The sequence below is a fragment of the Centroberyx affinis genome, unplaced genomic scaffold, assembly GCF_046629955.1.
Source record: "Centroberyx affinis isolate AG114_WGS23_722 - 3 ecotype Tasmania unplaced genomic scaffold, CSIRO-AGI_Caff_v1 ptg004149l_1, whole genome shotgun sequence".
Taxonomy (NCBI): domain Eukaryota; kingdom Metazoa; phylum Chordata; class Actinopteri; order Beryciformes; family Berycidae; genus Centroberyx; species Centroberyx affinis.
This window is the reverse complement of record NW_027281915.1, coordinates 1-62500: the sequence shown is the minus strand read 5'-3', so window position 1 is coordinate 62500 and position 62500 is coordinate 1. Positions and strand designations below refer to the sequence as shown.

The 62500-nt window shown below is 41.9% G+C and overlaps 5 protein-coding genes across 7 annotated transcripts; 2 read left to right on the top strand and 3 right to left on the bottom strand.

The window, feature by feature from the left end:
• Positions 1-14429: 14429 nt before the first annotated feature.
• Positions 14430-27666, bottom strand: lurap1 (leucine rich adaptor protein 1). Its single transcript, XM_071542663.1, has 3 exons — positions 27454-27666; positions 15012-15374; positions 14430-14786 (listed from the first exon to the last, which is right to left on the bottom strand). Exons 1-3 carry the CDS (start codon positions 27664-27666, stop codon positions 14430-14432), a joined length of 933 nt encoding a protein of 310 aa, XP_071398764.1.
• Positions 27667-34216: 6550 nt separating this feature from the next.
• On the top strand, positions 34217-41991 carry ttc22 (tetratricopeptide repeat domain 22). 2 transcript variants are annotated; one of them, XM_071542666.1, is made up of 9 exons: positions 34217-34236; positions 34338-34620; positions 35559-35859; positions 36517-36572; positions 36687-36802; positions 37016-37134; positions 38039-38200; positions 38715-38867; positions 40034-41991. In XM_071542666.1, the coding sequence occupies exons 2-9, from the start codon at positions 34358-34360 to the stop codon at positions 40568-40570; spliced, it is 1707 nt and encodes a 568-aa protein (XP_071398767.1). In that variant the 5' UTR covers positions 34217-34236; positions 34338-34357; the 3' UTR covers positions 40571-41991. The 2 variants fall into 2 exon arrangements, with proteins under 2 accessions (XP_071398767.1, XP_071398766.1); XM_071542665.1 differs by having other exon boundaries at positions 34223-34620.
• A 2362-nt stretch (positions 41992-44353) lies between these two features.
• Positions 44354-48891, top strand: LOC139663888 (uncharacterized). Its single transcript, XM_071542662.1, has 4 exons — positions 44354-44396; positions 45260-45374; positions 45505-45692; positions 46095-48891. Exons 2-4 carry the CDS (start codon positions 45308-45310, stop codon positions 46431-46433), a joined length of 594 nt encoding a protein of 197 aa, XP_071398763.1. The 5' UTR covers positions 44354-44396; positions 45260-45307; the 3' UTR covers positions 46434-48891.
• Positions 48892-51643: 2752 nt separating this feature from the next.
• ttc4 (tetratricopeptide repeat domain 4) lies at positions 51644-57135 on the bottom strand. Of its 2 annotated transcripts, XM_071542660.1 has the most exons (10): positions 56866-57135; positions 56519-56636; positions 56208-56369; positions 55891-55968; positions 55588-55712; positions 55326-55412; positions 54926-55167; positions 54588-54672; positions 53712-53791; positions 51644-53538 (listed from the first exon to the last, which is right to left on the bottom strand). In XM_071542660.1, exons 1-10 carry the CDS (start codon positions 56974-56976, stop codon positions 53439-53441), a joined length of 1188 nt encoding a protein of 395 aa, XP_071398761.1. In that variant the 5' UTR covers positions 56977-57135; the 3' UTR covers positions 51644-53438. The 2 variants fall into 2 exon arrangements, with proteins under 2 accessions (XP_071398761.1, XP_071398762.1); XM_071542661.1 differs by lacking the exons at positions 54588-54672; positions 54926-55167.
• Positions 57136-57270: 135 nt separating this feature from the next.
• pars2 (prolyl-tRNA synthetase 2, mitochondrial) lies at positions 57271-60399 on the bottom strand. The gene is made up of 4 exons (XM_071542669.1): positions 60260-60399; positions 59543-59901; positions 58776-59021; positions 57271-58681 (listed from the first exon to the last, which is right to left on the bottom strand). The coding sequence occupies exons 2-4, from the start codon at positions 59864-59866 to the stop codon at positions 57800-57802; spliced, it is 1452 nt and encodes a 483-aa protein (XP_071398770.1). The 5' UTR covers positions 59867-59901; positions 60260-60399; the 3' UTR covers positions 57271-57799.
• Between the last annotated feature and the right edge of the window lie 2101 nt (positions 60400-62500).

Below are 62500 nucleotides of genomic sequence, written 5' to 3'. Positions count from 1 at the left end.
TCTCCCTCTCTCTCTCTCTCTCCCTCTGTCCTCTTCGCTGACCTCATCTCTGTCTCTGCCTGGATCCATCCATCTGGAAATTCGCCCCCACGGACCCGGAGCGGCGCAGCCTTGGCCTGCACAAACATTTCCACAGAAGGCATCCTCACCTCCCAGGAAATATCTCTCTAGGTATTGCAACAATCTCAAAAAACAAACCTAGGTATCCTATCTGATAAATCCTTTGGGCTGGATGTTATTGTCATCTGGAAGTGATTGAATGACCTCTAACTTGAAGGGAAAAATAGGAAGAGGAAGAGGAGGAGACAACGGGAGGTGGAAAAAGAGGAGGCGGTTGTAGAGGAGGAAAGGAAAATAGACACATCTTTGCTCTGGTGACTGAGAGTGAGCCAGAGGTTAAAGGTAAAACGTGGGACCAGTTCCCCAAGCCATTTTAACATTAAGATTTTCTTTTTTTCATCGGTTTTAAGTAGAATCAGGATGGTATCCACAGTAAGTTGAAAGTGGTACTCCCTTGAAAAATACATGTGCTATTATGTCAACAGTGGTTAGCCACCACAGCTGGAGAGAATGCAAAATTAAATTAACAGTATAATTTAGCTAAATCCTCTCCAAAACACAAACAAGTTTGGACCCAGTGTTTAGAATTAGTGAATTTGCATGAATGCGTCCAAATCAGAGTTTTAGTGCTGAAACGTACTGGAACCAAGACTGTGGCGTAAAAATGGATGTGGGACCGAAACCAAAATGATTCCCAACCACCGCTGCTCCAAACAACATGACAGAGGAAAAGCTGACGCACATGTTTAGCTTCTTCATATCAAAATATACCTACTGTTACTCAGTTACAATCATATCATTAAATTCACTGGTGAAGTTTGCGTGATGAAATCTCAGCACACAGGTCAAACCTGAAAGTCAGGGCTCTGTGTATCTGTGCGTTGACGTCACGTGTGTGTGTGTGTATGTGTGTGTGTGTGTGTGTTCATGCATCGGCTGTTGCCATCAAGCCCGTTAATGGGAATCAGGAGAAAGATTTAGCAGCTTGACATTGTAAATCCTGCATTGATCACGATTAATTCGTGCAGCAATCGTGAGGGGCTTTAGCTACTGCCGTTTACCCGTGATGGCTTTGAGGGCCTTACATCTGGGCCAAAGGTCCGATTGTGGCAAGTCGACTACAAAACCCTCTGTCCACAAAGGAAATGAAATGAAAATCTTTGCTGCCTTTGCTGCATGGTTTGGCTCTATGTGCCAGCTGCTTTGGCTGCACTCTCCCTTTCATTCCATGTAAACAGGGGTTAAAAAACTGTCCGGTTCGGTTGCCAGGCACCACAGCACTGCAAGTTGGATAGATTTTGGTTCACTGGGGAATGTAAAGCCTCTCTCTCTCTCCCTCTAATCTGTAATCTTAGTTTGACTGCAGCCCCGAGCTCTGTTCTAGAGAGACTGACGTCAACAACACTCACAGGGGAGAGACAGAGAGAGAGAGAAAGAGAAAGAGAGAGGTGGGAAATCATGGAGTTCGAGAAGCCGGTCGGAACGAAGCAGAGCAGATCGGAGTGAGGGAGTGTGTGAGGTGGAGGGTGGGATGTCTGGGAGAAACAGGGTGTAGACAGAAGCTGTGCTGACCCCTGGGACCCTCTGTTGGGGCCCTTTCTGAGCCGGAGGCCCCTGACAGGATTTGAGAGGACACGCATGCTGCACTCTCACCCCCATCACTCGCAGACAGGGTTGTAAATATATGAGCTATGTGATGCTTGTATGACACTTGGCAATATTTCATTGTAGTGCAATAATGCAATTTTCCAGTGACATTACTTCATTGTAACTCCATAAATAGTCAGCTTCAGGTGTTCCTGGACTGTGAATTGACATTACTAAGAGCAAACCTACACTGAATGTACAAAATATTGTGAATCCAGGTAAAAGCCATTATCCCTTATTGATTTCCATTATTAAATCTATACCAATCACAAAGGAGATGTGAAGAGAGGCAGACGAGTTAGAGACGGATTTTTAAGCTTTGAGACAATCGAGATATGGATTGTGCAAAAGGAGCTGCAGCTCAATATCAGGAAGATGTCCCTAATATTTTGTACATTCAGTGTATATTGTTCTATATTCTTCTGAATGCGTGTGTTCTGCTTAAAATGTACTTTGAATGGAAAAATCTGATTTTCATTTGATTTGATCAACTGACAACAGCCAATATTGGTGGCTGACTATTTGTGAATTTAGACAATCTCAGAAGTGGGCACACTGAGGCCACACCTCTCTCTAACCTTTTCCCTCTCTCTCACACACACACATACATACACACACACACACACACGTATACATTCATGCAAACACACAGGCACGCACTCTCACACACACAGACCCAAACAAACCCCACAAGAATAATCTCAATGCAATTAAATAACCGAGACTCTGCAGTTATGTTCAACCCAGTAATGAAAGCCCATCACCTCACCTCCCTCAACCCCTCTCCATTGTTGTTTCATGTAGATTGCAGGATGGTACAACTAGGTCACCCGGGAACGATGATGCCAAACAACCTCCATGCTGCCAGTATTGAAACAGGCCATCAAAGAGCTCATCCTCATCAATTCTGATCCATTACTTTGCCTGATTGTGGGGGGAAAAAAAACATTACCCCACATATTTATAGGGCACAAGCTATTATTCAACCAGAACCATTAGCCCAATCATTTGCATGGCGAAAACCATTAGTCCACTTGTTTGTTGGGGAAAGCGTGAGATGCACATGCCATGCTGAGGCTTTGAAAATGACCCGGGGCGGGCCTTTTTGCCCGGCCACGTCTGTTGTAAGTGGGTCGCATGAACGAAATGCCGACAGATCAGTCAGAGCGTGTGTCACAAAGCATGCTTGTCTCTGGCTAACAGGGTGAAAGAGGTGCAGCTGAATGGCCCCCATTCACTCTGACACTCAATTAAGGCCTAATTGGTTCGAGGTCCGCTTCAGGCATGTGGCTAGGCAACATTCAAGGCTTCTTTGCGCATGTTTCCCCCCGGATTTTCTGAATCCCCCTCCGCAAAAATGTATTCCTTCGATCCTAACCGGTAAACAACCGAAATCGTTTTTGAGCCAAGGGGTTGATGGCTTCTTGTCTCTTCTTCTTTGGTTATCTTTTGAGCATGTGCAGTAGATTCAAGGACCAGAGAGCCTGCCTGAAAGACATTATTTGAGAATTTGTTTTTGAGCGCAGATACAGCAGGAATGCCACAGTGCAGAATGGCGTATGGTTTAGTTTATCCACATGTGTGTGGAGTGTGGAATGTATGTGTATGTACAAAAGAGAGAAAGAGAGAGGAGTGTGTGTGTGTGTGTGTGTGTGTGTGTGTGTGTGTGTGTGTAACTCCACAAGCTGTGTCAGCAGTGCAGAGGGCCATCTCTTTATGGAGTGTTGCACTCCTTTAATGCATTACTGGAAAGCTCCATCACTCCACTGCTCTCTGGAGGCCCATACAGCCATATAACAACCATATCACCACTGTCATAATGTAGGAGGGTTTTTTTTTCTCTCTTTTACCCCCCAAACTCAATTGCATGCTATATACTGTAGGTCTGGTCATGTGAGGGACATTTTCCACAAGCGTGTCGAAGTCACTTCCTCATGTCACAGAACAAGAGAAAGCTGAAAGCTGGGATTCAGCTTTCAGTACAGAGGTTCAACATCTGCTTCATTTAAGTTAAACAATAGTGAGTTTATAATCACAAAGTCAATTCAGTTTTGGTGAACTTTAGCTAATTAATAAATTAATTCCAAATGAACATAATCAATCATAAATAATCTTAAATGCACTTAAATAGGAGAAGAATACAAAGAAGCTCTAGCATTATGAAAGTTCTTATGCCATAATACCAAGTTTTGAGAAAAATCCCAATTTTTTTTCAGAACCTCATAATGGAAGTTAATGGTAGCTCTGTGGTAAAGACATAAAATGTCAGAAGTTGATTCCACACTCCACCAGTTTCTCATCTTATCTGGTTAATAAAGCTATAAATATTAATAGATGAATCAATAAGAACTTGTTATTCATAATGTAGTGGAGATTTGGCTTGACCTTCCTCACTTAAAATGACTGTGAAGTTTCTCATTGCTTAGAAACTATGAACCCTTTACACGTTAGCTTCAATTATATATATGACATCATATGATGATAATAAAAAGCTTTGTTTGACATTTTTCACCTATGAGTGATTTGGTTTTATAAGCCTTGGAATATGGTTTTATTTCATAAGTGTGTCTCGGTATCAAATAGACTGAGAATGACTGATCTGAGTGCCAAGCCTCCCTTTAATACTAACCCCTAACCCACTAGCATTGAAATAAAGATGATTACTGTACTGTTTGGAGAAAGTGCAGCTTGGGAAAGTCTAAACATGGCAGGGGCTTCAAAGAGGAACGAGCTGTTTCTGCCTGCTGAACCGTTCCTCCGGCTCCTTCCACACTGTATTCTCTAACAGATGTGTTTGATCTGATGATCCAAGGACCTCAGAGTGATATCGACCTTCCAAGAGACCTTGAAATGAAATAGAATGAGGGACGAATCTGGGAGCCTCAGTCGGCAGCTGGGGCTCATGTGATCAATACTCCATTCAGTCTTCAAACAAAATGGATGTGATATAACCTTGGGGCGTCTTGTTAGTCTCATATCCGATCCTTACTTCAATATGTTCTCCCCTCCGTCGGTCTGTTTGCTGCTTAAACACTGACAGCAGTGGTGTGTGCCTCTGATTTGTTTACATTTTGCATGCACTTTCATTGGGAACACAGAACAACCTGTACTGTATGCTGGGCTTGCCTACTGACACACACACACACACACACACACACACACATACACGCTTGCACACACACACACACACACATAAACATGCAGATATACACCCAGTCGTACTAATGCAAAACAGATGGCTTTATTGCGAACCATGTCATTGGTAGCTTTACCACAGAGTCGATGGGTAGCCATTGGAGATTCCACAACAACTCCCCAAAAGCCTGGCCTCCGCCGACCTTGACCCACGTTAGGTGACGTCACTCGGTGGGAACTCCGTGGCCTAGTTCTGCCCCTTTGTCCGTTTCCCTCTCTGCGTCCCATAGAGCCAGGGGGACCCCCAGCAGTAAAAACACTCAACAGTGGCAACCGGCTCTTGGGACGACTACACACATTCCATTCCATCTGGGAACGTCCTCACAAACTGCCAGTGGGTCGGAGTAGTGGTAAATGTTGTGATAATGACACTGTGAGAGAGAGAGGGAGAGAGAGAGAGAGAGAGAGATTGTATGTGTGTGCAGTGTGTGTGTTGTGTGTGTGTTTGCTCGGAAGTACACAATTGTGACTAAGCATTTTTGACCTTGGTTGAATGATGTACAGTGCTTCAGTCTCTACAGCACTTGCTGAACAATTTACAACAATGCTGAACAATTTTTGGGTGAGAGAAAAATGTGAAATGACTTCTCTTATCTTGCTAGAGAGCTGTTGCAGAAGAGATGCCTCTTTCAGAATGCCTATGTTTTTGTAGTAAATAATCTGTCCAGTCCGCTGCCTCTGAAAATCGTGGGCCAAAGCTTGATTCAAAGTTGGATTTTGCCTCTTCACACGACTATATTTCTCTTTAGTGCAAGCTTTCTTTGCAGACACATAACAGAAAACCTTGTACCTCCAAAATGTCAACTTGTTGTTTTCAGCTTGACTACTGTGCATTTTTGAGTGTAGGGTTTGAGGGTTTCAAAAGACAAAGGGTGGTAGGATGTTCCTTCAACTGGAGTTAAAACAGAAAAAATCACCAAAATTGGAGTTAAGAGGTCTTCACAGGATAACAGCGATATGAGAAAACCATTATTAGCCTGGTTTCCACTACAGGGTTAGACAAGTAAACCCAGTTTACCCAGTTTACTTGTGGCCCAATATAATGTGTGGTCTTTGCTTTGCATGTACACAGAGATGCATTGTGATTATTGTGTCTATGTTTGCGTCTATTAGTGTGTGTGTGTGTGTGTGTGTGTGTGTGTATGTGTGTATGTGTGTGTGTGTGTGTGTGTGTGTGTGTGTGTGTGTGTGTTACATGTGTCCATCCACTGAGATCTCTCAACCTTTCAAGACAGAAAACGAAACTGCTGAGTGACTTTGAACTAAAGTTATTGGCTGTATATGCGAGATGTTATACTCCTCTGTCTGACATATTTTGCATTTTGTTGCAAACCACAATGATCTGTCAACAGAACTATATTTTAAGATGAAATCACCAGTGCTTTTGATCTTCTCCTATGAATATTTTTTAGCTGGCTTTGTCCCTGAAAAGTACTTTTTGTCCCTGTGTAATCTTAGGTCAAAAGATGATCTTAAAAGTGCCAAGACACTTTAGGGAAAAGAAGCCCTGATGTGTGGTTTCCTCTCTCCCGCCATACCAAAGCCTGTGGTGTTTTTCTCTCCAGATCTGGACGACTCAAACTATTTGGAATGGTTGTTGTCATGACATTGAGGGGTGCTTGAGGAGATTAGCGGTACTGTGTGGCTGGTCTCCGTGGATCATTATAGGCATTATCCTTAACCTGAATGGACGGCTGACAGAGTGAGGAAAGCAGTAAGCAGATCTGGCCTGTGATGAAAGCATAGTAGTATGTGCATACATGTAGATGTGTGTGTGCTGTACGGTGTGTGCACAGCAAGAGTTCACATGGATCTTCAGAGGGTTATTTTTTACTATATTTGACAGCTGACATTGTCTCCCGCATGAACAAAATGTTTCATAATCCATGGGCCATTGATATTTAATTTATACCAACAGGAAAGTCAACCACTTATATTTTTAAATGACTTTTTGGAGATACAAGGTTACTGCATGAGACTAGTATTATGCAGTGCAGTTCTCTCTGTGCAAACTCTCACACTTTTTCTCATCTGTTGTTGATTTGTGCTAATTTGCAGACATTTTGATGTGTTTTAATGTGTTTTCTCCATCAGCGCCCTGCTGTTCTGTGTCTCTCCCAGCTCCTCCACCCTGTCTTGTTGTTGTCTCCCCCAGCAGTTAACTCTCGTCCTTCCCACTGTTTCACTGTGCTTTTACAGCCTCCCCACATGCCTCATGTACAAACACTTGCCACCCACAGTGGAATATACTCTATATTATGCTCAAGTGAAAGTCAAAATACCCTCATAGGGCCGTGAATAGAACACTGGTAGAAGCAGTGACATAAAAGTAATCAGTCAACTAAACTACCATTACCTCAAAACTGTTCATTTCACTATTTGAGTAATTACTGTTTTGTTACTTTCCACCCAGCTTACCATCAGTGGGTCTGATGGCTTCTTGTGGTTGCACTGTAAAAGGAGAGTCTTTGCTGACACAGGCGTCAACACAATCCGCAAACACTTAGCCTGCTCAATTAGTGAAGCTATGCATTACCAGACAAAACCACTGTCTCCTGCACACTGAAAATCAATGGCTGACACTGAAAATCAATGGCTGACACTGAAAATCAATGGCTGACACTGAAAATCAATGGCTGACACTGAAAATCAATGGCTGACGCTGACACTAGCCAGCATCAAACACGTCAGTCCATCATCTCAACACCGCTGCACTTTGGCAGCAACGGTTTGGTTTCCACTACAAGTACAAAGGGCTTGCTTGGACTTTATTACTCATTATTAAAGTGTTAATCTGCAAGATCATTTTGTTTTTGTTTTTTGGCAACATCTTTCATTATCAGTAGTCATTGCTGTGGTGTTTCTTCCCTGCACTTCCCAGAGATCACCTGTCAATCAAACAGTGTGTCCAGTGCTGTGACGTATTTTTCCTTGGATTATCTGTTGATGAAGTTTCTGTAGGTGGCGCTCTTTTCTTTGTCTGTTCAGCCATGGTGGCTATCGCTGCTCATGCTAACTACCCAGTTCTTCTATTTATTCCAATCAAACAGCTGTTACTGATGGAAACATAAAACGCATCACTTCCTGTGAGCCAGAGGATTTTTCCCAGGAAAAACCTACCTGGCACCGGGTGTTTAGAACAGCAAATGTAAGAGCTTTTATGAACTGGGCAAAGGTTGAATTACTATTGTCTTGTATCAATCGGCGATATAGAATTGCAAAACAGTCATTTACTGATATGAAAGTGTTCCATACAGTTACCTTAATGTCATTCAATTTGCATAACACATTACATCACATACATAACAGTTTTGCCAGCTGGGATGTCAAATCTTTGATTCTTAATATCTCAGAACTGCACTCTACCCAAATACAACCTTATAATTCCAAGCTCACAATTTGTCACCTGGGTTATGAAAATGAATTGTATTCCTAATCCTATATTGTAGACATTAGTCAGCTCAGACAAGCCACACTTAACTGTCCTCAGTAATCCACAGCTGCGGCTTGACAGCTGGATGTCCTGGTTCTCACCCCAGTTTGTTGTGTCTGCCCAGAGGGCGTCCTCACACCCACCTTATTCCCCCCAACCCCACCTTCTCACCACACACACACACACACACACCACCATCGCCCAGTCCGTCACCCCGGCCAGCTTATAATCAAATCCACAGAAAACATGACTGCACCACATCCCCACCATCTCCCCCTCCTTTGTAGCCTAATCCCCCACACCAGTGCAAATATCATTTATCAGCAGACAGACAAAGGGGCTGATACTGTCTGTCCACATTAAAGCAGATAAAACAGTGGTACTGCTGAGCTGTAACCAACAGTGGTGGGGGGCATGGCTATTGCTGTATTTATACACTTGCTCAACACATTCAACACACACATAGGGTGATGGAAGCTGGATTAAAGGAATTTCAACCATATGCGACCCAGATGAGTCAGATGGATATTAGAATCAAATACCACAACATAAACCTTCATGACTTTGTGACCCCAAAAAACAATGGTTTTGCCCATCCTGCATCGCAAGTGTGAAAGCGCAGAATGGTGAACTATGAAAAAAAAATATATATATATTATTTATATTAAATATATAATAAGTATTTGTTCTATAATTTATTATTTATATCCTTTTTTCATGTGATTTCACTTGATTAACAAGTAGAAGAACATAGAGGCTGCAAATATTCATTATCTCATTTGTTCTCACAGAAAAAAAAAACATTCATTTTAAAAACAATATTGTATAAATGGGACAATATACTTATTTGTAATTCCAATATTTACTTTTTATCATTCCATATATAATTTTGTACCCCATACCCCTCCCCCCACCCTCCAAACTTCTTCAAGACCTTCTTCATAACAAATGGAGCAGGCTGGTATTTGTGTTTTCTCCTTACCTAAGACACCTGGGCAGTGATGCTCACTGTATTTACATCAGACAGCAGACTGTCTTTGACAATATTTGGTAAATGGCCATGATGATATACTATTGAGTGCTAATGGAACTGCACTGGTAAGGTGTGTGGGAAGAATGGGGCCAAGTATTGATCAGAGCGTCTACATGAGGTTCAGTGAAAGCACTCTAAGTAGTCTTCATTAGGAAGTCAGGAGAGAAAAACAGCTGCTGAGCAAGGCAAGGGAGGGGGATATCGGTTTTGAATTTCTTATTTGCTTTCTCTGGTGGGAAGTATTTGATACAGTGCCAGAGTATCCCCAAACTAATCCCAAGGGGCGGAGAGGTCGAATCACTGAAGACTCTGAATGGGATGTTTTCATGAATAACATTGCTGTGATCTCCCATTTTCCTGCTTGATCAGGGAACAAAGACACAAGCACAACATTTAAAATATCTTTAATCATTGGATAAGCTTGTATATTTTGCATACTGCATAATATAATTCTCCACATCACATATCAATTATTTGAAGAACATCTCCACTTTACAAAGAAAAATAACATTTCTCTCCGGACACATTGCATAACAAAATCATAAAAATGGGTTGAAGTAACAACATCCTTTCCACTCACACAAGCAAGATATTGATAGATAGGTCAGCTGATCCAGTGCATTGCAGTCGGTCTCAATGGCTTATCTCCAATTCCTCTCCCCTTTGTGTAGCCTAAGTTAAGTTTTGGACCCGATTCAGCGCACAGTGTGCACACAGTGGGTCTGTTTCAATTCACTTCCATTTCTTTGAGCAACATGAGTTTGGGATCTGAACAAAACACACACACAGGGGGAATGGCATAAATAAGAGTCAATGAAAGGAAAAGCTGGTCTTAATGGCGGTCTTTGAGGAGCTGTCAGGTGCCTAGAGACCCGCGTCAGTCGTCAGTGCTGGGATAAAGTGTGTGTGTGTGTGTGTGTCTGGGAGGAAGGGGAGAAAACAGCAGGACACCGGGAGCGGAAGCTTCCTTTCAACTCTGTGCTGCGTGCCACACCGCTCAGCTCTCTGTTTATCCCCCTGCTCTGCCTCTCAAATCCAGGGAGATGCAATTAGGCGCTCTCCTCGAGCCACTCAAACACGGCCAGAGCTTTCTCCACCAGCAGGCAAAAGCCTCTCTACAGCGTCTACAGAGGGTGACTGAGCTCTCTACTAATGCTGAACGGAGCAGTAGAGAGTGTGAGAAAAAGGTAGCCGGATCAGCAGAATACTCCCTGACATCATGTACAGTGAGTTACTGTGGAGAAATAAAAGCGAAAAAAAGTCACCCCAAAGCCCTAAATTAATAGGATCTTGGGCAACTTAAGTCAATATGAACACCTTGTCACATATAATCTGAGCTAATTACAAATTACCAAAAAAACTGTTACTGATTATTCTAGCAGTGATTTTTCTGATTCTGACAGTAATCAGATTACACACTTGTTAAAATGTATCAAAGACCGATTATAGCTATTTTATATCAGCTGTCATCTCTTTGTCATCATCCAAACACTTCAGCTACAGCTACTATACCCACCACTGCAGTCTACATTGTTTAATGCAGGCCACCAGTGCTGAAGCCCGGTTGGTCTCATTGTCATGGCAACTGAGTGGATATCCGCTCTTCTGTGTAATCATGCTGTGTTTGTCCAGTGCCCAGAATAGCTGGGCGCCTGGCACCTGCAGCCGAGGCAAACATGTCACACACCGGGCATCTGATAAATCCTGGACATACAGGGACGGAATATTAAGGATTTGAGGAGCTAACCTACCAGGTTTGGTCGACTGGCACCTCCATACCTCCTGCAAGCCCCAACACAAAGTCTGGAAAGTGACAAGCCTGGATTGAAAAGCATTTCCCACAGGCTTGCCAGCTAGTAACACTTCCCATCCTTGATCATACACACAGCAATTACTATCTCTCTTTCAAACACAATCAGGCCGCGAGCAATGCTGGCACATAAATTGGCAACTGAGGCACTGATTCTCTGCTAAGGAGTGGTTAAAAACAATGTTCATATTCCCATTGCAGGCTCACTCTATGAAGACATGGATTCGCCCAGTGAAAATGCATGACAACATCTTGGCCGATATCTGCAGATGATATAGCTTGATCTAATGTGTTTCACAGCTTCGTTCCCTGCACTAAAATGTCGGTTTTGTCCCCATATGGCTAAGCTAGTTTGGAAAGAAAACCACAAACTAGTGGAGCAGACAGTCTCTTTGGCATGCAATCTGGTTTTACAGCCAACACATATGTTAAAAAGGGGAAGGAGGTTTCAAATGACTTCATGTCTATACTCATGGCCTGGAACACTCATCCAGCGATGGATGGATGCTCTCCTGGTTGTATTCCCACAGAGAGAGAGAGAGAGAGAGAGAGAGAGAGAGAGAGAGAGAGAGAGAGAGAGAGAGAGAGAAAGGGGGTGGATTTGTAAAATGCCCTTGAGTTCAAAGTCCACTTTTAGAACAGTTTTCCTCGCCCGTCTCCAGGACTAACCTACAGTCACTGTTTCTGCGGTGCAGGCTTTATGGTGCTGTCTCCAGCGAGCGGGCATTGTGTTTGCATGATGTGTGTGTTGGCACGGACTGTACGTTTCCATCAAGCCAGCGTGGTGGCGGAGAAGCAGGATGAAAAGAAGGGCAGGAGGAGGAGAGAATCGACATCGCAGCGGCTCACAGTGCAGATTAGATGTGGAGGAACAAAGGGAGGCACTGGGATTCCCGATGCACCTTAATGTAGTTGCTTAGAAAGATAGAACGCCTTTACAGTGAGATCTAGCAGCAAGCGATTTGATCTACCATTGGTCCAGGAGTGAAATAGCCAAATCAGATCGACAAACATGATTGGGCCATTCAGAACAGTCATTCTCCCTATTACTGACTGATATCTTTCTGCTAAAATGCTTGAAATGCTTGAATGGAAAAAACAGGCCAATGGCTTTTAGTACATAAAGAGCACTGTGATGATTTCAGCGCTGAGTGGCACAGAAGCTGAACTATACTGCGATATCACACAGAGAGCACTTAGGAAGAAAATAACTTTAAATGTCAGCTTTTTCAAAAGGTCGTAAAACGTAGGAGGGAATGTAAGCCAAAAAATTTAACAAGGAGCTCCGACTCAAGGGTGGGGGGGGGAAAGATCTCTGTTGAAATGAAATATGTCCCTTCTTTTTTTTTTATTCTGACACGGCATATTGTAGCGTATACACTATGTGCTGATTATGTAACAAGCTCTCCTCTGTTTATCAGATGCATCGCACTGTTCGCACTGCATAAACATGACCAACGGCAAGTTGGTAGGAGGTGTAGCAACACCGTGATGAATGAGCTGGAAACACTTGAAAACCTTTGGGACCCGTCTATCCTCATCCGAATCTGACAGACCAGCTGTGCACAGGCAGGCAGTCTGTCTCTCTCTCTGTCTCACGCACACACACACATACACACACACACACACACACACACACACACACACACACACACACACTCTCTCTCTCTCTCATTCACACACACACACGCACATCCACATGCACCCTCTCCCCGTCAGTAGTCTTGGCAACTCCTGAAGAGCAGATGATATTATTAGCTTTCATTTGCTGTTCCGTGTGAGAAGAGGCTGTTTATATAAGCCAGAACAAAGGCTTCCAGGAATATTGCTTTTCTTCTCTGATTGTATTAGGCCTTCCACACATCTCTCACGATTCAACCGATAAAGCTCTCAGCACAGGGCATGCAATATCCACCCGGCCAAAATAACACATTTACCACTCAACACTCACATGGCGACTGTGGGTCTATCCATTTATACGCACAAGCAGAGGCCAGGAGGAGGCAAAAAAAAAAAGATCAAATAATTCAGTCAGAAAACCGAGATTATCATAACAACAGTGCAGTCATCTTGGGAGGGAAAATACAGGCATATGCAGTTTAGGTTTACACCAATCAGGCACAACATCTGCGTTCAAACTGAAACTAACACAGGTTACCATAATCATCAGAAAACAACAATAATACTCAGCCATATTCAGGTTTTGCCTACAACCATTCACAACTAGTACCTGATGCACAGAGCAGCTGTATTGCGATTCACTGAATATACAATATTGCAATTGGTGGGTTAAGCACTGTAGGTATTAGCTCCACAAAGACACAAATGCGTACAGTGGGTAAATTCTCAGTGAGGGAAACTTGCTTTGACTAACCTCAGTGCTTTGTCTACAACATCATTATCATCTACTGTTGTTTAGGCGACTCTAAAAACTTGGGGGAGAAACACTGAGGACACGATAGCTCACAGATTCTTATCATAATACTCAGGTGTTTAATATTTGTATTTTTTTTTTTCCTAACACTTTATCGAGTAATACTCTCTATACCCACAGTAATTGTTCGGTTATATTGTCAATGAATAGGGATTTATACAATCGGTTTCATTTGTGACTCATCAGTGAGGCTAATAGAGAAAAACTTTGGTCATAAACTACATACAATAGATTCTATTGATTGATTCTGGATGGATAGGAAAAGGTCAAATCATAATTCAAATTTTCCAATTTATATTGTCAAAAAATCCGAAAACATTGTTTCAGCTCTCTGGCATCTTGTAGAAACAGATCTTCGCACTGTGCTTTATCTCTGATTGATTCCTTCAACCAATTTAGCACAAAGATTCTGTTCCAGAAAAAAACAAACAAAAAAAACAAAAAAAACAAAAACAATCAGGGAATGCCAAGAAAGACCCTGAGAAAAACTATGACACAGGATTTTAAAATTGATTTTCCTAAGTTTGTGTGAGGCAGCCCAGTTTGTCTAAATCTGGTCCAAATCCTGTAATGTGCATCCACCTTAATACTGACATCAATGTTTTGTAGAAAGTTAGTGCAGTCACAGGAGGGAACAATGAAACAAAAATGTTATATTCTCTCTTGCTCATCCGAACCCAGTGTCTTTCACAATGGCAAACCTTACTATGTGCATTTCACACCAGCAGTCCGGTTCTGTCTTAGACCTCTCAGCTATCTGGTCTTTGACACGAGAGAGGGAGTGGTCAATAGCGGCTTCAGTCGGTGATTATCCTTCCTACAAAAACGTCACATCCTCTTGCGACTGCACCCACCGCCAGTGCGCGTCGTACTCCAGGTGCATTTTGCCGTTCATTTTGCAAGTCTCCAGGTCGATCTTTCCGTTCTTGTAGGGTTTGAGTTTGGGGCTCTGGCTCATCCCCAGCTTCTCATTGAGGCAGCGCTGGGGCGAGTCGGGGGCGCCTGTTTGCTTGGTTGGTTTCTCCACGACGCCATTAGTCTTAATGGCTTGTGTCTGGGTGCTGCCCTTAGAAACCGGGCTTCTCTTACCCATCTCTTGGGCCTTAGTCCAGATGGGAGCGTCTTGCTTAGGGCCCTCAGACTTGGCTTGGGGAGAGCTGCCAGGCGCCGCTGACTTCCCAGGCGCTGCTGTTCCAGTCCCAGCAATCCCAGTCCCAGTGACCCCGGCACTGGTCACCCCAGTCCCAAGTCCGGCTCTCACCTCCGCGCCACTTCCAGCCCCGGTCCCATTAGCCGCGGCCCGAATCCCTATTCCGACTCCAGGCCCGGCACCAAATGTTCCAGATCTTACCCCAGCTCCAGCTCCAGCTCCAGCTCCAGCTCCAGCTCCGGCTGGGACCGCGGCCCCAGTGCCTCCCCCTGTCCGGCCTCCGCCCACCGCCTCGGAGGCCAGCGGCGTGGAGGAGCAGATGACGGACTCGGAGCTGGAGGGGCAGTACTCGTCCATGTCGTCCGCCAGGGTGTCCAGGTAGCTGCCGATGGAGATGTTGTCCAGCTTGTCGTTGGGGTCCTGCAGGCTGCTCCAGGAGCCCCTCCAGGACGTGTCGGGGCCCTCGCCCAGGCTGTACTGGCTGCTGGTCAGGCTGCTGCAGCGGCTGGTCAGCGTGCTGCGCTCCTCCAGCAGCCACTTCACCGCCTCGATGCCCTGGTGGACGGCCAGCAGCTGCTGCAGGATCTTCACGTCCACAGAGCGCAAGTGGGCCTGTGGAGAAATTTTAAAAAAAAGAGCGATGGGGAAATTAGATAGAGGAGAGAGTGGATATGCATTTGGAATTTTTAAGATGACTTTTATTGCATTTCTGATTTGACATTTTGCAGTTGAGAGTAACAGGATAGATTAAATGCGAGAACCAGACTCAAACTGCGTCTCAGCCTTGGGAGCCACCAGGACACCACAGACATTTATATTTTATTTCAGGCATTTAGCTGAGGCAGTCATCCAGAGTGACTTACAATCAGTGCAAACATCATCATGCTGTAATTAAACATGTATCACTGGAAGTAGTATCACATAGCATCACATAAAAGCAGTTGAAGGGGTGAGTATACAGTGCAAGAAATAAGGAAAAGATTAAGGTACAAGTAGAAGTAAGGGAATGAGAGAGAGAAGAGAAAGAGTGAAAAAAGTAATAGGAAAGGGAAAAGATATGGAGGTGTGAAGTAGCAGAAGTAGTGGGCGTGAAAGATGAGGGGAAAATATGAAGTGGCATTTTGGAAGGGTGAAGTAGAAAAATGGCAGATTACGCCATTTAGATGTGTTAACAAGAATGGAATATAACCAAAACTAACAGTGTAGGAGAAGCGGTTGAGAGATGGAAGACTGGCTTTGTGGAAAGTATACCACACATTTGGAAAAAAATTGAGAAAAAAAAGCACACTTTCACACTTTAAACTGACTCCTAATCGCTCTGTGGATGGTGCAAACTACTTAAAGTTGTGTTTATTTATGAGTCATCTGGCAGAAATAAATAAAAGCAATGATTAATCAAAAAATAACAGCCGCTGCTGCTTTCGTGATGCGTGATGCGTGTGGGGGAGGTTGAAAAAGCTAAACGGCAAATAAGAGGGGAAAAAAAACGACTGCGGTCATGGAAAATCCCTCCCCAGAATACATTAGCAGAGGTCTGCGGCGAAGAGCAGGGCCAGGAGGTGATATATGGGTCTGACATTCAAAGCTTGGCCTGATGGTATCCATCCCTCTCTGCAGATAACCAGTCTCTCTCTCTCTCTCTCTCTTACTCTAGCCTCTGCTCTCTCAGCCTCACATAATCTCTCCTTTTCTTTCTTATATTCTCTGTCTCTCTCTCACTGCGCCCCCCCATGTATTATCTGCAACCCCTAATCAATCAAATCAAATCAATCTCTCTATCTTTCTCTGTCAAACAAAGTGGCCTGGCTGTGTTTTCTGGCCTGGGCCCAGGGGACGGCACCAGCTGCCAACTGGATAAGCCACACGAAAATTCAATGATCTTCATGATCTGTTTTGTAAAGTGCCAATCTGGGTCCTGCCGCAACGTGTACAGTGGAAGGTAAATAATGATCAAATGAGGTGTGGCAAGGGCCAATGGCAATACACTTCGTCACATAGGCAGCAATCTCCTTTCTATTGGCGTATCTATATTTTTTTAATGCTTGATTCCCCAAATTTGCAGGGAATCCAGCCAGAGAACTCCCAAACTGGACCACTTGAACAGAAAAAGCGAATCATATGGACTCATTTTATAGCGATACATTAGTGTAAAAATGGTCACAAACTGCACACATAGCATTTTAAGGATAGCGGGTAGCAGCACATGGACCTCAGGCCACAAAGATGTTTGCTCTCTGACCTTTTGGAGTCTTCGTGCACCTCTCTTATTTCCTAGATGGGGTCCTTACGACCCTCCAGGTCATGTCAATAAAACAGTGGAGAGGAACTTATTGATTCTCCCATCCCACCGAGCTACTTATCTCCTGGTCGCTGCATACGTTAGCATTAGTAGTTGCCTGTCCACACATAGACTGTGCCTCCAGAGGAGCGATGCATCATTGTGGATTTAGTTGCTATACATCTCTGTTATAGATCAGTCTGACTCAAAACAGCCTCTCCATGTAAAAACGTTAGAGAGCCTCATATTCTTATTACCTACAAGGAAAAACACTGTGGATGTACCAGAGAAGACAAATCTTCTGGAGAGCATTATACTAGGCATATTCTTGCGGTTGTAAAAAAAACAAATACTTCTCATACATCATCTCTATGTGTGGGTGGCGGCTGGCCTTTGTGTGAACCAGTCAGCATCCAGAGAAGCTAAAAGCATCTGCCAGCAGCAGGGTGACACTGCTTTAGCACGTCAGCTCTGGTCCTCTCCTCTCCCATCCAGTGTGTCCCCTTTATCTTTCTCACTCTCAGGCTCACTCTGCTTGAAAAAGCCAGAATCTATGAGGATGAATTAGAGTGTATTGCATCCTCAGTCTGAATACTGTGCCCTCTTGTTTATTATTCTTGCATTCTTCCCTATTAGTTTCTATTCTAAAGGGCATAATACACAGACAACATTTTGAGCTGAGGCAGTTTTGACTTTTATCCAAAATGACTTTGTCCCATTTGCTAATTCTCATCAGTGCTGATGGCAGTTTCAGCCATCTCCATTAACTCACAGACCACTATTGAGTCTGAAGGCAATGGACCATTTAAATGAACTTCCTTTGCATTTTCTGCTGAGAAGGTTATAATGGCACACACACACACACACACACACACACACACACCAAGTACACTGTCCAGTTCTAAAACAAGACCCTGGGAAGCAGAAACGCCACCCGGAACAGGAGATGAGGCAGAAAGTTGGGGCTTTCTCAGCAGAGCTTGTTTAGAGGAGGTGAAAGGCATGAGGCGCCTGGTCAATGAGGTGCAGGAGATCTGCTGATGCCAAAGTCACACTGTACTCTACGTCTACGGTACAGTGAGTTACACTGGCAGACACAGCTCTAACGTCATGAGATGAAAGACAGAGCAAACGAGGCATACTTGTTATTTTAGAGTATAAATAGATGGATATACCCATCTGCCTATCCATCCTCTACTGTACTTGAAAAACACACAAAAACCAAAAAATGTGATTAAGGCAAGCAGGGAGTGACAGACAGAAGAACAAAAGGCACAGCTTAGTTTGTGTTAGTGTGTGTGTGTGTGTGTGTGTGTGTGTGTGTGTGTGTGTGTGTGTCTCTAAATTGCCAGGCGTCCTGGGGCGTAGGCATTAGGGGTGGGGTTCAGGATTGAGGTTTGAGGTTTAGGCTGGCAGACACTGAGTGCTTAATGAGGATGGTAGTAAAAGTAGCTCCATGCCTCAGTCAGCGCTGAGGTGGCACAATGCTGACGAAGCTGCGCGCTCCACTAGTCTGTGTGTACTGCTGCTGATCTGGGCCTGTCAGAGGTTATAGATCCACCAGATCCATTGTAGTTTTCTACTTTACTCAGTCTTCTTAGTGGAGAGGATGCATTTTACTTCATGAAACACATGGATCTTCATGGATTCATCCTAAAAGTCTGTGCAATATGTGCAAGCAATATTTAGTTTGGCTTGTAATATTTCACATGCTGTTCACCAGTGCCTTCCCTATACTCATTTCCACCACTGAGAGTCAACATATATTTGAAAGAAATATATAATTTAGGCTTATTTCCTACCCAAAATACAACCAAGTATAGGGTGAATGTTTGGAATTAATCACAATACAGTATCCAAGTAAGAATAATTTTAGTGCTGCAACCTACAATAGAATAAAAACTGGATAAAAAAAAAGGAGCAGAACGGGAACCAAAACCAAAATTAGCCGCACCAATAATTTCAAAAAAAATATTACTGGGGAAAACACATGGTGTAGATTTATCTCACCAGTACACATCCTGACCCTGGGCTCGCTAACATGCCTGTGGCCTTATTATCAGCGATAACCCATGGTGTACATCCATCTAGAAATCAACAGTTAAGTTCAGAGACGATATTCCATTGTGTTCCTTGATAGAAATATGCAAATGTATAATTATGCAAATGTATTTCATATCTACTTGTGTGCAAGTACAAATGCCTCCATGCCCATCTTTGTGCCAACAGTGTAATCCATCCAGTTTGCATGCATGCCAACCACGTCCTGCACTGTGCATTATACTGCTGTTACTGCAGGGAATTCTTTTATCTCCATAATGTCAGCCCTTCTAAATTAAAAACAAGATTATTTCCAGATTGACAACATCCTTTAATTATACAATGGGTAAAACATACTTATTATAGAGAGGACCATGTCAAGTCAAAAAGGCCAAACTGGGGCCACAAGGTTTCCATGCAACAGCAGTGAAGGGTTGAAGTGGGGGATGGGAGTCCAGGCCTATAAGGCCTTGAGGACTGAAACACCATTAATCATCTTTTCCCAGTTTTGTGCCAACAATACACAGCCAAACAGATTTCAGTTTTCCTACTCAGGCATAAGGCCAAGCACCTCCTGGCTAATCCATAGGATTCTGGAAAGCTCATTTTCCTGCTTTTTACATCCGGTGCATAATAGCACACTCACACTACAACACTAGTCTATAGCTGCACATGTGTGTACATACTGTATGTATGTGCGTGCATGTGTGTGTGTGACAGAGTGTGTGTGTGCGTGTGTGTGTGTACACTGCAAAACAATATCCATCTTAACAAGTCATTTAATATACAGCAGTACTGAGTCTTAGAATCTCATTTTTCTGAAGACATGAAAAAATCTTCCGATGGACTGAGATAATTTCACTTGTTTCTGATACGAATCACCTTGGTTCAAGAATTTTTTGAATCAAATGACATTTTCTTGATAATAGTGGAGTGATCTGCCTTATTTCAAGATAATGACACTTGCTTTTAGAAAATCCCTGAAACAAGTGAAACATTGGAAACAAGTGGAATTATCTCACACCATCAGCAGATTTTTTACTTGTTTAAAGAAAAACATTTAAAGACTGAATATGAAAATAACTGCCTTGTTAAGATAGATATTTGTGTGTGTGTGTGTGTGTATGTGTGTGTGTGTGTGTGTGCGTGTGTGTGTATTGTGGTACTCCAGCAACCCAATACTATACGACTGAGCTGAGGAGAAACCTTCAGCATTGTGAATAGCACCAAGTCTTCCAGCACAGGCAACAGGGGAAGAAAACTGATGGCAGCACCTGAATGGTCTACTCAGCATGTGGGAATGCAACCATAGGTGTGTTACATTCCCTAATTTCCACTGACCTACTTCTCCCTCTTTTTTTAGGCAGAAGGACCCAGAGGAGACCCAGAGTGGGCCAGGACTCCCAACAGGTCAGAACTGCCTTCAGCAGCTTCACGCCGTAAGGCAGGAGCGATGATTACTGATTGTTGGAAAGTCGTATACGGTTTGTGGATTTTCTGTTGGACTTAAGTTTACCTTGGACAACTGTCGGATTGTAGTTTACCTTGGACACTAGATTTTGTCTGTGGAATTGTGGATTTCCTGACAGAGGAACTTGTGGCTTGACTGGCACTGACTGTGCTGGATCACAGCTTGGAACATGAGTTACCCAGTTTCACCTCTTCTCCTCAGGTTCTCCTCCCCAGACAGAGACGCTGTTTACCTGAACCCCCATAAAGATATCCTGATGACGAAGAATCTTACTGTCACTTATCCCCCTTACCCTTTCCCCACACATTTAATTAAAGCAACATTTTATTTTTAACTTGACGTCTGGCTTGGCTCTCTCATTTCATTTATTTTGCTGAATTTACTTCTTGCAAGGACAGGAGAGAAGTATGTGTGTGTGTTTGTGCTTTTGCGTTTGTGTGTGTGTGCGCAACAACACACACACAGACTCATTCTGATGCTGTGCTTCCATGCCTGATTAAAAGACAAAATCATGAAAAATAATATATTCCGGGTTAGGAATATTCATCAGGCTTTATCTGAAGTGCCAGGGAAGAACGCAGGGTTAAAGGAGAGATGATCACCTCTTAGGACAAAATATGACTTTCACGCTTGATGTCACATTGCACTATGCTGAATTCAACACTTTGGGTATTGTGCACGGGCCCCTAGTCACACGCATTGCACTGCCAAAATTTCCTCTTGTCACACATGATTAAGATAAACATGAGCACATAATACGCAGCCAGGCACTAGGTATACACACACAAACACAGATAGAACAAGAAGCCCTAATTATGCATTAATTAATGCATATTTCTATATCAATATACTTGTCTTCACATAATACATGTGTGGTATTAATATGAAATCTGTATCTTACAGCCTTAAGGAGTTATAGCAGTTTCATGAAAATCAGTTTTACCTCATTAATATGCAAATTTATGCAGCAAGGTGCTCCAAAATCTGATCAGAACTATCACATACTGTTCTTGAGTTACTGTGTCCACAAGAATGGAGTCTACACACGGACACACAGACGTCACCATGACAACAGCATGTCCCGCACCATGTACCATGGTGGCGGGCCATAAAAAGGCAGGCAGCAGGCGCAGAGAGAAAGATAAATACACACAAACCATGGTAAACCCAGAGCGTGTTGTGATACGTCGTGATAGCATGTGTTTATAGCTGAAGCCTGATCCGTGATGCAGAGACAGACTCTCGCGTGGAGGGAAAACAGTTTCACAATGTCACACAGCTAACAGGCTCTGTGACCAGACTGCTGCATCACTGCCAGCAGGGATAGTACACAACACACAGCGCTGCTACTCACATACACCAGCACATATAGACCCGTCTCTCTCTCTCTCTCTCTCTCTCTCTCTCTCTCTCTCTCTCATGTCCCCCGGTGTCACTGTCTATCATGTCACCTTCCCCATCCATCTCATGCCCTCTGCAGACATGCGGTGTCCTTGCAGAGTCCCTCCAGTCTCTGTTAGACAGCAGAAGGTTGCCCCATCTCCCCATACACCTCCGACCGCTCCGTCTGTCTGCATTCGGCTAAGAATGCCAGGTACAGTAAGACACTCACTCATCCTTCTTGTTCTCCAACTTTGTCACATTTTCTGTTTTCTATTTCTGTGCTGGATTGGCCATTGTTCTGTCTCCATTTATCTCTCTACATCATCTTTATATCTCTCTCAAAATCGTCTCTCCTCATCTGCAAAGCTAGTACCCGGTAAGCATTTGATGGATGACAACATGCAGGAGGTGACCAGGTAAAATGTCAAGCACAAGATTTTCACAATATGATATTATGGCACGGTAAAAACAATTCATATTAAAACGGCTCCCCACCGCTCTTCTTCTGGTCCCATCTGTCAATCTTGGCCTTCTCTCTCTCCGTTTGTCCATCTTTTTCCATGAAAATGTAGGTGTGACTACAAATTCTAGTGTTTGAAGAGAAGGGACTGTTAAATTGTTACTGTTGTAAACTGTGGCTACAATAATTTGCTTTGTGCTTTTTTTAAGTGCAGTTAGGGAATTGTAACACTCCATTCCCCATGAAATCTGAGAAATCCCCCCAGGTTGACTGGTAGGTTATGCATCAAAAACCAGATGGGGGGAAATTAAATACTGTGACAAAACATGACAGAAGAACACAGGTGCTATTAGAATGTTGCATTAATGATCTTTGCCTCAGTGAACTTGACAATGGTTTAATTAGAGAATATCCTACAGTAGCTCCCACTAAAGCGATAGCCAATCAGAGAGAGAGAGGAGCGTGACAGAAAAGAGAACGACATTTCATTCCCTACAGCTCTCCTTTGCAGTTCCAACTGCCTGAACACTGACTTCCATCTGTGCAGAGGTGAACGAGAGAGACAGGGAGAGATAGAGAGTGACAGGGGAAGGATGCAGACAGAGAGAGGGAGACATGGAGAGAAAGAGAGAGGAATGACTCATACAGTGGGCAATCACACAGCATTCAGCCTGTATGTCTCCCTCTGAAAAGGTAAGATACAGGTGGTGATCATGTACAAAATACATGAAACAGCTAGTATACAACAGGCTCTCGATGTGTGTGTGTCTGTGTGTGTGTTTGTGTCTGGCAGACTGCCAGTTTTCTGTGGTTTTAAAGGAGTGTTGCTTTCTGTATCCAGTAAATCTGTTTAGACCAGTGGAGAACATGCCTTCCATTAGATTGCTGGAGACTTCTGCACTAAACCTGCTCCCACAGAGATGAACAGTAACACTAAGACTATTAATAAAAAAGGTTATCTGTCTTCAGCTTGTAATGTTATATAATGTTCTGTACCAGCCAAGCCACAAGCCATACACTTGAGAAAGAGAAATGGGGGATGAGAAAGAGAACGTGTGTGTGTGTGTGTGTGTGTGTGTGTGTGTGTGTGTATATGTATACAGCCTGTACATTAGTGGACAGACTAGACTAGCCAGATGTCAGACAGCTAAGAAGATCACACCAAAAGCCGTTCCATTACTGAAATACTCTCTCTATTTGTGTCATTCATCTCTCTCGATCTCTTCCTTTCTATCTCTTGGACACAGAAGAGCAAAGATGATGAAGAAATGATGATGGCTCAAAATAACTCACTGATGCCGGGATTCAAGCAGTCCGTGGGAAAAAATAAGTTTCTTGCCTTTGCCGTCGTTTTAAATAGACATTTATTCTTAATTGGCCTACCTGACTACAGCTGCACTGGGCAATTTTGCATGCCGGCAGCTCCAAATGGCAGCGACAAGTAACTGAAAAATTTCAACTTCAATACCCAGGAATTATGTGACTCATGTTTACCGGCCTGCGATGCATTATAGCAAAGGGATGAGAGAGAGGGAAAAGATCTTATGTTGGTGAGTCAAGCTTTCTCTGGAAGAAGCGCTGCTCACTGCTGTGTAGGAGACAGTTTGGATTTTTCTCTCAAGTTTCAGTATGTCACTGTGGGTGGAGAAGTGTCCACACCTGACACCAGAATTTCATTTGGGCGAATCTACAGGCTTTCAATAGCCCCATTTTGTGATTTACACTGGTAAGATTCTCTAGTGCAGCTTTCAATGAAAGTTAATATACTTTGACAGGTAAAGGCCTTAAAAGAGAACTCAATACAGTGAGTACCATGATATAATGTCATTCAATCTTTGCAGTATGCACAGATTGAAAGAGGACAAATAGTAATAGGTGGTGCGTTTGCTCCAGTCTAACATGGGGAGCACTGCCCAGGTGAAATGGTATACAGTTTATATAGCAACATTTATAGCAACCTTTCATGACTGGTGGTAATGAGGAGACAACATGGCCCACACACACACCTTTTGGATCTCACAGTAGACAGATGCTGCAGTCGGAGGTGTGAGGTCACACACACATATACACATACAAAGACTGGGACACACACACACACACTAGTAAGAACCCAAGGACATATGCGTAGACCCACAGACTCACACACACACAAACACACACAGACATACACACATACAACACAACCAGAGGGCAGTGAATCAGTGAGGAAGGGAAGCCAAAAATACACCTTACTATAATTGTGATTGTGTGTGTGTGTGTGTGTGTGTGTGTGTGTGTGTGTGTGTGCGTTTATCAGATTATCGGCGTGAGAGAAAGTGCTCAGTGTGAGAAAGAAAAAGTGAAAAAACTGCCACAAAGGACACCGCCGACACAGATTAAGTGTGTGTGTGTATGTAGGCTGTGTGTGTGTGTATGTAGACTATGTGTGTGTACATGTGTGTGTGTGTGTGTGTGCTTGTCCATTTATTTTCGCTCTGCAGGCATTCTGCACATGTGTTCCTGCACATCTTACTAAGCAGAATTCTGATGAGAGTGCAATGTTCAGAAGTCCTCTTCTGCACTCCCATTACCACCACTTGCATAGATGAAACACACACACACACACACACACACACACACACACACACACAGGAGCAGTCCAGCTCTCTGCTGGCAATTTCACTCCCTTCCAGCTAAGAAGTGCCTCTTTATCACTATCGCTTCTCTCTAGATCCTCCCTCTATCGCAGCAGGCCTGATGAATGGGAAAGACTGTGAACAAATCAGCCTGCTCCTTTCCTCCTGACAGATTTATCGAAACTCTCTGGATACTTTGTGGATCCAAACTGGGTGGCTTGGTCGACTGTCCACCTGGGAAGAGGATGGCAATACCAACAGTGTCCTGCAGAAACCTCATACCTGCTAAAGGTCAGCTAACAGGAAATGAGAACAACTGATGAATTTCTCTTTGACATTGCCATTTTTGACATTCTGGTAATTGTTACCAGAATGCCTGGTTTGTGTCTGCTCTGATTTTGATGATACTTAGAGGGATGATGAATCTTTGTACTGTAAAAGATTACACTGGTTGTCCTGATGGAGGCTCTATGATTAAAGGTCAAAACTTCAAACTCTGAAAGGCCCTAACTCCTACACAATAAATTAGATTGATGTGAAATTTGCTACACTAATCCAGTTCTCCTTACAAAATATGCTGATTGGCTTAATGGGGCCACTATAATTAAAGGTCAAAATCTTTAACGCCACCGGTCTGATTTTGACGTAACTTCAAGGGATGATGCATTTTGGCACGGTGTTCTGGCATTTACAAATTACACTGATCGACCTGATGGGGGCACCATAATTAAAAGTAAAAATTTCAACGCTGAATGGCTGTAACTACTACACTACCGGTCCGATTTTGATGAAACATGGCGGAATGTGTTACTGATTGGCCCAAGGGGGCAGTGTTGTGAATGACATGATCTTAAGCCATACAATAAGTTTCAATACGCAGACTGATCTGGCATTGACAGCATTTTAAAATGTAATTTAAAGGACCTCCAGGATCATGCAGTTGGATTGCCAGCACCCCCAGCTTGTGGTGCTACAATCCTGGGGGGAAATCTGTCTCCAGTTTCTAACATGCGACAGAACTGATAATGTGTTTTGGATGCTTGAATGTGACCAAAGTGAAAATGTGTTTTAGAGCGTCTCTCTCCGAAGACAGAGAGCTTTGTTTGAGAGGCGGCTTGTGGCACCGCATGTGCTCTCTGTCACAACCACAGGCTGGGTGCACGCCTGCATGTACCACAGGAATGCATGACATATGTGAACACAGAAGGGAAAAACAACTCTGGAGCAGTGCATTATTGCTAGAGAGCTCCACTGTTGCAAGAGGGGGGTCCATGTAAACAACGGAGACAGAGAGACATGTCTATGGCACAAATCAAGCGCTGGCCAATGGGCATAAACAGCATTGACTGGACAAAATAATAAATCTATTCTGTTACATTTTATTCTACATGTGATAATTATTTAATACCCTTACAAAACAAACTATGGCAAACCTAAATTTAATTTCAGAAGGCTGTTATACCCATGGTATAGTGATACCATGGGTGATGAAAAAAAACATTAAGTAGGCCTATGATAAGGACAATACTTACTTGTTACTGAGTAGCCTACCACAGACACACTATAAGCCCTTAGAGGAATAATATAGGAATATTACAGTGATTTCGTCAGGGTAGAGTATTATTAGAGTGGTAGCACTGTAGTTTAACCAATATGCAATGAATAGAGAATGAGTGCATATACATAGGCTACCTATTGACCCTGTGGTGGTCAACTCATTTCCTAGCAACCAAAGCCACCTGCCGCTGTTGGCATGGTGAGGCGCAGCTTGAATCATTGACTGGGTGAGTATGGCAAGCCGTTTAAATATTTTAATCACTCGAGCCCATACAAATCTATGATTAATATTAACTCGCCATAATCCCAACTATTAGGCCTAGTAATTCTAATCAAAGATATCTATAATAATAATGACCAAATGATGATTCTTCATATCACCATCATTCATTAGCCCTATAATTAGTCAAAATGTGACTAGTCAGCCTGTTTTGAAGATACCTTAACTTATCAGTCTTTATTTATTTTGAGTCGTGAAAATTTAATTTTCACAAGTCAAACTGTATAACTGTGACCAGTGAAGTGTGACTGAATATTAAAATGGGTTGCCATATCGTTACAAGAACTACCCAATACGACGATTTTGAGGGATTCAACTATCAGCCCCTAAAGGAATATAAAGGGATATTATAGATAGCAGTATGTATAATGAACTCACAATTGAGCAGCCTGCACGGACACTGTAAGTTCCTGCACAGGAATAATACTGTAGCCTATGTAGATATTGCAGTGATTTTTTAGGGTTAGTGGATGCCTCATCGGTGCCAGTCGGTGCCATCATTCACATGCGCTTGCCACACACACACACACACACACACATATATACACACACACACACACACACACACACACACACACACACACACACAGCAGTGAACCACTCTTACCATCTCGTGTTTTAATTTCCTAATCTTCTCATCCAAACTCTTCTTCCCGGTCTCCTTGCTGGCGTCGTGCGCGGTGGCCAGCTTGGCGTCTCCCCGGAGAGAGGACGCCTCTTCCCGCATCCACCTGAGCAACCCCTCGGGGGTCTTCCGGCCGATTTTCACCTCTATGTCTTTCAGATCTGGGATCGTCTCGCTGGCGGTGCCTTCATCCATCGTGCTCATCCGCTGTGTGTCAGCTCCAGGGATCTGCGGGGTAAACACTGCGTCCTTCTCGTGTCTTGGAAATCCTTGTCTGTCAAGCTGCGAGTGTCACTTCCTATAGAAATGTATGGCATCCTATGCGACTCCAGCTGAGTTGGACTGCGCCAGGGAAGAAAAACAACTTGACAGCATCAACACACCTCACAACATATACCTACAACGTTTGTTTATTCCACAAATCTACCTGCAGTGTCCAGAGAAACGCTCGGTTATTGTTTTAGCTGGATTCGTATTTTACAAGTGTCACGCTGATGAAGCCCATATTACAAACTGATGCGCTCATCAAGTGAAAACAGAAAAAAAAAATAGTTTATTCCCCGTGACGTGTCGTTTGATCTGCGTCTGAAAGTGCTGTCCTCCAGAGCGGAAAATACAGTCTGAGCTCCAGGGTCCAGTGTGTTGCATCTGATCTGTAGGCCAGCAGGGTGATGTGATGTCTTGTTGCTTATCCCCACGCTCTGCTACATTGCGCAGATTCCACCTGCATGATGACAGCGACCAGCAACCGCAGAACGGGAGCTGAGTTACTACTGTCAAGCCAGCCAGAATAACAACAGGGGCTTCCGGTCATAACTTTCAAAATAAAACCCCTGTGAACAAACTGCAACCTTCGTTGAGTAAGCACCTTCCTCGTAACCTTGTTAAGAAAGGTGCTATACAAATAAAGATTATTCTTATTATTATTAATTCAAAGCACCTACATGAAAATAACGCACATGTTTACAGGGTAGCAAATACAAATACCTAAAATACTTTCCAAAATGTTCTTTTCATAGCAAAGCTATGCAAATAAGATGGCATCTGCCAAAAATACTTGAAGAACCCCACAAATACTCACAGAAAGTCCATCACAAAACACCAGACATCATAGCTCACTCATTCAGTCTTATCTGTATTTAGGGGTTGGGGGCTGGAGGCTATCCCAGCATGCACTGGGTGGAAGGCAGATTGACAGATAATCACTCACACTCACATTCATATGGGCAATTTTGTCTTTGGACTGTGGAAGGAAACCCACACAGAAAGAACCAGGGCCGATAGACCTTCCTCCACCGAGTCACCATGTCACCCAGATAGACACTCTCTCTCAGGAAATATCATGCACCATAAAATAATGTAATGATTCCACCAATGAGCGTTTTGATAAAACTTTGGCGTTCTTTAGGCTACACCCCAATTATGCTTGTTTTTACGCTTTTATTTTGAAGGCCAAATCGCTTTACTTCCGAAGTTATGTTGGCTTTCTCCGTCTGGCTTGACACAGCAAGCTGAGCGCGAGCGCACAGTTTGCTCGTAATGACCTGAAGGCCAGCTGCCTCTGTTCTCTGGTCCAGGTAGACTTTCCCAGGCTTTTCTATCCCTGTCAACATCTGCAGCAATATAACAGTAGGCTAATCTCCTCGCACAGAAACAGTCAATCACATGCAAAAGTCGGACTACATTTCAGAACGGGTGGGTAGATGATCTAAACTCAACACCACTGAACCTATTATGTAAGGTGCTTGCAAAAGGCTACTTTCATTGTCAAATCAATTGTGATACCTTGGTATAACTATCAATAAATGAGATCATGTCTGGAGACGATTGGTAGCCTCTATCGCATGCCAGTTGTATTGTTAGTGCTGGTAGTTCTCAAAATTGAGACCACATTTCCCATAAACTCTGTTTCCTGTCACAAAGAGGATCTTTGCATCTTCAGTCAATGGTTTTTCCTCTACAAATGAAGTTAACTGTCCATGCAATTGCAAAGTCAACATATTAACTTAATAAAAAAGAAAACATGATTTCAGAAATGTGTTTCCATGGGTTTGTGAGTAAAAACAACACAATCCCTTTGCACTCTTTCTTCTCAAACATGAGTGTTAAGCAGTCTGAAGCAGACTAAATGCACAACCTTGGTCATGTATCTGTTAATCCAGAATACAGTCATATAGTCCTATAGTAAAAATGTTCACGCAGTCCCATCAATTCCAAACTCAAGAGCGCACCCAGGCTATAATAGATAATAAATCGCTTAATATTTGGTTTCAGCTTTTGGCTCAGTTCTGCCTGCCAAGACTTCTGTTGCAGCTGACTCTAAAATCATCTTTAATTTTAAGCCACTTTTTTCTTCAAAAGCAGTAATCTTAATAACTAAAGTAAGGCTTCATTATGAGTCCGGTTGATTCCAGATCATTTCACTAAGAAGCTCCTTAGATGCAGCAGAGTCCCTGGGGTGGGATGGATAGAGTGTCTAATCAGTGTAATGAAGCAGGACAGATGTCTGTGTTACTCAAGACTGGCACATTCCTCTCACTCATACGCACACACACACACACACACACACACACACACACACACACACCCTGTGGCACTACATGACAACACCCTCCCAGCCTACACTGACTCAGTCTAAGCATTTCATGGGCAATCAGGTTTTTTCCCTTTACTAGCTGGACTTCCTCATGTGGAACCACACGCACTGTGAATGCCATGATACATCAGGTTAAGCTTATGGTTATGACACTGCTGGGTTGATGTCATGTGTCGGCAATGTTTTGAGGCTATGGAGATGCATACTGGTACCATCAATGGAAATAGCCATTGTCAGTGAGCAGATTTAATAAGGCGGATGGTTTTGGATGGTCATTGTTGTTTCCCTTGACATTTTCCCTAAAAGCTATAGATGATGAGGGGAATGCATGCTTGAAACATCCCAATTTTTAATGATGATGTAATAGTGCTGCCATAGATAAAGAATATGTGCATGACATAGGGGCAAATTAAGTTCAGCCAAAGTTTAAACAGATGAGGAGCAAATATATCATGAAAGAATACTGTCCTGGTCATCATTTGTGGCATAATTGCCCAGCTACAATTCCCTAAAAATGTTATTTGTGTATCATGGCATGTTCGCTACACAAAGAGGCAGCCAGTTGGCTACAAAGAGACTTTGAGTGCTGTAATCTGCAGTCTGCGAGGGCCTCTGGACAGCTGAAGGGGTCTTTGGCACTGCGAGCGCTCACTCAGGATGCCAGAGGGAGAAGCTGACTGCCCGCTAAGAGATGCTGTGATGAAAATAGAAATACAGCGGTAGTCAACAGTGATGAAGTGGCTCAGGAAGACAGAAGGTTTTCAGCTCTAAGCACTAACTGAATGTTCAGTTTGTCTCAGGGGAAGGGATAAGGGTGGGAAACCTCCAGTGGGCCTAACAGATGGATTAACAATAAAGGCAGCTTTCTTAAGCTGTAGGTCAGGACCTGAAATGGGTGGTGAGCCTGCTCTTCCTGGGTCCTGACATGACATGAGGACTGCTGGGCCTGGACACCAGAGAGAGGCTGACTTTCCTCAGTTTGAATTCTGAGCTGAAAGCTTATGAACCCTAGACTTGAACAGTTTGCTTTAATACTGTCAGTGAAAAAACAAGCAGGGGTGGAAAGCCTTTCCTCTAGGTTGTAAGCACATTGGAAAAGTAAACTCTAACCATTCATACCAATACTGTGGATCTCTTTTAGGGTAGATGAAATACATAGTATATAAGATGGCTGTGACACTTGGTACAGCTAGTGGCGATGTAATAAAGGTATTAATGACTGAGGAGGCCCCGAGTTAGAGGGAGGGGGTGGGAAGGTACAAAGTCTGGATTAATAAGGCTTTCCTATGGTCCTTGTTCTTTTGTACTAAGTGTCACATCTTGTAAAGGGCCCCTAATGTCCTAGCAATGTTCCTGTCAATTCCACTTAAGTGTCTTGTGGATGCAGGGATGGAATTTAGGTATTTTTGGACACTTTTTGCTCTCACTGTATTAACCAGCATTCACATTCTACACAGTGAGGACACATTTTGCTCTAGCTCAGACTCAACCGTGACATCCACTGGTTAGCGGGCAAAATGTCCCTCCCTGACTGTGTCTGCATATAGTTTTTTCATCCATTATACACTGACCTTGCTATGTGCCAGAAATGAAGACAGACCCCATTATCAAGAGCATTAACAACTGGGTTAACAAGGGGTTAGTGTGGCAGCAACAGAACCTTTAACAGTATATGGGACACATAATCCCCCCATACAGGGAAGTGTTGGTTCCAGGGATTATTGGGGGTCAACGTCTCCCCCATAATATGTATGTTTTGGTCCATATCTACTGGAATGTAAAGTCTATTATCCAAATTGGAGCCTCGAAGACAAAAAAAGGTTGTTGAAATTGAGCCCTGTGTTGGGCTCATAGCTGCATACACAAGCATCTGTAATCATTACCTTATTATGTAATCAGAATTTAACCTGGGATGCATGAATACCATGGCAACGGTTGTCCAGAGGAGAGATGAATGCAAGAAACAACGTCAGATTTCTGCCCACCCACACTGTACCAAGTGGAAAATCTGCCCACTGGGAGGCAAACCAGCAGTACTTAATAAACATTATGCAACACACTCTGATAGCAACTCCATCAGATAGACAGAACACGCATTAAAGCGTCAGTTTGCTTTGTATTATATGGCGCTGCAAACAATAGAAGTGATATTCTGTAAACATCTCACCACTCACCACACACACACACACACACACACACACTCATATACACACATTCTCCCCCAATGCTCGATCACCACTTACTTTAGTTTTTTTTCCCTCGCCATTGTCCCAGACTTTTGACATCACCAAGCAGCTGCAGACAGTGCAATGGATGGTGGTTTCCCCCCCTGTTAAATCAATTTAAGATGAAAGAGACCAGAAACAGGAGAAAGAATGAGACAGAAGCAGGAAAAACACACTCATCTGGCTTATGTGTTCTGGTTGAGGTGAACAAAGAGATTTATGCATGAAAACCAATCAAATGTCTAACCATGGTCCCTAAAGTCTGTCACAATCAATAGGCTACAGTAGTAAGCACATATAATTTTGGGTTTAAGTTACAGAGGAATGGAAATATGAGACATTATTAATCAAGACTTGGTAGGTCTGGAGAGTATGACTGAGGGATGAACATGAATTTCATTATAGGTAGGACAGGGTTGGAACAAAAATGAGACCCAGTCAAATCAATATGATGTTTGAAACCTCAACATACTACACACAGACAGAAAAAGGTGCATATTAAAGACACTTAAAGGCTTGATACATACAAAGGAACTTGTGTGAAACTATTCAATTAGAATCGGATCATTTTCAATAATAAAAAGACTCATTTCTGCTTATGTGGCTCATTTAGGTTAAAAGAGAATATCTACATGTTGGGGGTTTTTTAAATCCTATGGCAATGCTGAAATACTAAAATTCCTTTTCATTTGTTCCATGATAGAGCATCACTGTCTGTCTGGTTTATTATAATACACATTCACCCTCTGGTGGAGGATTGTGGGTTTGTAATTCAAGCACCACGCCACATTTAAAGACAGGCTATGTAAGAAGAATTAGAATCTAATTATTTCAAACTACTGACATGGGTGGTTGAGGGAAATGGTTAAATATGGCCCTGTGTCAATCAAGATGCATCTTTCTTTCTGCACAGACAATGTCACGAGACACTTGCATGCACTGAAGATGTACTGATAAGTGACAGAAGGTAGAAAAAGAGGTCTGCTGGGGAAGCTGGGGAAACCTTGCAAGGTTGTTTATGGAATTAGTAGCAGTCAATGTTAGTAGGGCTAGTTAACACAAAACTATTTGGGGCTTAAATTACAGAGAAAACTTGAGTTAATTCTCCATTTAATGACATAAATGGGGTCCAAGGTGTATCTGCATCTGAGTGTGTGCACATGCTGTCACTCTACTTTTCTTAGAATTGCTTGGACGCTCTTTTTATTTGTCTTTAATTGTAAGTCAAATTGTACTTAATTTTTGGTCAAATGAAAATTAATTGAAAATTGACATTTAAGTTCAATAAGAAGTTAGATTTTTTTTTTTTTCCAGCATTTGCTCATTTCACCCTGAGCCTGATTGTTCACATTCCTCTGTTGTCTTCCTCTGCTGACAGAAGAGGAGGGGGGACTAAGGGGATTGATACAAGGACCAAGTTAAACAAGACTTCAAAACCATTTTTTTCTACATCAAGACAGTCAATATTATCCTGTCAGAATGGGTTTAAGGAATGTCAGCTGCAGCTTGCACTTTTGTAAAGGAGATGAATAAGTCAGACAAGAGGCACATTAGAACAAACATGACAAACATCTCTGACATTGTGCTGCAATCTACTTTTCCATAAAATAAAATAAAATAAAATAGATGTTAAGAGGTTAAGGATGAGAATCAAGAGGGGGAAGTGATAGGCAGAATAAAAGGAAGAAAAAGAGGAAGGAAATAGTGTGTGGGGAAAACAGTGAGAGGAACAAAGTGAGTGAGAGAAAAAGATATAGTACCTGTGCATACACTGTCTTCCACTTACACTGTATTCCACTCCCTTGGCTCCCAGGCCCAGGCCTAACCTGTTTTACCTGTCTGCACCTGGATGACAACAGCCAGCGCATTGTCAGATCAGTGCACTGGGGCGTGGATTAGAGCACAGTGAGCTGGACTACAGGCTGAGCAGGAGCAGGTGTTTTTGTTTGTTGGGCTTGGATCAAAATACATACTACTAAAACACAGAGAGGTGAATTAGCATATACAGGATCTGGTTTCTTCATCTTTTTCTTTTTAAATAAAAGGCGAGGAAGAGGAGGAGGCCATGGAACGAGGCAGCACAGAGGACATCGAGGCTCTCATAGAGGACATGGAGTACATCCCAGGACACTTCCACCTGGACCTCAACCTCAACTGTGACCCCGCGGGGCCCGGGGAGCTGCGGCGCCGGGACACCCACCTGAGGCAGGACAGCCTGCGGGCCGAGCTGGAGGCTGAGGTCGGATACCTGCAGTATGCCGTCCGCAACCTTCTGGGCTTCCTGGCCTTTCACCTAGACCAGCTGGAGACGGCTGAGGAAACGTTCAGGTGATTCAGCGTGTTCGGCTTCTTAGGCAGTAAAGAGGACAGTGTTCACCAAGCAAGCTAGATCTCTCAGGCAATATTTTGACGCATTGTGGATGGGTAATTTCAGCAGAAAACCTGCCCAGCAATATATATTTCATAGCATTCTTGTGAGTAGCAATACACAGGCTAATGCATGCATGTAGCTTATGCCTAACAACACATTCCTCTTTCAGCTAACCCAGAACCACCATAGATAGAAGAGAGAGCATGCAAAAGTGCAAAATCAATACAAGCAGGCCAAGACACATGCCAAACCCCTTACCCAAGAAGCCATCAACCACAAGGCCACCCTGGCATAAACATACACTATACTTATAGTTGGCAAGCTGTTAATGACTGACAGGCTAGGCCACCTACAGTATGAATAATGCTGCATGACTAACACACTGGTCACAACATGAGCACACACAAATAACAAGAGGCCATGGAAACCATGGAGCCATAATAATATTTTTGATCCGGAAACAGTGGCATTTGTCTCACTCATTGGTGTGGCATAGCCGTAGAAAATACACAAAAATTATCCTCTCAAAAAGTGTCTTTACATTTATGAGAATACCATTTTCTGTATTTATAAGTTCCCACACACAGCATGAAAAAAGAGAGGGAGGTGAGATTTAAATGCTGATGGAGATTTATTACATACCTAACTGAAAAAAAAGTGATCTGAGTGCAAAAAAGTGCTTGATAGATAAGATGTTAGAAGATATAAGGGAAGACATTTTGACTTATGTCACTGTCAATGTCAAAACCAAATATAACATAGCATACTTATATACTAAGGGATGGTCATTCACACACACAAACAAAAGGATATGTTGGAATAACACCCTTCAAACTTAGCAAACCCACCTAACTAAATTTGCTGAAAGTGCTGCCTGTGTATCTTGCCCTTTCAGAGGCATTTGTAAAGAGGATCCCGGGAACCTCAACGCCTGGGCCAACCTGGGCTACGTCTACGACAAGCTGGGGAGGGAGCTGGACGCAGGGGAGTGTGTGGAGAAAGTGTCCCAGCTCATGGGCCTGGAGGCTGGGGAGGCCTGTCAGGACGAGTCCAGGCTCCTCGCGGCCCGCTGCCTGGCCGAACAGGCCTACGCTCACCCCTACGATGTGGAGCTGGACAGAGAGGAGGACCTGAGGGAGAGACTGGCCGCAGCGCTCACGCTGTACAACAGAGCCCTAGACTATGGGGGACAGCTGGTGAGGACAGCTGGTGGGGGACAGCTATCCCTGTGTCCTTTTTATTGCATTGCCTTTTGTTTATGTCCATTGCTGTTCTTGAACGCTGATTGAGAATCACTGCTTAGGTGATATGACCATACACTTCACTCTCATAACCATCTAACATCTTACTCTTTGGTACTTTATTCACGCAGACTCTGATTCAGGATCCCTGGTCAGGTTCCAGGACCCCATAAATTAACCCTAAAGTCACTATGACTTATGGGGCCAGCTAGTCTCAGATAAGCATTTATATTCTAAGCTACTTTATGAATACCACCCTTGGGTCAGTATAGATTAGAGATCTTAGAATTCGTTTGCTGTTTGATGATTCATTTTACCTCCACAATTACACTGAAGTTTAAATATGTGGTCATTACAGTATATATATCATTAGGAATATGTGTCTTAAGTTGCAATAACATGGGTATAAATCTTACTTGCCCACTAGCCCTTGGCTCCTATTCTTCAATCTAGACAAGTGCAAAAGTGTCTTCATTGGCCAGCATTTAAATCGGGGGTAATAGTGATGTAATAGTGCTGCTGGGCTAGTGCCTAAAAACCATAAGATCTATCTTTGCACAATAAATGTAATTTTATTCCCAGTATGTAAAAAGACATAATGTTGTATTTCAGATACCCATGGAGGAAAAAAGAAGCTGGTATTTTAAAATGGCAACAATCTATATAAGGTACAAAACTCACATCAAGGGACTTGACAAACAAATACCATTGCACTAGTTCATATATTTATTCATTTATACACACCTATGTGCAATGACCAAGCAGTCGTTCTCTCCCTGCAGACTAGATGACATAGTAAAGACCAAAGTGGACTCTGAATACTCCAGACTCTCTCACTACAATAAGGGACTGATGCTCCTCACAGAAACACTCAAGTCAGAGAAAACCCAACACAAAGGTATTCATGGTTTGCTTCTGTATAAATGCATCTGACCTGTTTTATATCTTCATGTCATGTAGAATGTGCACTTCTTGTGGCAGTGTTTGGCAGAGGTGCTGGAGGCTGGAAGACACTTAGATCAATGCAATTTTCATAGTTTACCAGGAATGGATCAATAATGTGCATATGATCTAAAAATCCTTGCTGTACCCTCTCTCTCTCTCCCCTCAGCTCTAGCCTGGTGTTATGTTGGCATAATGTTGGAGAGGAAAGAGGAGTTCACCACTGTGCCCATGTCTATACATGACTGTGGCTACTCAGGCTCTGATCCTCTGTCCTGCTATGGAACTGTGAGTTAACGCACACATTTAGGTCTCTTACCAATAATTAGGCAAAGCAAAGGAATTCAGGGAAAGAGCTCTCGTTTTCCGAGATATGTAAAATATGTGTGAGGACAAGAGTATTTTTCACAGTCTTACATTGGATGTTGTTAAATTGTATTAAATTTAGCCTCTCCTTAAGACCCAGGCTCATTAAAGTATGCTATTATTCTTGTCACGCAGGAACCAGTATCAGGCACGTGACCCATTTCAGGTCCCAACCCACAGTTCAAGAAGCACTGTCTTAATAGATAGGGAACTAGGGTTGGAAACTGAGGCCTCAAAATGATGGATGAGGATATTCATACATTTGCATTTGAGTGTGATAGTGGTAGCTGATATTAAGGCAGAGGTCTGTATCTGTTTCCTGGACATTCCCAAAGGCTAAGATCTGGCACCAATTATGTTATGACTAGTTTGTCATTGTCTGTACTACTGTTAAAGTTCATATGTTGTAGAAATGATGTATGCACATAACACTGTATCATCATTCCTTGTGCAGTTACAGCAGGATTGAAAATTAACTCTTATCACCGCTGTTGTGTGAAAATATTGTATCTGTCAACTTTTGAGTAACTAAGAAAAACAGCCTTGTATTCAGATTGAGCATCATGTATTTTTGAGTTTATCCAATGAGTTTCAAAAGAGTTTCATAAGCCCAAGGAGGACCATAGAGGGATCATGTAATACTTAAAACAAGAAATGTCATTTCAGAGACATGTCTTCTGTGTTTCACTATGCAAGTTCAGTTCTACTTTGACAGATTTACAGTGGCAACTGCAGTACAAATGCAGCACAGAAGCATGATACGAACTCCTGCAATGGCTGCCACTGTGTATCCTACACCATAACCTATAACTGACTGTTCCTACAGGCCATAAAGCTGGCCATCGATGATGCGTTCATCCTGAACCTCCTGGCCAAGGTGTTCTTTCTGCTCGGCAAACATGACATGGCCACAGGGATCTGCAACATGGCTCTCAACGTGCTGCCAGACCCAGAGCTCAACTGGCAGGCCTATTGCACCCGCGCCAAGGTACTGCAGCATCAAGTACATCAAGCCAATGAGTGAATTACCCCTTGAAATCCCATTAATACTTGAGTGTTTGCATTAGTTTGGCTTGAGTGAAAGATGGGTACGATTTACACATTTTGGCAATTAGTTCTATTGTATTAGAAAATATCGATAACTCCCATAAAACTAATCAGATACATTTCAAAGAGTAATTCAGTTCTGCAATCGAATTTGAAACAAAACAACAAATAACCATAAACAATATCGACTGATTGCTCTTGAATGAGCTCTGTATCAACTAATAATAGTGGCAATATATAAAGACTGTAGTATAATGCCTGGCAGTGTTATGCTATAGTTGGAGATTTGCAGTGATACTAACTGTAAATGGTTATATTTAGTAAGTGATAACATTGTGTTTTTATGCTCCAAACAGTTGCATAAAGTTATATTAATTCATGTATACATATATATTTAATAAAAAAAAAAATATTACAGTGCATAGTATAAATATTTGTAAATTTGTCCGTTTTAGATCAATATGATGCTCTATGTCAGGGATCTGGAGAAGGCGAAACGTGGTCTCAGTGGAATCCCTGACAGACAGAACCTGACTGAGGCCAGAAAAGACCTGGACAAGGTCCTGACTGTGCGTCCATGTCTGCGCACGCACCTGGAGATGGCACAGGTAAAAGTACAAAATCTTGATCAATATCAATGAGGGAAAAATGGGGTTTTCCACAACAGCATTGTTTTCAAATTCTGGACACATTTTGGTTCCAAGATTCTCTTTTTACTCTCTGTGCCAGTCATCTTGCACCCAAATAGAATTTGTTTAACTGTTTTTATATCTTGTTACCAACAGAGAAAAATTGTCAGGGATTACTTAGTCTCAGATAATAATTAAGTAGTGCTTTCTATTCCATGTTGAAAATACATTTGTGCTGACCATGGAAATCTACCTGGCCCTACACTGCAGAGAAATCACTGTATTGGGTAAATGGCAAGTCAGGCTTCAGTTTAAGTTGGAGAGACAGTATGACTCAAGACATAAACATAAAGGATTTAGTGATGAAGTTTGTGCTACATTGAGTTACTACATGATGGCTGCCACAAATTGGCTGCAGGGTTGTCAAGTAATGGCAAAGGATATCCATTACTCTTAGTTTTTTTTCTCAATACCCTGCACAAGGAAAGGGAGGGTCATTCTAATTCATGATCTTTAGGTGTGCCGTTTGCTTCACTAAATTATATGTTTGACAAGATACAAGACAGATGTCTATTGCCAGACAGACAGACAGAAACGAGGTGTGTCCATATGTGTGCAACAACACTGACAAAGCCTATTCAAAAACACAACGAACAAGAAAACTATTTAATCATACCATGAATGATCAGCAAAGGTTGCACTTACTGAAGAATTCTGTTTGGATATCTGCTGTTTATGTGTATACGACCTGGGTCAAATGGCATTTTTTGACATAGATTCATTTTACTTGGATTGATTGATCATACCTGTGGAACCAATTGGGTGGAATTTTAGCTTGTGGGGCAATCCAATCAGTTCCAATTGAGTGGAACTAATTTTGGATTGTCCCAAAAGCTAAAATCAATCCCATCTTGCACTAAAGAAAAATGCTCAAATGCAGCAAAGACTGCAAAGAGATACACAATTAACAATTTTAAGTTGTGTAAATGAGCAATACTGCCCTCTGCAGGAATAGGGATGGCAAATAGTACAAAATCAGTTTGGATGACACAATGGGCCAAAAAGAATAAAATGTAATAAGTACTATTGGTCATACCTGTTTGCAAAATCTCCCATCTACATTGCCTCAAAACATGGCTTTTTAGGTGTATTACTACATGGGTGTGGATGCACTGCGGGAGAGCCTCCTGGTGGACGAGGGGGCGGTGAACAGCGCCCTGGTGAGCCTGTCCCAGGCCCTGCAGTGTGAGCTGGGCGACAGCCTGCCAGACCTGCACGTGCTGAGGGGGCGCTGCCTCCTGCTGAAGGGCGAGGAGCAGAACGCTGCAGACTGCTTCAAACGAGCGCTGGAGCTGGAGAGGCCCGGGAGCAGAGACACCACAGCCCTGCGCTGCCTCCTGGAGGCCCTCCTGGCTCTGTTCACCCAGGGGGGCTCTGACCCCGACCCGGCCATCACCCAGCTTGAGGTGTGGGTGCAAAGGGCAGAGGAGAGGTACCCGGGGGACGTAGTGCAGGCCGAGCTGAGGAGCCTGTGCAGGACTCGCACAGCGGAGGTCACAGAGTTATCCAAGACTCTGATCAGGACAGGCAGACTGGACCTGGTGAGGAGGCTGCTGGACACAGTGCAGCCCAAACGGCTCACCAAGAAGAGGCCGCTGGCTAGATCTTTCTCCTTGTCATGAAGCAGAGATGTGACTTTTCTTTTTGTCTTCAGGATTCCAGGTGGTTTGAACATACCTGTTGTTTTTTTCCTGCATGATTACTGTACCTTCCTTTCCTTTCCTGCCTGTGTTTTTTCTATTATTCCTGACGAGGCAGGGTTTTGGAGGAGGATGAGAAAATGCTGTTGAAAAAAAGGACATTTTTAGACATTCATAACCAATGTACCTGACACAACGTTTGACATTTAAATGACCAGCAGATGGGGACAGACACCAAGACATTGCTTGGTGTACAGTAGGTTCCTTCTGCTCCGAGTGCAGAAAACCCTTCAATCACAAGCCTTTACCAAAATACGCTAATGTAATACTGAACATAAGGCATGTAGCTATGAATAAAAGACTAGACTATTATATTTTTGAATTACTTGGCATGTGATCTGTCCTATGATTTTTTGAGGAACACTGGGTGTGTGGTTTGCCTACAAGATATAAACTTTAATGCTGAGTGGAGCAAATTGATTGAAAGATACTTGTTTCCATTTCTCACATGTAAGTAAAAGGATACACTGGACACTGAAAATAGCTTTTAAAATGACATTTGTAAATTGTGTTTGTTCTGTGTTTGTTGAGCCCTCCCATTTTTAGATGTTATTTACCGCTGAACAATTCCTGGCCAGCCTCCAACAGCACATTCCATGAGGAAGTGCCAACAATGAAACTCACTTTGGGAAAGGTGACCGGTTTTGCTCAGCAGTTCAGGTAGCATTTGACTTCTGCATGCCATAAAACTGAATGAGGAGTGTTTACTCCCTGTGGGCGCTGCCACTGTGACTCTGACCCGCTCTTAAGCTCAAGAGGATCACAGAGAGGTGTACAGCGGTCCTCAAAGCCTGTTCTTAACACAAACACACTGCTGGAAGAATGGATGGAAGAACTGAAGAAGATTGGACTTGAAGCTCATGCTGCTCCTCCTGGTCAGAGTTAGAGTGGAGGGTGATTTCTGGACAGTGAGAAAACTAAAAGCTTGTTGTTTAGTGTGCCTGGCCTCTTACTGTAAGATTCACATCAAGCCTCATATGATGTGGCTCCTCATTTCATGCTCATTTCAACACAACTGCAACATGCAATACCTGTCTGCATCATGCTAAACTGCTGGAGATGGAAATTAAATTGTACAACATGAAACATCTTGCAGTTTCTTTGTTTTCATATAAAATGTGTGATAATATGTATGTAACTATACATGTAATGCATGTTAATGTACAAAAGATTGCAATTGTATTATATTGTGATTGGTATACATTTAATGAGGGGAATCAATGGCTAATGGTTTTTACTTGGATTCACCTCATCAGTGTACTTCATGAAAAGACTAAGTGTCCCTAATATTTTGTACATTCAGTGTATAGTATTCCTTATCTGTTTATTACTTTTGTTTTGGTTACTGGAATTAAAAGATTTTCAAGAAATTCTGCATATGACAGCAAACATCCATTGACAAACCAAAACAATATTATTTTCATCCCTATTATGAAAGAAAAGCAACTTATTTTTATAATGTAAAATTGTAATGTAATGTAAAATTTTACAGGGATTTTGTACATCAAACACTTTAGTTCAAAAGAAATTCAGATTCACCTACTGAATCAAATACATATTTAGGAAAAACATTCCATATACAATTCTGTTTTTTGAAATAACTAATAATCCAGTTTATTTTAAGGGTAGGCTCTGCTCTTGTGACTTTGTGACACAACGATAATGCAACATCCACGTCATGGTTGTTGACAATTTTTTTAAATAGATGAAGTCGATACAACTTACTCTTTTCAACATGTTACCACACAATACAAGTATCCGTCTTTCAGTGATGACAAGACAAGAAGTGTGCAGATATACATTGAGAGGCAATGTGATGACTTGACTGTCATCACATATGAGAAACTGGGTTAAGTCACATGGACTAAACCTATGTAGCTGGATGGTGGTTATGACACTATCCTGTCCTGGTCAAGGCCTTGTTGTCAGGAGACTCTAATCCTGGGGAACACCCTCCAACCATCTCAGATCTGACATTTCATCAGAATTTTCTCTCTTGGTAAATCTGGGGGCTGCTTACCATCAAAGAAAACTTTTCCTCCACACACCCCATCCTCATGTAAATCATTACTGATTAGTTATGCTGAATACTACTACTACTGCTAATAATAATAATAATAAACTTTATTTATCTAGTAGTACTCTAGAGAGGAGGGGGTAACAACATAAACAAAATAAATACATCAAATAAAATAAGATGAAAAAACATACAAGCTCAAAAGCAGGCAAAATAAAACAAACACATAAAAGCACGTCTAAATGTGTTTTAAGAAGCAATTGGCGAGTTGATACTGAATGTCTCAGGCAGCCAGCTAACATTTGTCTTATTGCAACATTCTCTTTTGAAGACACACAAAAGTTGGCTGTTTGTCTACTGGACATTCAGGTTGCAACACTGTATCATGGTTGGCCTTCTGTTTGTCCTCCATATAAATGTAAATCTGATAAAGTATTGATACTCATTAACCTGTCATCTAATAGGCTATTTTGAAAATGAGTAATTTGGGTTGATGGCCTCTTTATCAAAGTTGCAACCAAAAGAGTTCTTTAAAGGATAAGGGCAGTGTTTTTAATGCATTGCTTACCGTCAACAAATCCTATCAAAATAACAAAATCAGCAGTGATTTTGTTTTGCCAACAAGTCTCGTCCATGTAACTGGTGCCCAATGCAGCCATGTCCCAGCAGCCATAGAACTCCATTGTTTTAAAAAACTATTAAAAACACGTCAAAGAGCCATGCCGTTGCTCTGGGCAGCATATTTCATCATCATGATGCACTGGGCCAGCCGACTTTTTCCACAAACAATTTAATAAGCCGGCTGGAAACACTTTGTTATCTCAGGAAAGTAGTTCCGTAGCACCAAAAATAGTCCCCGGCGTAATGAAGAATTTGTTCCCATTTGAATTTGATTTGGTAATAACTACAACAGCCTGACTTTTTATGGTAACAGTTAGCGATTTTTAAAATTGAAACTATATCTTTGTGAGCTGTATTTCAAGGTTTTTAGCTTACAATTGGAGCCAATGACTTTCGGGTTGATGGCTAAAAACGGTACGTGGGAAGTCAGAAAGTAACGAGAGTAGAGCAAACGCATTGTTGATTTTGTTATTTTCAGAGGATTTGTTGACGGTAAGCAATGCATTAAAAAACACCGGCCTTATCCTTTAAAAAGTTATTTTTATAAAGATAATCTCCTGTTGAATGAAATTATTTTGATTTGAGTTTAACTCAAATTAATTAATTTTACTTTGCTTGACATGCTCTGTACAGATTGCCAAGACTGGTAACATTGGTAACATTCCGTTTTTACACCATTGACAATGACAAAGAGTGATACCAGCCAAGTCAGTACTCAGCTATTGATCTAAGACAGTGACAGTCAGTGACAGTCTGCAAAACCATCAATAAATGTATCTTCTTTGACTTGATATTTTGTACATCTTTCTTCTTTAATTTACCATTCGAAAGACAAAGGGCTGTTACTGTACTCAAACGGAACACTTGCAAATAGAAAGTAGCCTATCCTTCTCGGAAAGGATATGTCATGTGTATTGTCCCAAACTGCAGCCATGGACGTATTAAAACGGCACTTTCAATTTCTTTTCCATCCTATGTACATTCAGGTTTGGCAGCATTGTTTATGCACAGTTACCCAACATGCCTGAGATATGGCAATCATCACCCAAGACATCTCCTTTCATTCTCTCTCATCTGCAGACGGGACAGCAAGAGTGCCACGGGTATCAGGTAAGATCTTAGGGTTTGCTAATAAGAAATGTAGCTAACTTAAAACTAGAAATTTTGTTAACTTGCGCTAGTTATAAATTAATTTTATTTACATTTAGTAAGTTAGCATACTAAAAATAAAAAATATTAGCTTGATAAAATCTGACATATCAAGACATAGACCACCATTAAATACAAATACAATTTCAGTTACATTGGTAATCAATTTGGCTACATTTCCCATTTGTATCTTTTGTTATTTGGATCACTGGATAACTATAAATTGATGATTTGACATTTAAAAGCATGTAGTGGTGCTGAAGAAACCTGTTGCTACTGTATACAAGTGTGTCCAGTCACAAGTTTTTCAAACCAAATGACCCAATCTGAATGTTTCCTTTACAACTTCAATCATTTTGAGGTATGTCTTACAAATCAGTAGTTGAAATATTAGGCTTAGAATTGTGATCACTGAAGCAAAACTAATGAAAAGATTGTAATATATGTTTTTGCACTGAAGAGATAAGACAGCTTTCAATCACACAAGTCAAATGTTCTCACAAGATCTAGAAAAGGGGGTTTATGAATAACAAAATAATTGATTTTTACCATCAGATTAAGAGTTTAACAGCAGATTTATGATTGGCAGGCTTTGTCACATAGCTACACAGGCACCTGTTTTTGAATGTTCTTATTAAGATTACCAGTGGGTTGATACGGAAACCCACATCTGTACCAAAAAGTTCTCAACAATAATCTAATGGGAAGGTGCTCACGAGAGAACAAATAGGGAACAAATAGTCCCGTTATGACAAAGCAGCTTTCTTCATTGCCACAATTTCTCTGGGTTGTGTTGCTATACACTGATCTCTGTGTGTCAGCAGGCTAATTGATCACCGACTTTGGCTAACACAGTAGTTGTCCAACACCCAATGGCAGTCCATCCATCGACAAACTGGAACACCGGCCTCTGTGACTGCTGTGAAGACTGCAGTACTTGTAAGCATCAGCTCCTGTTCATTAAAAGTATTTATAGTATCTGTGGACAGGACTCTTTTGTTCTCATTTGCATTTCCTTGTTTAGCTGGAAACTTGTAAGGGTGTCTGAGTGTCTTGGTATGTTTTCCAGGTTGTTATGCATTCTGGTGCTGTCCTTGCTTTGCCTGCACCACCACAGGGAAGTTTGGAGAATGCAGCTGTCTCCCCTTACTTGACATGTGCAGCCCTGCCATAACAGCAGCCTGTGGGATTCCTCTGTGTGTGCCGCCTGCAGGCTTGTCTCTTAGGGTTGCCATTCGTCACAAATATGGAATCAAGGTGTAGTAGTGGAGTACATTCATATCATGCAACATGTTGTTGGATGAAAACCTCATATCTGCAAAAGTCCTTTTTGGGGTCTAAGAGAAGCAATATTTTCAAAAATAATTTTGATCATACAATTCTACATTTTTTAATTTAAAGAATGCACTTCGAATAAGTTTCAGAAGTCTGGAGTCCTGACATTCAAGACATAGATGATCATGTAAATGTTCATTAAAGAAGGAGTTAGCATGCAACAATGATGACGGACTAAAACACTTTTGTTATCTCTGCAAGGACATCACGATTTCCTGCTTGTTGCTGTACATAATTGGAGTAATTGATACTAAACATTACAGAATAACAATGTACATGTAACACCACAAAGAACAATAACTGAAATACTTCGGTTCTCCATAGGGTTCTCTCTGCGATGACATTATGATTTCCTGTTTCTGCGAGTGGTGCTCCTGGTGTCAGCTGGCCCGCGAGCTGAAACATCGCGAGAGAGGCACCCAGGTCATCAACGTGCAGCCTCAACCTGTTGTGATCAACATGCAGACTGCTGCACCAGTGATGACGTCCCAGGTCCACGTGGTGAATCAACAGAACAAGGTGATGCAGGCGGGCCCACCTCTTATGGCAGCAGCACCAGGTTATGGGCCAGAATATGGGCGCTCACCTCCTGTTTACCCAACCACCATGGCTTCAGCACCGAGTTACGGACCCCCTTCAAGTGTTGGCACGACTAAATACTGAGCTCTGCGGCTTCTAATGGGTCTGTTCGGAGTGGTGAAGAAAATGTATTTTAATTTATGGGTACTGTAAGAGTCCTGGAGATTGTTTTGACCTTATTTTTTCGAAGGACTGCATGTGAACAAGCATACTGCTTGTTCACATGTATAAACAATGACAGGATTTGTTTTTTTGTTTTTTTGAGTTCTTATTATCTTGGGTGGTGATGGTGTTAATATGCAATTTTCTCCTTATCCTAATAATCCTAATCAATAATAATCAAAGTAGTTTAGCTTCAGCTCTAATTACAGATTTATCCCAATGTGACCCCTATAATATTCCTTGAATGGGAATGGAAGGGGGAGTCAATTACAAACTAGTGGGTAGTTATTCATATTTTTTATATTCACAGCAACAGAGATCCTTGTTCTCTGGGGGTTACTGGAATTAAAAAATTTTCAACAAATTCTATGTATGACAGCAAACATACATTATCATTCAGTAACTGACAAAACAATATTATTTTCATCCCTATTATGAAAGAAAAGCAACTTAGTTTGATAACATATATCTCTATTATTCCATATTGCTCCAATATCTGTGAAGAGAAAATGTGTCTATTAACCAATACCCGAGCTAAAAGTGCCTGTTTAGGAAAGTCTGACAATTTTACAGGGATTTTGTATACATCGAAACTATATTTAAGAAGAAATTCAGAGTCACCCACTGAATCAAATAAATATTTAAGAAAAACATTCCATATACAATTCTATTTTTTGAAATAACTAATAATCCAGTTTATTTTAAGGGTACTATTTAGTGTAGTGAAATCTCAGACTTTGAAACCTTGTTCAAGGCATGTCAATAGATAAAGATATACAGATCTTGATAAACTTTCTGCTTTGAAATGTAAAACTCTTCCATATGAGATACGTCTCAACAACCAAAGCTTAAATTTTTCCTTTTTTTTCAATGATAGGATCAAAGTTTGCATTAGTTCCCTGTTTACATCTTTACATACAGTCAGACAATTCCAAGACATGTAAGAGATTCTTCAATAAGAATGTTGTGTATTTCTGTAGTTCAAGATTTTTGAGAGAGAACAATACAGACTCTCGAATGGTCATTCTCAAACCTGACAATAGAAAATGTATCAATATGATGTCTTTCTCAATGCCACACCTATCAAAAAACAGTGGTATCATTAGCCAATTGACATGTTTTAAATTATTTTCCAAATATTAAAGTCTAGACAATTTAATTTTGTAATATGAAGAACATGAAGAGTCATAATTTGTGTTTACTTAGAAACTACAAAGGGGAGATTGGTCAACTTTGTCTAATTCCATGATTTATGTAAAGTCTGTGGGAAGTTCCACATTCCAAATGAACTGAGCTGAAACAACCCAAGTGTGGAAGACGTGCTCTTGTGACTTTGTGACACAACGATAATGCAACATCCACGTCATGGTTGTTGGCATTTTTTTTAAAAAACAGATTAAGCTGTTACAACTTACTCTTTTCAACATGTGACCACACAACACAAGTATTCGTCTTTCAGTGATGACAAGACAAAAAGTGTGCAGATATACATGGAGAGGCAATGTTGCTACTGTAGTATGGCAGGAGAACATTCCTGTGATTTTGTCTTTTTAAGGACTTGACTGTCATCACATATGAGAAACTGGGTCAAGTCACATGGACTAACCCTATATGACACTATCCTGTCCTGGTCAAGGCCTCGTTGTCAGGAGACTAATCCTGGGGAACACCCTCCAACCATCTCAGATCTGACATTTCATCAGAATTTTCTCTCTTGGTAAATCTGGGGGCCGCTTACCATGACTAGTTATGCTGAATACTACTACTACTACTACTACTACTACTACTAATGATAATAATAATAATCATGAACTTTATTTATCTAGTACAATATAGTATATGGTACTCTAAGAGATGAGGAGCTAAAAACAGAAAAAAAAAATAGAGGAAAAAGCACGTCTAAATGTGTTTTAAGAAGTAACTGAAGAGTTGATACTGAATGTCTCAGACAGTCTAGCCAGCTCACATGCTTACTGCAACATTCTCTTCTGAGGACACACAAAAGTTGGCCCATTTGATCTGACTGGAGTGGAGTGACACAGAAACCTGTTTGTCTTTAGGTCACTGGACATTCAGGATAGCATGGTTAGCCGTCTTCTTTAACTTTCCATTGGAAAGACAAAGGGCTGTCACTGTAATCAAATGGAACATATGCAGATGGAAAGTATCCCTCTGGGAAAGGATATTTCATGTGTGCTGTCCCAAACTAAACCCATGGAGGTATTAAAATGTATACAATTTAATTTCCATGTACATTCAGGTTTTGCAGCATTGTTTGAGCACAGTCAACCGACATGCCTGAAATAATGCCATTCACCATACAAGACACCTCCCTTCATTCTTTCTCAGCTGCAGAAGGGACAGCAAGTGTGCCACAGGTATCAGGTAAGATCTTTGGGTTTAATAAGAAATGAACTTTAGTGTAAAAATTAGAAATGTTAGTTGATTTAACTAACTTTTTTTTATTTAGTTAGTTAAATTTAGTAGGTTAAATTACTAAAATGCATCACTTGATAATTATAAATTGATGATTTGACATTTAAAAGCATGTAGTGGTGCTGAAGAAACCTGCTGCTCCTGTATACAAGTGTGATGTCACAACATTTTGCAAACCAAATTACTCAATCTGAATGTTTCTTGAATAACTTAAATCAATTTGAGGTATGTTTTACAAATCAGTAGTTGAAATAGGGTTCTTAGAATTGTGATCACTGAAGCAAAACTAATGAAAAGATTGTAATATACTGTATGTTTGTGCAATAAAGAGTCAAACATTAACTCACAAGATCCAGAAAAGTGGGTTTATGAATAACAAAATAATAGATTTTTACCATCAGATTAAGAGTTTAACAGCAGATTTATGATTGTTTTTGCATATTCTTATAAAGATTACCAGTGGGTTGAACCTAACTTAGAGATGAACCTATGGTTAATATGCTTCTTGCTGTGATGTAGTGCTGGATTGTGCATCCAAAATAAGATACAATGAAATAAGATAAAATAAGATTATTGGCATTCAGGCATAAAAAATGCAATGAAAGATCTCAAAATGCATGGATCTATGGAATGCATGGTTCTATCAACTACATCTACTTACAATGCAGAAAATCTTCTTTCATTTACCATAAATAGGTATCATGAAATTGTTTTTGCATAGTTAACTGAATTTCAAGTGTCAAAACCCTGTATCAAATAGGGAACAAACAGCCAAATTGTCACAATTTCTCTGGGTTTTGTTGCACTGATCTCTGTGTGTTAGCAGGCTACTTGTTCATCGACTCTGACTAACACAATACTTGTCCAACAGCCAATGGCAGCCCATCCATTGACAAACTGGAACACTGGCCTCTTTGACTGCTGTGATGACATAAATGCTTGTAAGTATCAGTGCCAGAATTTTGTTCGGCTCATTCATTTAAAGTATTTACAGTATCCGTGGATGGGACTATTTTGTTCTCATTTGTATTTCCTTGTTTAGCTGGAAACTTGTAAGGGTGTCTGAGAGTCTTGGTATGTTTTCCAGGTTGTTATGGATTCTGGTGCTGTCCTTGCTTTGCCTGCACCACCACAGGGAAGTTTGGAGAGAACAGATGTCTCCCCTTACTTGACATATGCAGCCCTGCCATAACAGCAGCCTGTGGGATTCCTCTGTGTGTGCCTCCTGCAGGCTTGTCTCTTAGGGTTGCCATGCGTCACAGATATGGAATCAAGGTGTAGTAGTGGAGTACATTCATATCATACAACATGTTGCTGGGTAAAAACCTCATATCTGCAAAAGTTTGTTCTCTTAGATCCGGGGGACCCAGAGGGACTCAACATTCTGCTCGTTACTATACATAATAATTAGAGTATTTGATCAACGCAACGCACCTTGGGATAATTGAGAAACACAAATAACAATAACTAAAGTTACGCATTAGGGTTGTTGCGGTGGGCGGGGTTCCCGGTGACATACGGTCTTGGAGTCGACACTGGTGTTATTAGCCTGGAATACCGTTATTTTTTAATCCAAGAAATAAAAGCACATATTCAGAGCTTCCATGTTCAAGTTAGGTTAGCAAATGATAAATGCACATACTAACAACATACTGATCACTAATACAAAGGATTAGGACGAACAGGATTAATTATTTGTCCTTACCTACAGTGACAGTAATGTGTCCAGTAGAATCCAATGGTAAACAAGGGCAATATGCCAGTCTCTGCACTGCACTCGCATGTTGAGCAGTTATAAATCTCTGATTAAAAAGTGTTACTGTTTACAAATACGTCTACTGACATGTGCTAGTTTGGCGCAAACTGTAGAATTTTAAGTTTCACTTGTTTTTGTGACTGTGACTTTGATAGCGCTAGACCGGCCTCGTGGCGAAAGGCGGTATAATTGGTATGTCCGGTCTTGATGAGGGAAACAACACCGGTTTAAAATTGGCACCACCGTGACAACTCTATTACATTGTAACTCTTGTTCTATGATGACAGGCGGAGCCCTAACGGGGCTCTTATGTTCTTATGCTTAACCACTCATGTTCCCCTCCCACTGTGTCAAAGAAGAGAAGGTGGTAAGGTGCGGAAAAGACTATTTTTGCTGACCTGCTGCACAGTATTACAGTCATTTCAGGCTATAAGCACAGCATTTGTTGTCATGTTGCGACAGGAAGAGAAGTCATCGTGCCTTGCCCCCTAAGCATAAGAGCCCCATTAATTAGAGGGCGAAGCCTGTGTGAAATAGAATGAGAGTTCCGCATGGTAACTCTAGATCTATGATCACAGGCGGAGCCCTCTAACGAGTCACCCTGTCGCTCGTATAGAGTGATGCTCCATAGATTTGAATAGGCTCATCCTGATTGGCTGAGTACGTGCATTCAAGTTTCAGTGCGCTGAGGCGAATACATGAGTGGTTAAGCATAAGAGCACAAATGCCCCGTTAGAGAGCGAAGCCCGTGTGAAATAGAATTTAAATACTTTGGTTCTCCATAGGGTACTCTCTGTAAGGACATTATGACTTCCTGTTTCTGCGAGTGGTGCTCCTGGTGTCAGATGGCCCGCGAGCTGAAACATCGCAAGAAAGGCAACAAGGTCATCAACCAACCTGCTCCAGTCAACTTCCAGCCCGCCCCAAGAGGGACCACCTCTTAGGTCCATATTGTTAATTAACAGGGCGTTATGGCAGCAGCACCAGGTTATGGGCATGAGTTCCCATCTCCTGTATACCCAACCATCATGGCTTCAGCAGCCATACTACAGGGGATGGCATGAGTGATTAATACTGAGCTTTGCAGCTTCTAATGGGTCTGTTTTGTGTGCTGAAGAAAATCTCTTTTGATTTAGCTCAGATCAACTGTCTGAAGTGACTGTGGGTGTGGGGCTGAGATGTAGTTTAGGAGTGCTGGGGATTGTTTAGCCCTTTTTTGTTTCCAGGACTGACTAGCATGCTGCCTGTTGGCCTGTATAAACTATGACAGGATTTTCAAGTGTTTTTGAGTTCTTATATTTTGCGTTTTGACGGTGTCAACATGCAATTTTCGCCTTATCCTAATAATTCTAATCAATAATAATCGAAGTGGCCCACTTGATGCTTAGCTTCAGCTCCAAATACAGATTTATCGCAATGTCAGCCCTAGAATATTCCTTAAATGGGAATGGAAGGGGATGTCCAAAACAAAAACAACTAGTGGGTTCAGATACTTTAATTAATTTTCTCTCTCACCATCTCTCTGTGCCTCAATGAAAAGATAAAATCAGTACAGTATATTTGTGTCTGTGTTAATTCTGCATCACATTTTTTGTAATCTGTGAACAAATCTGATTTTAGATTAGCACTCCTTATTTGACTGATGACTAATACCAGCCAAAGGCTTGACTTGGCTTACAATGGCACTACTGATGTTGACACAAACTTCTGGGAATTTAGGTCTGACCCAACTCTATGCTGTGTTGTAACATACCACCATGACAGGAAAGCACTCCTCCCTGGCTAGAAAAGCTGGTTTGGTCACACTGTCAACAGCGTTTGAACCTAACGTGGTTTTGCTAGTGGCAAACAATTACAGAACAAGACAGTTTTGGATATATACTGTACAATACTCAGCTATGTGTCTCAACCAAATTAAACTATCCAAGTACTTTGGCGCTAATTCATGGCTGTCCAGCTGTCGTCAAGGATTGGATGTCACAAAGTTTCTTTCAACTAAATTCAGGCAAAACATTTATTGACACTGAACACATCTCTAGACACATTCACATGTCTCTTGATCCTTTAAATATGTACATCAAGCATGTATCTAAGAATTAAGGATGTTTCTTTTAATTTTTGTTAAAACCTTCAAAAACATACTAAACAGCTGGATCATCAATTTAGGAACATTACAAAGATTAGATCTGTTTATTTTTGTCTTTGAACAACCCTGAGAGATTTACACATGCTTGCTTTGTCTCAATCAATCAGATTGTGTTGAATTCTGCTGCCAGGTCATTGACAAAGACAAAACAATGCCATCTTCTCCATATTTTAGCTTGTCTGCACTGGTGATTTTTATTGTTTGTCTAATAAGTTTGTCTTGATTTTGTTAAATTGTTTTACTGTTTGTAAAATTCGTGGCAAATATGTTTCGAATTACACAAATAAAATGTCTTATTTTGTTTTCAATTAACATTTTGCATTTGTACTGAAAGAAAAACAAGCAGTCAATATGAATTACTTTGAGAAATTTTATAATTTTTACATATTCATCACTTACATTGATATTTGCCTTACAGTGTACTCTGCTCATGGGCACAAAGGAAGTACTGTGTAGGCCTGACACGATCATTAAGTCTGTGATTTTTTACCCAAGGTGTCTTTTCCAAGAACAAAGTCAGTCCTGTTGGTTTGGTAGGAGGAGTTCATGTGTTAATAAATCCAAGAGTTGACAGAAGAGGCTACTGTTATTATAATCTCTGTGTTTTCTTTCCTGTTAAAAACTGTTTCCAGAATGACGAGCCTTTTACCAAAACAATGAAGCTGGGAGTGCCCGCCTTCACAAAACACCTGTTAACAAAGCAGAAAAGAGAAGTCATGAATCCGAAAAGAAAGTCAAAGAAGTTTAGTTATGAAGGCACAAAGTCTGAGTTGTGTCAGTAAATAACGTTTAGATTCAGTCACAAACAAAAAATTTTAACCAACATGAAACCACACATCAGCAACACAAACACTGGATCCACCTTTTATGCTGCAACGCTTTCAAAAGGGACGTCTCTGGGTCAACTTGGTACAGCGTCTCCTCCTCATCTTCAAAGAACAGCTAAGAAGTAGGAAAAGATAAAATACTATTAATTAGGAATGCAAACCCACTGATATCATTGTTATTTAATCAGTGTTGGGTTTGAAATATATTCCTTGTTTGTCCGTTGTATTTCAGATTACTTATTATTACTGTTGATTACTTTCAGTCATCAGAAATCAGTAACTGAGTTCTTTTCATAGACAGATAATCAGTAATCTGTCGAGATTACTTTTTGGGAGTAATCCACTCAACATTACCCCACATTGAAACCTTATATGACATAACCCTTTGACAGAATTTAGTGGATTATGCATTCAGTCCACCACAGTGTGGCAGCAATGTAGCACAAATACAACTTGTACAACAAAAAAAAAAACATTCACATGTTCAAAGATGCAAAACACAAACACAAATCATACAGTATATTCACTTATTCAGGATGGTGGTCCAAAAATGTAAGTGAACTATCTTCTAAGGCATGGCCAGAATATCAGTAAAAAAAAGAATTGACTTTGATTTTTAAGATTTTTTACAAAAAAAAGTACAATTCCAAATAACATCCCACCTGTAGAATACATTTGGTTTTTAGGGGGTTAGCAAATTATGCTGGGTAACACGATTCCACAAAACAAAATCATTATTGACTTATATCTGATATTGTTGATTTTCTTCCCCTACTGTGAAGCCATGAGGAATAAGCAGACAATCAATTACCAAGTGTCTGGACTGCTCATTCTTACTCCATGTACTGTAGTTGTAATGAGTGACCAATCACATTTTGGTATAGAGTACATCTCAGGCAAAACACACAAACCTGCAGGTTTTGTGGGAGGTATTTCCTGTCCGTGTCCCAAGGTGGAAGTTCTTCTCCAAACATTACCGCCAGGTGGTCTATGAAACTAACAGGGGAAAGCACATGATAAGATACAGATGTGATTTATGCAGTTACGTTTAAGGTATGAAAATATGAATAAAAAACTTGCCAGAAAGCATGTTACCACCACTTTGTCCTTAGACTAACAATTCTGGCCAGTCCTACACTGCCTTGCATTTTTTCCAGTAAACTACAATAAAATCAAGCATATTTTGCCTGCAGTAAGCACAGAAATACTCCAAAACCAAAATCCTGGCGGGACTGAAAAGAAAGATTACCAGGAGCTGTCAGAGAAGGCTGAGATGAAGTCGGTCTGTTGGTGTTCAGGGTAGAGGAAGAGAACAGGCCAGTGCAGCAAGCCCTGCTCATCCATGAAGACCCGAGCCCCAGTGGCCTCCTGAGAGCTGAGGCCATCCAGGGTGAGTTCAGCCACGCCTGCAGTGGAGCCGCCATCCTCATCCTCACTGTCTGCCCCGTGCTGGGGAGGCTTCTTAGGCTGGAGGAGCTTGACGCCTCGCTCCTGTGGGAAGCACACAAAAATGTCTCTGATAATCATGCAACAAACAGGCTGTGCATTAAATCAGTTACACACTGATTAGAGATAAAACACAAATGGTCAGGACAGTGGAGAGCATGTTGAAGTTTCATTTTCCTCTCAATTTTAAATAGGACGCCTACCTTTATAGCAGCCAGAAGAGCCTCTTTCTCACTGTGCTCCTTTTTCTCTTTGGCCTTGGCCTTCCTGGCATCTCTCTCTGCTGCTCTCTGGGACACAAACAGATAAGACTTGGCTGACTCTTTGACTGAAATTCTTCAATGAAAGTTACAAAACAAATACAGATAAATACATAAACTGTAGCAACGACGCTATCCTTAATGCAGTCTCCCTTTAAAACCTCCACCCCGCCCAAAATCAAAAATGCTCATCAGCGATTGAAACCTTCTGTTTATCTGCTGCGGCTCTCAGCTCCTGCAGCTTCTTGTCAGTGGGATGAAGCTTCAGACCTGCATCACACCACTGGATGGCCTCTGCAAAGTTACGCAGCTCCATACAACACTGTGCACCTGCAGAAACACAGAACATGTGCACATCATTTAGTTTTTTTTATTATTATCACCATTGCTATTCATTCATTATTATATTATAAATCATCAGAATTGCTAAGTATATATTGTTTGACATTGTTAAATACAAGCTAGATATTGTTACAGGTGAAAAAGCCTGTATGTATATGTTACACACCTCTGATTAATGCTTTGAGGTGGTCTGGTTTGATCTTCTTTGCAGCCACAGCATCATTCAATGCAGAGCGCATGTTACCTGTGGGATAAGGAGGAGAGAATTTCCTACAATTATCCTGAAATTCACCAAGAGATGCAGAAACAGAATGTAGGACAGACCAACACTATTCTTTTCATTTGTTCCTTTATTTGGACACATTATCCAAATTTGATTTTGTCCTACTTAACAATGCCTATCCCAGACGCTGCCCCTCTCCACTGCCTCAAAAAGGTATAAATGTTATGACATTTATAGATTTGGGTTAGAGGAATCCCTACCCAGGTGGAAGTGTGCTGCAGCCCGGTTGGTGAGCAGAACAGTGTTGATGTCTTGGTCACTGCAGTTCTTCTTCAAGCCTGCTGTGTATGTCAGTATTGCCTTTTTGTAGTCCTTCTCTTTGAAATACTCGTTGCCCTCATCTTTCAGGCACTTTGCTTGCTCTGAAAAGAAATTAAGCAAATTAATTGACTCACAAACAGGATGGGCAGTTTCTCACAATTATGACACCTCTTCTTCATTTTCATGCTGCCCTGTTTTAAACAACAACTGCTGAAAATGCTTTGGGTTACTAAGCCCTGGTCCACTTTACCTTCTGGAGGTCTGTCATCATCATGGATAATGGACTGAAGACAAGCCAGCTCCGGGTGTGTCTGAGGGTTAATCTCCTCTGGGGCTGTTTTCATGAACATGGGCACTTTTTCAAACTCCTGGGTGAGAGTTAAACCGAATGGTAGCAGTGGATAGACAGCGACAAACTAGGCCAGTGCAATACACACAGTTAACATTAACTTAACGTTAGCTGTACCTTGATATTTCAAGCTAACAGCTACCTATGTTACCAGGCTAACTGGCAATACAATAACAATAACGGTGTGTAACGTTAGCAGCTACATAGAAATAGAGATTCTGTCTAAAATTAACATGTCTACACGTTACCTCTTGCCAGTTGCTTTCACTGAAAGCATTTTTATACTTCTGTGTCTTGAATTTGTCCATAAATTCGTCCATGCCATCATCGCTATCATCCTGCAGTGCCGAAGACGCCATTTTCGATCAATCTGTTTTTTTCAAGCAAAATGTTTTCTTGCTCACTGTTATTCTATAATAGTGTTACGACATGAAATTGATGTCATAAGCTCATCTGTTATAATATTGTTTCTTATTGTAGGAGGCCAGCTTCTTGTTCGCATGTGCATGGGCAGTACTACGTCTATATTCATCCGTCAGGAAACACATCGCGGATACATTTGTTCCGCAGCCGTGAAGGACTGGGACAAAAATGAGGTCGTGATGATGACGCAGAATATAAAATCTTGAGGCAAGTTAACAGAAACTGTCAAATGGTAGTTTTATTTTTTTGTTCCAAGACGGTTATATTTACAGTTTTTATTTACCAATTTACAGCATTTGATCCCAAGAAAGCAGATGTATGTTACAGATGCATATTACCTCACACAGAAAGAAAAACTTGATTTTAGGCCAGCTCAGTGGACTGAAATTTTCATTGGCTTAGGTACACAAAAGGCTGCAAAACAAATTGTGACATTCTCACCCAGTACATCATGATAACCAGTGCAGTCTAATACCACGTGTGTGGTGCAATGTAAAGCCATTGTTGTGACATTTTAATAAACTTACACTGCTGACCTACAATTCTAGCCAGAATGCAAAGTTATGGCAAAACAAAATGTAATTCCATGAGGTAAAAACAGAATCACTGTGGCTTCAAGTCCCCTCAATGTCACACCTTGTAGATAACATGGCTTTGGTCTTCTTTCACCACCATCACTCACTTAATGGATAGTACATTTAGTACATAGTACACACAAACAAAATGAAAACATTTATTCCCATTTCCCCCAGTTATTACTCATACAGTTTCCACTCTTCCTAGAAGGTCTACCAGTCCATCTTTACTAAGAAACATCGTCTCACCCGTCTGCTGACAGATCAGCTCAAACCTGGGTGTTTCCTCTAGAGCGCCCTGCCCTACTACAACGACATACGGATAGCCGAGCCGGTTGGCATCCTTCAGCCTCTTACCAATGGTCATCTGGGTACGGTCATCGAGAACCACTTCACCCCTCAAACGAGGCAGAGTCTCTCCCAAAGTGTGTACCAGTTCCTCAGCTAATCTGGCTGCCTCATCCACCTTACTGCCCTTCTTCGGGGGTAACACACAAACCTGGTAAGGTGCTAGAAGCCCTGGCCAGCGGATCCCCTCTTCTGTTGACATCACCTCAATGGCTGCAGCGAGAATACGGGTCACCCCCAGACCAAAGCAGCCCATCTCAGTGATGGTAGGCTTGTTTTGGGGGTTGCTGAATGTGGCATTGAATATATGAGAGTACTTTGTGCCCAGGTAAAAGGTGTGGCCTACCTCTATACCCTTTGACTCTACCAGTGTGCCAGTCTTGCACTGTGGGCAGTCAGTCCTGCCTGGTGACACGGTCTCTACATTGGCAGAGAAGGAGCAGGTCCCACAGACCAGAAGTCTGTCCTCGCCTATGTCTGCTGTCAACTGGAACTCATGGGAGAGTTTACCCCCGATATTGCCCGTGTCTGCCTGCACCTGGACGCAACGCAGGCCCAGCCGGGAGAAGAGCCTGGTGTACGCTTCACACACTGACTCGTAGGTCTGGTAAGCAGCTTCTTCACTCACGTCAAACGAGTACATGTCCTTCATGTAGAACTCCCTCCCTCGAAGCAGACCGAACCTTGGCTTCGGCTCATCTCTGAATTTGCGGGTGATCTGCATTAAACAAAATAAATCATTACCAAAAATTGCAGGTCATTACTGCAAACCCACAGGTGATGACAGTCTGGATGCTTGCTGAGCAGGTTACCTGGTAGAGAAGCAGAGGGAGCTGTCTGTAGGACAGCGTGCTCTGGTAAGCGACAAGACTCGTCACTGCCTCCTCATGTGTGGGACCCAGGCAGTAGTCAGCCCCGTGGCGGTCCTTCAGACGGAACAGCTCCTTTCCCATCAAGTCCCAGCGCTCACTAGACTTCCACAGCTCAGCCGAGCACAAACTGGGCATGTCCACCTTCTGCCCACCGATCCCCTGCATCTCCTGGTCGATCACTCTCACCTGTTCATTTAATGCAGTAGGGCTGAACAATTAATTGAAATTTTATCGAAATCGTAATATGGCCTGCTGCAATTTTCAAATCGCAGGAGGCTCAATATTTGTTAAAGACGAAATGTGTGTCAAAATACCATTTTAAATTAAATATTGTCGTGCTGCAGAGATGTCCTGGCCTACACATCATATTCTACAGACTTAAGAAAACATCTTTGTTTGGTACAGATCCCCGCAAAAATCACACCATAATCATTTTAATATGTTTTTCAATGACAATGAGAATAATGATGTAAAACGTATCATTCCCTCTAATATGACAAATCATATCGCAATTGCAATATCAGTCAAAATAATCGCAATTAGATATTTTTTCAAACGCGTTCAGCCCTATAATGCAGTAGTTACTACATCTTTCATAGACAAAATGAGTACATTTACTCTCATCCTCATTATCCATATGCCCAAACCTACAGTACTATTCTGGACCCGTCCTGTAATTCTTAAAAGCTTTATGCATACAGCCTCACCAACTTCTCCATGGAGCGCACGGTGGCAGGAAGGTAGTAGTAGCACCCTGGGTTGGAGGGATGGATGAGACCGGCCTGTTGCATCAGCCTCTGGCTCTTACAGGTCATCTCCCCCGGTGATCGGCTATCCTGTCCCACATCACGCAGGTTCGAGGGCTGGTAGAGGCGGGACACCAGGAGTGTGGGCTTGATATGTCTGGAGGAAGTGGGGGCAGGGTTTGTGGCATGTTCAGCACAGCTGGAATGGTTCCTGCTTGGGACGGTTAGGGTTCTGGGCAGGCGCCGCAAGACTCTCTGCCAAACCTGATGCATTAGGGCCTCCATGGTAGATCCACATGTACCACTACTCCAGATAATTTCTACAGAGATAAGACATATGCACGTTAACTTACTAACGTTACTGAACGAACAGGACTGTTAGTTGTCGCAGGTAAATACAGAGGAGCTGAAGTCAAGGTCAGCATAATACTGTCCTTCCTCATATATACATTAATTCTTTTTGTATTACAGATGTATTCAAGGACTGCAATGAGTCCATAAACAATAAGAGTAACGTTAGCTGTGTTTCAAAACATGGATGTCACTGACAGGTGTCCACAGCAGCAGTGGCAATTCGAGAAATGCTTTCCTGACAGGTAGTTTAGCTAGCTAACATCAGCTAGCCTCCTGAGTTAGCATTAGCCACATATAGATTCAGAGCCAGTAAGCAACTCTCACGTTGTAACAGATGGAAGCAGACGACGGAACGGTGTTTTACTCATCCGAGTTGGGTATTTGACTGGGTCATCAAAGTATATCATTTCTATGAAGTTGACGAACTACATAACACTGGGGTCGCTGCCATGCTGCTTTACTTCGCTGCCTGTTTGGGAAATCAAAGCTCATAGGCATTGCTCTACATCGCCACCTACAGGGCTGGAGTTTCTTCTAGTTGTGCTCAGTGAGGAATTAGCCACTTTTCGAATATAAATACACAGAATACAACCCCCAAAATATTGTTCTTGGAGATATCCGTGAATCTCCATAGAACTGAAGTAACGTTGAAGATGGGGGCGCGAGGCGTCCCCAGAGACAAATGCTACACCCCCTTTGGCGTCACTTTTCCCTCCAGGCGTTGCTATGGTAATTTTCAACAACACATGAGCCACTGTAGACGGTTGAAACCATAACCTATCTTATCAAAATAGCAATATTCAAAATACACAAACGCGTTTTTTCTCTGCTATACAGAAGACATACAACAAGACTAAAAATGACGACCTCCGCAGCAAAAGTCAAGAAACGTACTCTGATGGTTACCCCGTAAGTTCACATTTATACAGTATAACTGACCGCCAGTCACTTTGTCAACACAGTGGGCAGAAACAGTGTCTAACAGTGGTAACGCTAGCCATGCTATGCTAATTTGTTATTTTGTTGTCCTCTAGGTCTTCCCAAGCAATAAATACTTCAGTATCAGGGATACATCGACTCAACCAAAGCACAAAATACACAAGGAGCGTTGCAGGTTCTCTAAGCCGAAGAGGTTTCAGCTTGTCTGGTGACAGCAAAGTCCTGGACAAAAGCGCCATTCAAACTCCTAGACAAACAGTTCGGGTAACGTTAACCTATTTGTAAAATTTACTATACAAATCAAATTATTATTATTATTATTATTATTATTATTATTATTATTATTATTATTATTATTATAGTAACAGCAGTAATAGTCATACAGTATGCAGCTGTTAAAATTCCTCCCCTCTTTGCAGGTGTTTGATGATGGTGGCAATGACGTCACCCCTCGGCCCCTCTACCAGCCAGAGCCAGGGGCTGTGCAGGTCAAACACAGCAGGTTCTTCCTCGATGAGACCAGTACAACAGACTACCTCTCCATGTTACACCAGACAACAACCCTTGGAAGCTTTGTTGTGCCCTTTTCCAGGTAACAGGTTGTGCCATGGTTGGATGAGAGTGAGTGGCATCCCATTCAATCAGAACTGCATCCCGTCTTATGTAATGAATGAATGTATGAATTCAGGCAAACTTGAGGAAAGCAGCACTTTACCTTCCCTCCAGTCACTTTGTTAAATATGAACAAATCAACTACTATATAGTCCATTGTGTGATTTATGAAGGGTGATGGTGGGGAGAAAATCAGTTTTTACTGATTCAACAATTCAAGTCAACAATTAAAAAGTGAAATGCATTGAGAGAAAAAAACAGTAAATACATAAATAAATGCTTAAAAAAAAAAGTAGTAGGAAGAATAAGACAGTGTGTGTGACATGTGATAAAGGTCATGAATCATTGTCATACCCATGATGTAGCCCACCAGGGCAACTGTAACCACACATTTTGACCAACAAATGGACTCTGACCCACTAATGACATTGTTTTCCAGGTCAGTATTTGGTAGCAGCAAGATATCCAGATCGAGCCAGTCTACCATGGAGTCAATGAATGAAGAACCAGAGGATACATTTTCCAAACGGGACCTCCCCATCACCGTCCCAGCTTCATTCAGTTACTATTTTATTTATTTATTTATTTTGCCATTGTTCATTTTGAAATATGTGTTTATCGTCATCATTGTTTTTGTTATCCTCTTCCTTCCTCCTGCTGTTGATCATATCCTTAATTTCTCTTTGGCTATAATAATGCATTAATAATACAGTATTAGTAATTTATAAGCAATCAAATCTTGACTATATTCAACAGGATACAATTATATCTAGAACACTGTATTAGGATGGAATGTCACGGGATAGCTGTAACAGATCTTTTGTGGAGGTAAATGCGTATTCTTTTGTTTCATGTCTTGTGTTCCCTGCCAGATGTGCAGGTGACGAGAGAGGAAGAGAAGGAACCGGTGAGAGAAGACATGTTGGATGAGATGGTAGATATCTACATCTCTGAGACAGAGACCATTTCACTCCTGGACATGCCTGGCATCTTTGTGTCAGTGGATGCTGATGA

What these genes read in the sequence shown, in the direction of transcription:
- LOC139663888 (XM_071542662.1), top strand. Translation starts at nt 45,308, where the DNA reads ATGGCAGTCCATCCATCGACAAACTGGAACACCGGCCTCTGTGACTGC. An exon ending in CTGTGAAGACTGCAGTACTT is followed by an intron (nt 45,375 to 45,504) that starts GTAAGCATCAGC and finishes TATGTTTTCCAG; the next exon opens with GTTGTTATGCATTCTGGTGC. An exon ending in GTCACAAATATGGAATCAAG is followed by an intron (nt 45,693 to 46,094) that starts GTGTAGTAGTGG and finishes GGTTCTCCATAG; the next exon opens with GGTTCTCTCTGCGATGACAT.
- ttc4 (XM_071542660.1), bottom strand. Translation starts at nt 56,976, where the DNA reads ATGGCGTCTTCGGCACTGCAGGATGATAGCGATGATGGCATGGACGAA. An exon ending in TGATGACAGACCTCCAGAAG is followed by an intron (nt 56,370 to 56,518) that starts GTAAAGTGGACC and finishes ATTTCTTTTCAG; the next exon opens with AGCAAGCAAAGTGCCTGAAA. An exon ending in CTCTTCTGGCTGCTATAAAG is followed by an intron (nt 55,168 to 55,325) that starts GTAGGCGTCCTA and finishes TGCTTCCCACAG; the next exon opens with GAGCGAGGCGTCAAGCTCCT.
- lurap1 (XM_071542663.1), bottom strand. Translation starts at nt 27,666, where the DNA reads ATGGATGAAGGCACCGCCAGCGAGACGATCCCAGATCTGAAAGACATA. An exon ending in GGAAATTAAAACACGAGATG is followed by an intron (nt 15,375 to 27,453) that starts GTAAGAGTGGTT and finishes ATTTCTCCACAG; the next exon opens with GCCCACTTGCGCTCTGTGGA. An exon ending in GGGGAGGCACTGGGGCCGCG is followed by an intron (nt 14,787 to 15,011) that starts GTCCCAGCCGGA and finishes GCGCCTGGGAAG; the next exon opens with TCAGCGGCGCCTGGCAGCTC.
- ttc22 (XM_071542666.1), top strand. Translation starts at nt 34,358, where the DNA reads ATGGAACGAGGCAGCACAGAGGACATCGAGGCTCTCATAGAGGACATG. An exon ending in TAGACTATGGGGGACAGCTG is followed by an intron (nt 35,860 to 36,516) that starts GTGAGGACAGCT and finishes GTTGTATTTCAG; the next exon opens with ATACCCATGGAGGAAAAAAG. An exon ending in AGAGAAAACCCAACACAAAG is followed by an intron (nt 36,803 to 37,015) that starts GTATTCATGGTT and finishes CTCTCCCCTCAG; the next exon opens with CTCTAGCCTGGTGTTATGTT.
- pars2 (XM_071542669.1), bottom strand. Translation starts at nt 59,866, where the DNA reads ATGGAGGCCCTAATGCATCAGGTTTGGCAGAGAGTCTTGCGGCGCCTG. An exon ending in TGCGCTCCATGGAGAAGTTG is followed by an intron (nt 59,022 to 59,542) that starts GTGAGGCTGTAT and finishes TTAAATGAACAG; the next exon opens with GTGAGAGTGATCGACCAGGA. An exon ending in TCCCTCTGCTTCTCTACCAG is followed by an intron (nt 58,682 to 58,775) that starts GTAACCTGCTCA and finishes TGTTTAATGCAG; the next exon opens with ATCACCCGCAAATTCAGAGA.